The sequence below is a fragment of the Hevea brasiliensis genome, unplaced genomic scaffold (genome assembly GCF_030052815.1).
Source record: "Hevea brasiliensis isolate MT/VB/25A 57/8 unplaced genomic scaffold, ASM3005281v1 Scaf102, whole genome shotgun sequence".
NCBI classification, from domain to species: Eukaryota; Viridiplantae; Streptophyta; class Magnoliopsida; order Malpighiales; family Euphorbiaceae; genus Hevea; species Hevea brasiliensis.
In genome coordinates this window covers 27,583-99,671 of record NW_026614589.1, presented here as the reverse complement: position 1 = coordinate 99,671, position 72,089 = coordinate 27,583, and the positions used below count along the sequence as shown (strand labels likewise).

At 31.5% G+C, this 72,089-nt stretch overlaps 1 non-coding gene and 3 pseudogenes across 1 annotated transcript; 2 read left to right on the top strand and 2 right to left on the bottom strand.

Moving 5' to 3' along the window:
- Positions 1–22,686: 22,686 nt before the first annotated feature.
- On the bottom strand, positions 22,687–27,604 carry LOC131169199 (extracellular ribonuclease LE-like; annotated as a pseudogene).
- Positions 27,605–28,134: 530 nt separating this feature from the next.
- Positions 28,135–29,445, top strand: LOC131176429 (uncharacterized; annotated as a pseudogene).
- Positions 29,446–43,303: 13,858 nt separating this feature from the next.
- On the top strand, positions 43,304–43,410 carry LOC131176432 (small nucleolar RNA R71). Its single transcript, XR_009146510.1, has one exon. It is a non-coding gene; the product is annotated as a small nucleolar RNA R71 (small nucleolar RNA).
- Positions 43,411–66,892: 23,482 nt separating this feature from the next.
- Positions 66,893–72,089, bottom strand: part of LOC110642162 (extracellular ribonuclease LE-like) — a 15,742-nt pseudogene continuing 10,545 nt past the window's right edge.

Here is a 72,089-nt window from a genome sequence, read left to right as displayed (position 1 = left end):
ACCGAACTTCACCTACCGATAACTCATTAGGTACCCTACAAGGGATTTTAAAACAATTTTCTTATTTTTGACAAGTGGTGAGCATTTTCTAGTAAGTACTTAAAACATTTAGTTAAAATTAAAACTAGTTAATATTTTTGGTCCATTTTAGTTTTCCGCAATTCTATAAAAATTTTGACAGAGTTTCCTCTGTATTTTGAGAAAACCATTCTTCAAATACCTGTAAAAAGCACTTCTAAAAATTTTTCTCAACAACTGCTTCAATTTCATACTCAATCTCAATCAATTTCTCAACTTTCAAATTTCAAATCCACTATCAAAATACTCGCAATCCATTTCATTCATATTTCATTTGAAACAAAACAATTTAGATACATCATTACAACATTTACATTAAGAGAATTCCAAACTGCAATATATATTACAACTTTATACAAATTTTATACAAACTGCTCAAGACCCATTTTTACATGTCCATACATTTATGTGCATTACATACATCAAAATAAATATTTACGATCAGGGTATAAATTATACCCGATAGCTTCAAAGCAGAACGATCCTCAATCCTCAGCAGCTCAGTCTGCTACTCCTCTAGTCTCTGTATCTGCGACAGCAATAGAAGCTATCGCTGAGTACTAGGACTCAGTGGTGCACAACATACTAAAATAATCTTTATGCCAAACTTAAATCACATTTATTCAAAAATTTGACTAAACATGAGCATTAAACACAAAACATAAATTATGAGATTTTAATGCAAACCAGGTTCATTTCAAAGTATCAAAACACATTTCATAAAACCCACAGTTAGATCATGCCATTCGAAACAAATAGAATCTCAATAGCCAGAGGCTAAAGAGAAATCACATCACAAGGCTAGCTAGCTCAAATATATGGATATCCATTCACATCCTCTTCTACTGGCACACCTCAACACTTCTCCAGAGAAGGAATTAAAATTTGAAACTAATTACCTCCACTAGTCGTGCTAGTGAGGTGTTCAAATATGTGGTCATGACACTGTGGTTTCAAAACTTATCTTAATAATTTGCTAAACATTGTCATTTCAAATATACATAATAAATTTCAACAATTTAGATCAAACATCATAAGAATGCCATAATCCAATATTTCACATTATCCAAAACAGTATGCAAAAGATGATTATTAAAAAGTATACGTTGTGCACAAACCTCAAACGAGTCGCCTCTTAGCCTCGACTCGGTTCCACGGGTTCCTTCCCGGTATTCTTTTCAACTGAAACACACAATTTTATAATGTTTCAGTACTAGAACTTAACATAAATCCAAAATAAATTTAGCTTCACAATTACTTAGCTCTAACGTGCTAAATTCGACGTTCTTTAAATTTTGTGTTTTGGGTTACTATTCACTGCACTATTCAAGTCAAATAGTTGACTTTCTAAGGCTTAATAGGTATGAGAACTCTAACTTCACCCACATACCACATTTTGGTCATTAAACTTGTTGGTTTTGGTCATTTTCTCAAAGCTTAAGTCATTTTGGCCAAATTGTCAAATTTTCGGTTTTGGTGCTCCTAGTTGCACTGTTCCATTGGTCGATCTACTGTTGGAATTTGACAAAACTTCCTTCATAGAAAATGTTCCTTATTGTCTTAAGTATATTCTCATTTTTGGATCACCTCAATCGGAGTTTTGTAGCTCAAGTTATGGCCAAAATATAATTACTGTTCACGTGCACTGTTCATACTGGTATTCTGGTTCTAGCAGATTTTTTTTATCCAAATTTGTTCAGTAATTTGATCAAGTTAAGTTCATAATTTAGTCTAACTTTCTTCATATAAAATGTTCTACTATGTCTTAGGTTTCCATCGGTTTAAGAATCGCCTAAATCGGAGTTTTCTAGAAAGAGTTATAGCCATTGGAACTTTACTGCTCAATGGCAATTCTGCAGAGTTGCAGGTTCAATAACTTAACTTTGCTCAATAATTTGAATGGGTTAATGGCATAATTTGGGGTGATGTTCTTCACGAAAGTTTTAGATCTATATCTCCTCTAACCCCTGGTCAAATTTCAGGTCAATTTGACCTGTCTAGCTCAAGTTATAACCTTACTGTTCATTTGGTCAGTTTGTGCAGTGGCAGCCTGCTCTCATTTCATTTTGGTCAATTGGTTCACCAAGTTTTAGTCAGTTTTTGGCCATCGTTCCTTAATGAAAATTGTGCTATTTTATGTCTATTTTCATCCCCAATTGGTGGTATATCAATTGGACTTGTAAAATTTCCGTTTTGGTCCTTCAAAATTGGTTTGGTCATGCTGCCAGCAACATGACCATTTGACCTACGAATTTGGTTTTCATTCCAACAATTCCCACACATCTCTTTTGGTCATTATTGACCATTTTTCATCTCATAATAGGCCAAAGTCATCATTTAAGCATTTCTCCAAAATTTGGTTCACAAACCCTAGCATTCAAACCCTAATTTCACTACTTTGTTGCCATTAACAAATTCAAAATTCCAAACTATCATCATTCAACTAATTAAGTCTTTTAAACTCATTTAATTCATGCAATTCATACTCCCTTCAACCAGGCCAAAATTTCAGCAATGGTCCTTCCCCATATTTGTTTCATTTATTTTTCTATTAGTTCTTTAATTTAATTCTCGATTCCGAAATTTTCTTTTCTCCGATTTTATTTGACAGTTAGGTCAGGAGTCAGCTCTCGGGGTCAATTGACCAAATTGCCCATCGCCGGTTCAACCCGGTTTGCAAATAATCCAATATTTCTTCCGGCTCCCTGACCTAATTATTTGATTGGCTTAACAGTTTTTTTTCATGATTTTCTCTTTTCCACTGTGTTTATAATGGTCCTAAGGACCGCGGCGCCACATTTTACGATTCGAAATTTGAGTTTAAATCGACTTCGCAGTCGTTCCCGAGAAGGTCACCCATCGCTGTGACTCTCGGCTCGTTTAACTTCTTATGTTCTGTTTTTCTTGTTAATACTTAACTAATTGGACATTACTAATTATTTGTGTTTATGGCTTCTCTAGTTGTCTTAAGTGTGGTTCTAATCCCCTTAATTGTCCGGACCGACACCGGTCACCGGAACAGTGAAATATACCAGGCTATACAAATAGGGGTGTTACAATTCTCCCCCCCTTAAAATAAATTTCGTCTCGAAATTTTACCTGGTATTAATCTCTGAACAACTGTGGGTGCTATCTCCTCGTGTCCTCCTCTCGTTCCCAAGTAGACTTCTGGTCCGAATGATGGCTCCACAACACTTTTACCAACGGTATCTGCTTGTTCCGTAGCTGCTTCACCTTATAAGCTAGAATCACTATGGGTTCTTCCTCATATGTGAGGTCTGGATTCACTTCAATTTCTTCCACTGGTAGTACATGAGATGGGTCTGATCGATACCTCCTCAACATAGACACATAGAAGACATTATGTATCTTCTCCAACTCTGGAGGTAGTGCCAACCGATATGCCAAAGGACCCACTCTTTCTAGAACCTCATATGGCCTAATGAAACGAGGACTCAGTTTCCCTTTTCTGCCGAATCTCATAATTCTCTTCCAAGGAGAAACTTTGAGGAAAACTTTCTCACCCACTGCATACTCAATATCCTTTCTTTTCAAATCAATGTAAGACTTTTGACGGTCTGATGCAGTCTTAAGTCGATCTCTGATCACCCTGATTTCCTCCTCAGTTTGCTGAGCAATTTCGGGTCCAATCATCTTTCTTTCACCCACGTCATCCCAACACAATGGAGTTCTACATTTTCTGCCATACAAAGCTTCATATGGAGGCATTCCAATGCTTGATTGATAGCTGTTGTTGTAAGCAAACTCAATCAAAGGTAAGTGTGTATCCCAACTGCCCTCAAATTCAATCACATAAGCCCGTAGCATGTCCTCCAAGATCTGAATTACCCTCTCAGACTGGCCATCTGTCTGTGGGTGGAATGCAGTACTGAAGTTCAATCTAGTTCCTAGGGCTCTCTGAAGACTACCTCAGAATCTAGAAGTGAACCTAGGATCTCTGTCTGATACGATGGATATTGGTACTCCATGCAATCTCACAATCTCATCAATGTACAACTTGGCCAATCTTTCTAAACTGTAGTCCATCCGGACTGGCAGAAAATGAGCAGACTTGGTCAGTCTATCAACAATTACCCATACTGCATCATGACTCTTCTGTGTCCTCGGAAGTCCCATCACAAAATCCATCGTTATTCTCTCCTATTTCCATTCTGGTATTGGTAGTGGATGTAACAACCCAGTGGGTACTTGATGCTCTGCCTTCACTTGCTGATAAGTTAGGCATTTAGAAACAAACTCTGCCACATTTCTTTTCATACCCATCCACCAGTAATGCTCCTTTAGCCCTCTATACATTTTTGTGCCACCAGGGTGCATGGCAAAAGGAGACTCATGTGCTTCCTTCAAAATGATCTTCCTCAATTCAACATCATTAGGAACACACATTCTGCCCTGGTGTAACAGTAGACCATCATCTCTTATTGAAAATTCTGGTCTCTTGCCCTGCCGGACTTCTTCCAATAGCTTCTGATACCTTTCATCATTCTGAGCAGCTATTCTGATCTGATCAATCAACACTGGCTATACATGCCATGCAACTGCTGTCTGCCCATCATCATTAATCTCTAAGCTGGCATGCAATGATCTTAACTCATGTACCAAAGACAAAGGAGTAACCCGTAGACTTGCCATAGTCTTGCGACTTAAGGCATCAGCCACAACATTAGCTTTCCCTGGCTGATAGTCTATCAGATAATCATAGTCTTTTATCAACTCTAACCATCTCCTCTGTCTCAAATTCAACTCTTTCTGAGTGCCCAAATACTTCAAACTCTTATGATCTGTATAGATGTAACACTTTTCCCCATACAAATAATGTCTCCAGATCTTAAGAGCAAACACTATAGCTGCAAGCTCCAAATCATGTGCTGGATAGTTTCTCTCATGCGGTTTTAGCTGGCGTGATGCATAGGCAATGACATTTCGATCTTGCATCAATACACAGCCTAACCCATTGTGAGAAGCATCACTATAAACGGTATATTCTTTACCCGGGGTAGGTAAAGTTAGGACTGGAGCTTCAGTCAAACATCTCTTCAATTCATCAAAACTCTGCTGGCATTTATCCGTCCATTGAAATTTTACATCTTTTCTAAGCAGCTTGGTCAATGGAGATGCCAACATGGAGAATCCCTTCACAAATCTATGGTAGTATCCAGCTAAACCCAGAAAACTACGAATTTCTGTGACATTTCTGGGTGGCCTCCAATTAAGGACAGCTTCAATCTTACTTGGATCTACCTTGATGCCCTCTTCTGATACTATATGCCCCAAGAAAAATATTTCTTTCAGCCAAAATTCACACTTCGACAATTTGGCGTATAGCTGTTTCTCCCTCAAAGTCTGTAGTACAATCCACAGATGTCTATCATGCTCTTTTGCATTCCTCGAATAGACCAATATATCATCAATAAATACCACAACAAACTGGTCGAGGTATGGTCTGAAGATAGTGTTCATCAGATCCATAAAAGCAGCCGGAGTATTAGTTAACCCGAATGGCATAACCAAAAACTCATAATGGCCATAACGGGTTCTGAAGGCAGTCTTAGCAATACTCTGCTCTTGTACTTTCAATTGATAATAACCTGATCTCAGGTAAATTTTGGAGAACACAGCTGCACCCCTCAACTGATCAAACAAGTCATCAATGCGGGGCAATGGATATCTATTCTTTATTGTCACCTTATTCAACTGTCGATAGTCAATGCATAATCGGAGAGTGCCATCCTTCTTCTTTACAAATAACACCGGCGCTCCCCAAGGTGACACACTAGGGCGGATAAAGCCCTTATCAAGCAATTCTTGCAACTGCACTTTCAACTCTTTCAATTCTGCAGTTGCCATTCTATATGGCGTTATGGAGATTGGGTCCATACCAGGCATAACATCAATATCAAACTGCACCTCTCTTTCTGGAGATAATCCTGGCAATTCATCAGGAAATATATCCGAAAAATCACATACAGTAGGGATGTCCCTTAGTGCTGGACTCCCCACTTGGGTGTCTATCACATGTGCCAAGTATGCTTCACATCCCTTTCTGATCATCCTTCTGGCTAGTGCAGCCGAAATGATGTTTGATGGCAGTAAATGCCTCTCCCCATGTATTACAACATCACCATACAGAGGGAGACCAAAAGTAACTGTCTTCAGTCTACAGTCAATCATGGCATGATGCCTGGCTAACCAATCCATGCCCAAGATAATATCATACTCTCTGAAGGGCATTTCAATCAAATCTGACAGAAAAACATATCCTTGGATCACCAAAGGACAGTCTCTATAGATTCTGTTGACCCAAACCTCTTGTCCTAACGGACTAGTTACTAGCACTTCAAAACCCATTTATGCACATGGAACAGCAAGTGAACTGACTATGCTAGTACTAACATATGAATGGGTTGAACCCGGATCAAACAATACAAATACTTCTTGATCAGAGATAGAGAATGTACTAGCTACCACATCAGAAGTCTCAGCCTCTTCTCGCTGTCTCATCGTGTAGACTCTGGCTGAAGCACTCCCTTGCCGATTGACCAATCGCACTCGATCGACAAGGTGCCTCTACCTCTGCCTCTTCCTCTGCCAACTGACTATGAACCTCTGGGAGTAGGACTCTGAATAGATCCCTCGGCAGTAGTAGGAGCTGGACCATATCTCGAAGCACTAGTGTAGTCTTTAGCTATATGGCCCTTGCCTCCACAGTTAAAGCAGGCTCCAGTGGCCCAATAACATTGCCCCCCATGAATCTTGCCACAAGTCTCACAGGGGCGGACAGAATGTGAACCCCTGCTCGACTGTTGACGAGACTTAGGGGGTCTCTGTCTAGAAAATCTGCCCCTACCAAATCTTCCACCTCGACCCCTGTTGGGTCCACTAAATTTCTTCTTCTTTCCAGAGGTAGCACCAGAACTCTGTTCAACTGATTTTTCCCCCTTGTCTTTTTCTGATTTCTCAGCTTTTTCCTTCACTGGGGTTGCTTCTGCTTCAACTCTCTCCAGTTCAAGTGCTTGAGACATAAGCTCTGAGAAGTTGCTGTGTCGAAATCCCACAACTTGCATCCTTATGCTGGGCTTCAAACCCGTCTCAAATCTCTTGCACCTTGCCTTGCTGGTAGTAAGGAGACTTCCCGCATAATGACTATGGCGGGAGAACTCCCTCTCATACTCTGCCACTGATCGGTTCCATTATTTCAAACTCAAAAATTCTTGCAGTTTCTGATCAACATATGCATCTGGGATGTATTTCTGTCTAAACTCCCTGATGAAGTCATCCCAGGTCAGCACTGGTGGTTCAGCCAAGCTGTGGGGGATGGTCTTCCACCAGTCATACGCATCCCCTTGCAGTAGCGACACAGAGTATTCAAATTTCAGCTCATCTGGGCAGTGCAGCTTCTTAAATACTCTGTCCATTCTTTCAAGCCATTGCTCTGCCTCTAAAGGGTCCACTGTACCCTTAAATTCTGCAGCCCCATACTTCAGTCATACTGTCTGGCTGGAGACAGTGGTTGTGCCACAGGTGTCTGGGGTAGAGCTTTAGCAGGCATACCCCCAGTCATTTGTTAAAACATCGCAGCCATCTGCTGTGCAAACTGTGCAGGAAACTGCGGCATTTGTGGGGCTGGTGCTACAGATCCACTGACATTCAGTAAAGCTGGGGCTTCCCCTTGTGCCTCAGCTTCAACAGACTGCTCAACTGAGCGATCCCCTTCTTCCATTATCTCCTAAACAAGTAACACATGGAGATTTCCCTCTGTTAGTTCATATTTATGATGTAATGCACTGTATGTAACAGATATGGACATTGAGCAGTTGTACTTAACAAAGAAATACACAAATTCACAATTTAAAACATACTTCAAAATTTTGCTCTGATACCACTAAAAAATGTCACACCTTACCCCTTTGTAAGGCATAACATGATCCCGTAGAATACCTAATGAACTACCGAACTTCACCTACCGATAACTCATTAGGTACCCTACAAGGGATTTTAAAACAATTTTCTTATTTTTGACAAGTGGTGAGCATTTTCTAGTAAGTACTTAAAACATTTAGTTAAAATTAAAACTAGTTAATATTTTTGGTCCATTTTAGTTTTCCGCAATTCTATAAAAATTTTGACAGAGTCTCCTCTGTATTTTGAGAAAATCGTTCTTCAAATACCTGTAAAAAGCACTTCTAAAAATTTTTCTCAACAACTGCTTCAATTTCATACTCAATCTCAATCAATTTCTCAACTTTCAAATTTCAAATCCACTATCAAAATACTCGCAATCCATTTCATTCATATTTCATTTGAAACAAAACAATTTAGATACATCATTACAACATTTACATTAAGAGAATTCCAAACTGCAATATATATTACAACTTTATACAAATTTTATACAAACTGCTTAAGACCCATTTTCACATGTCCATACATTTATGTGCATTACATACATCAAAATAAATATTTACGATCAGGGTATAAATTATACCCGATAGCTTCAAAACAGAACGATCCTCAATCCTCAGCAGCTCAGTCTGCTGCTCCTCTAGTCTCTCAGACCACAAGAATAAGCTATCACGAGTACTAGGACTCAGTGGTGCACAACATACTAAAATAATCTTTATGCAAAACTTAAATCACATTTATTCAAAAATTTGACTAAACATGAGCATTAAACACAAAACATAAATTATGAGATTTTAATGCAAACCATGTTCATTTCAAAGTATCAAAACACATTTCATAAAACCCACAGTTAGATCATGCCATTCGAAACAAATAGAATCTCAATAGCCAGAGGCTAAAGAGAAATCACATCACAAGGCTAGCTAGCTCAAATATATGGATATCCATTCACATCCTCTTCTACTGGCACACCTCAATACTTCTCCAGAGAAGGAATCAAAATTCGAAACTAATTACCTCCACTAGTCGTGCTAGTGAGGTGTTCAAATATGTGGTCATGACACTGTGGTTTCAAAACTTATCTTAACAATTTGCTAAACATTGTCATTTCAAATATACATAATAAATTTCAACAATTTAGATCAAACATCATAAGAATGCCATAATCCAATATTTCACATTATCCAAAACAGTATGCAAAAGATGATTATTAAAAAGTATACGTTGTGCACAAACCTCAAACGAGTCGCCTCTTAGCCTCGACTCGGTTCCTCGGGTTCCTTCCCGGTATTCTTTTCAACTAAAACACACAATTTTATAATATTTTAGTACTAGAACTTAACATAAATCCAAAATAAATTTAGCTTCACAATTACTTAGCTCTAACGTGCTAAATTCGACGTTCTTTAAATTTTGTGTTTTGGGTTACTATTCACTGCACTATTCAAGTCAAATAGTTGACTTTCTAAGGATTAATAGGTATGGGAACTCCAACTTCACCCACATACCACATTTTGGTCATTAAACTTGTTGGTTTTGGTCATTTTCTCAAAGCTTAAGTCATTTTGGCCAAATTGTCAAATTTTCGGTTTTGGTGCTCCTAGTTCCACTATTCCATTGGTCTATCTACTGTTGGAATTTGACAAAACTTCCTTCATAGAAAATGTTCCTTATTGTCTTAAGTGTATTCTCATTTTCGGATCACCTCAATCGGAGTTTTGTAGCTCAAGTTATGGCCAAAATACAATTACTATTCACGTGCAATCGCTCATACCGTATTCCGGTTCGCAGATTTTTATCCAACTTTGTTCAGTAATTTGATCAAGTTAAGTTCATAATTTGGTCTAACTTTCTTCATATGAAATGTTCTACTATGTCTTAGGTTTCCATTGGTTCAAGAATCGCCTAAATCGGAGTTTTCTAGAAAGAGTTATAGCCATTGGAACTTTACTGCTCAATGGCAATTCTGCAGAGTTGCAGGTTCAATAACTTAACTTTGCTCAATAATTTGAATGGGTTAATGGCATAATTTGGGGTGATGTTCTTCATGAAAGTTTTAGATCTATATCTCTTCTAACCCCTGGCCAAATTTCAGGTCAATTTGACTTGTCTAGCTTGAGTTATGACCATTATTTGGTCAGTTTGTGCAGTGGCAGCCTGCTCTCATTTCACTTTGGTCAATTGGTTCACCAAGTTTTAGTCAGTTTTTGGCCATGGTTCCTTAATGAAAATTGTGCTATTTTATGTCTATTTTCATCCCCAATTGGTGGCATATCAATTGGACTTGTAAAATTTCCGTTTTGATCCTTCAAAGTTGGTTTGGTCATGCTGCCAGCAGCATGACCATTTGACCTACGAATTTGGTTTTCATTCCAACAATTCCCACACATCTCTTTTGGTCATTATTGACCATTTTTCATCTCATAATAGGCCAAAGTCATCATTTAAGCATTTCTCCAAAATTTGGTTTACAAACCCTAGCATCCAAACCCTAATTTCACTACTTTGTTGCCATTAACAAATTCAAAATTCCAAACTATCATCATTCAACTAATTAAGTCTTTTAAACTCATTTAATTCATGCAATTCATACTCCCTTCAACCAGGCCAAAATTTCAGCAATGGTCCTTCCCCATATTTGTTTCATTTATTTTTTTATTAGTTCTTTAATTTAATTCTCGATTCCGAAATTTTCTTTTCTCTGATTTTATTTGTGATTAGGTCGAGTCACTCTCTGGTCAATTGACCAAATTGCCCATCGCCGGTTCAACCCGGTTTGCAAATAATCCAATATATCTTCCGGCTCCCTGACCTAATTATTTGACTGGCTTAACAGTTCTTTTTCGTGATTTTCTCTTTTCCACTGTGTTTATAATGGTCCTAAGGACCGCGGCGCTACATTTTACGATTCAAAATTTGAGTTTAAATCGACTTCGCAGTCATTCCCGAGAAGGTCACCCATCGCTGTGACTCTCCGCTCGTTTAACTTCTTATGTTCTGTTTTTCTTGTTAATACTTAACTAATTAGACATTACTAATTATTTGTGTTTATGGCTTCTCTAGTTGTCTTAAGTGTAGTTCTAATCCCCTTAATTGTCCGGACAGACACCGGTCACCGAAACAGTGAAATATACCAGGCTATACAAATAGGGGTGTTACATAATAAATATTAATTTTTAAGATAATGTTTTTCTCAATATAATAAGTGAATAAATTAAATATAAAAAATAACCAAACATAAAAATTTTATGACAAAAAAGTGTGCACTATAATATTATTCATCATGATGAATCAATATACTCAATAAAGTTACAGAAAAAAAATCTGATAATAGAATAGGGAGTTACCTTATTTTGATTGAAGGGATTGCCAGAATCACAATTTGAAGGGTAATTCCGATCCTTGTGATTAGGCCAAAGCCCATGAATGACAAAATCAATAGCAGGTTTTCCAGTGGTTGGCTAGCAGCAACTTTGCTTTGTGTCACAGTATGAACCTGGCCACTGTATCACAAACAATCATTTCACTTAAAAAAAAAAATATGAAGCTTAACTATTAACTGATTAATTTACCTGTTGAACAAAGTAGAAGAAATCAAAATCTTGTGAAGCACAAAGGAGAGATAGGTAGAGGGCTACCAAAAGCTTCATCAAAATTGAATTATAAGCTTTCATCCTTATTCAACTTTCAAAGATTATGGGTCTACATGGGTTTTCAATATTTCCCTTTCCTTCTTTAGCCATCATGATCATAATTGACCCTAATTTTGATCCTTGCCCAGATTCATTTTGTATTTGATCAAAATGTCGTTGCATCTCTAGCCGTGTATTTTTGTTTGAGCTTATTCGCATTATAATAGCAACCAAGTCTTAATTTTAAATTAAGTAGAATAGACTACATGAATTCTTTTTCGTCATTTTCATCATTTAACTCTATTGTACACTAAGTCCATCTAGTGGCGGATTTAAGAAAAAAAATTTTCGGGATATATATAGGCAAATTATATGATATATTTGGTATATTAAAAAATAGTATGTTGAATACTCATACAAAAGTAATTAAATTTTAAATTTAAAGAGATGAGACTCACAGTTTTGTGAGTGAATGTGCGCATACACTATAAACACACAATAATTTGATCAATTTATAGAGGTCGATTGATTTCCTATTAGTAAAAATAGGTTCTCCATTAAAAAAAGTTTTCAATACTTAAATTTATTAAGGGTCAATTTAAACCAATATATAAATATATAAAGGTGACTTAAGAAAAATGAGGGGTCAATTGACCCCTCTTTTATTGGAATAGATCTGCCACCGAGTCCATCTTAATATTCAAAATTTTAAATTTTGTGAAACTACTTCCTTCTTCATCATCTTAGTCCTCTTCCTTCCCCTTTTCATCTCTTCCCCTACTAATTTAGCACACTTCTACTTGAATCAATTTACTCACATTGAAATTAAATTTTCTTCTACAACAATTTTAAAAGCATACCATCCCAATTTGTCATGGACACAAGAAACAACAATAATAAATAAGTGGTTTTTTGTTCTTAATTTCCTGGATTGAATTGGAAGTATATAACTATAATTAAGGGTTTATTAAAAAGGAAATAATCTATATTATGGTAAGATAATATTTAATAATAATAACGATTTCATATGTAGGCTGGTGGAGGTGCAACGTGCAATTGAGCTCTGCCTTCATCACTCTCTGTTGGGAGTTTTCATCAGCTCGTTAATAGGCTCGGTCACTAGTTTGGTTCTTGTTCGAATCGGCCTAGAGTCATAATTGCAAATTCGCAAGGTTCCAATCCGGTTCTGGTCTAAATCTAATGGTTCAATTTTTTTTATTTTTAAAATAAAAAGGTGATTCAGCCTGGAACCATCTGGTTCGGTTTTGATTCAATTCCAATCCAATTCAATTGAAGTTTGAATCAAAGATGAATTTAACCAATTCTAATTCAATTACGGTTTGTTTCAAATTGGTCCAATTCTGATCTAGGTCTGATTCTGAAAAGGTCTTTGCTGGGTCTATGTGTGGCATGTGTGATGTTGTGAGACACTATACAAAGTTGTCATTTTTTTTTCTCATATATGTGGAAAAAAAAGGGATGAAACAAAATAACTTTGTTGGTGAAGGACTAATTTGACATAGAAAGATTACTAATTTATACTGTGTATAAATGTGGGAAGGGCGGAACATTAACTTTGCCAAACATGCCCTTCATTCTTCAAATTAATTATAATTATGTTTTTATTATTTAAATTAATTTTAATGTTTCTATAATTTTAAAATTTTTAATTTTAGAAAATTAAAAATTCTTAGTCCTACTTATATTTAACTTCAATTAAATATAAATTTTTTATAAGATGTAATTAACTAAAATAAGAAAATAATAGATAAAAAAATTAAAAAAAAAACATTTTAAATAAAATTATTTGTATTAAACAATATAACAATATAAAATTTCAAGATATCAATGTAATGAAAATGAAAATTTTATAATGGTAATGCACCATATTAAAAAAATACATTTCAAAATTGTTCTATTTTCTAATTTTATAAATAATTTTCTTTCACTTTAATCTAGCTATTCAATTTCATTACGAAAGTTAATATTATTTTAATTATGAAAAATTAAAATAAAATATATGTAAATCACTTTTTTTAAAAAAGACTAAAATAATAAAGTTTGAACAAATTTAACACAATGAACTAATGTCACGACCCAAAATTCTGAACCGTGACCGGCGCATAATTTAAGTATTCTTAAATCATGCAAGCCTTAGCAGAATATCTTGAATAAATATATTGTTACTTACTAATCTCAAAAATAGACAAAATCCAAATAAACAAAATGCTGAAAAAACATCATAAATATCCCATAAGTAAACTGCGGAGTCTCTACAGATTTCAAAAAAAAAACTTAAACTGTTCAATAAACAAAACTAATTATTAGCCCGAGAAGACATGAATTCGGGCATACCATGAGAACAAATCAAAGTTGTCCCTCTCCAGAAAATGGACTGAATATTTGGATCAGTTGCAGAATTCTACTAATCTGAAACAAATAACAGACAGAGAAAACGTTGTTTGAGCTAGATGCTCAGTGAATGCTAATTATAGCACACAACGGAATAGGAACAGGTAGACGCTTGATTAATTTCACAATAAATTTTCTATTCAATAAAATTATGCTCATACTATCAAAATCATTAATAAAATAATTTCATAAAACATATATATAAAATAAATTCATTCAATAAAAATTTTATGGTACAGTGCACCAGGGTGATGATACCCCACATCACCAAAGGCCAGATGGTAAGCGCGCTACCAGATAGTAGATACCTTCCTCCTCCTTCACAGATATCAATGCATATGATACTAATGCAAACCATAAACTGCAATAATGCATGACTCGACAATGCAACCTAATACCGTGATAGTCCACACGGCGGCCGTATAATGTAAACAGAGCATCAAGTGTACCAATTCAAAATAGAAAATCAATTTGTACAAATCAATCAAAATCAATAAAAAATTTCAGATAGCAAATAATAACTGATAGTGCAATTCCAATAGTGTATTTCAATAGTTTCAGAGAGTCAATAAAATCAAATCAATCTCAAATCAATTCAGTAACACATCGGTAAATTTTATAGCCAAACATCAATCAATATAAATACATTAAAGGCCTGTTCCCGAAATCCTAATGGGTCTAATGCAGAGATAGTTGACAAAATCAATTATTTAATCAAAATCGAAATAAAATTCAATAATAAAATAAAACTCTAGAAAATCACATATAAAATAATTGTTAAAATATTAATTTAAAATTTCATTTAATAACAAACTTAATGCTAAGAAATTTTAAAAGGGACTAAAACGGTGTCATGTACTATAATTACCACTCACATGGAACCTTCAAGACAATAATTATTTTCAATGGAAGAGAGACAATTTTAACTGACTGATTGAATATTTGAATCTCCTACATACCCAAAATATAAAAGAAAAATATTAAATAATAATAAAATAAAATAACTTATATATATATATATATATATATATATATATATATATATATATATATATATATAATCTAAATTTAAAGATATTATCTCACAGTAATTATGATCAATCCAATTCGATACTAATGATCAAAGAAAAAAAAAATAAATTTCTAGGGTAGTTGTAACAAATCAATGAAAGAAAATAAAATCAAATCCATCCATTATTGAATAAAGAATGAGAATTTTTACCTTGAAAACAGAATCGAATGTGATGAATAGAGAAGGAAAAACTTAGGGATTCTCTGTTTGAGAGTATTTGATAGAAAAAGGGGGTGACAAACAGGTTTTGAGAGTAAAGTTTAGCAGAAGAGATGATTAGGGTATATATATATTTCAAGAGTTCTATTAAGTGTAGAATGGAAATAGAGTTATTATTGAACTGGGTTGTTCAGATTGCAGATATATATTTAATTTCAAAAATAATATATATATATCTAAAAATAAATAAGCAGACCATCTAATAAAATATATATATATTTTTTATAAATATATTAAATTATTGTTAGCTAATTAAAATAAAATAATAATAAATAATAAATGTATATGGGTTTTCACAACTAATTTACATTTATTATTAATTTATTTTGATTTTTAAACATTTTCACTTATTTATATTTTTAAAACTTATTATTATATCTCTTTTTACCATATTACATTTCATAATATAATTAAGTTAACACTACATGTTAATAATATAACACATAACTTTCATAAAAAAAATGATTAGACTAAAAAAATAATTCTTAAACTGATAAAATTTTTATTTATATAACTAATTAAAATGAGATTAAAATTAATATTTTATTTAAATTATTAAATATAACATTTATAATACTATGATAACATTATATCATATAAAAAATTAATAAAAAATTATATAAAAAAAATTAAATTACGAATATGTATATCGAGTATAGTAACATGCAATGCACTTTGTAAAAAAAAAAAAAAGTAAAATAATAAAGAAGAAGAAACAAGTCAAAAGGCTTATTAATTTTTCCCTTTTAACAAAAAAAAAAAACTTCTTTTCAAGTGAATAGTGGAGTTTCAGCTATGAATCAAAATATAATCAAAATTGAATTAATCTAATTTAAAATTAAAATTAGATTAAAAATAATTACAGTTATATTAACTGAAATTAAATTTGAATTCATTTTGAATCAAATAGGAATTGGACGCTAAACGATAAGTTCACTTTCGATCCAAAATTAGAATTTCCTCTTCTTTTTTCAAAAAAAAAAAAAAAAATCATTGAACTTATCAAAACCGGACTAAATTAAAAGAAAAAAAAAAGAGCAAAATTGAGGACCCTTCAATCCAACTCCAATCCTCTTGGTCTTGAAACTAGAACTGGACAGTGGCCACCTTAGGCAGAGAGAAATGGCAGAGATTATGTTTGACTCTATTTGGGATTATGGTTAAAAAGTTGATCTAAAATCACTTTAAATAAAAAATGCTATTTTAAATATTATTAAGAAAAGTAATTTACTGTTTTGAGATTCTTGTTATTAAAATATTCTGCAGTTAGGAAAAGAGAGAGAAAAATGATAAGAAAAGAAAAAAAAAAAGTCAATTTTTTTATTTTATTGAAAAAAAAAGAAAAAAGAAAAATTCAATTTCCTTGTTTTTGCAAGAAACGGAAAAAACAAGGAAAATTTTGCGAAGATTTGTGTGGAAAATACTGAAATAGCATTTTAAACCATTTCAAAATTGAGGGGAATAGAGTGAAAAGTAAACTATTGTAACTATAAGGATGGGAATTATGCTTCAAATTGTGATTCTGGTAATCCCTGCAATTAAAATAATAATGATTCATTATGATGAACAATACTACACTGCATTACTTTTTTGTTATAAAATTTTTATGTTTTGTTATTTTTTATATTTATTTTATTCACTTGTCATAATCATTATAACATTATAGGAGTTTATTTGACATTATTATTTGAGCTTATATCGGAAAAAAACATTATCTAAAAAATTAATATTTATTAAGAATCTTTAATTAAGTTATATTTTGTATTGAGTTAAAGGTGGAGGAAAATGATAGGAGACGGGAAAAAAAAATCTCTTCCTTTGTTGGAAGAAAAAACGGAAGAAGCAAAAATTAAAAGTCCATTCTACTTTATTTTGTAAGAAGGAAAATATGAAAAGAAAAAAAGTTATTTGGATTTATATGGAAAGCCACTTAATTTGAGCTGAAAAAAGTGAAAACAGTGTTAATTTTTTCTGTTTTCCCTCTATACCCTTTTTTTTCTTTTCTCAAACAGTTATTTTTTAATATAATTTTATTTATTCAATATGGGCATAGTTATAAAATATAATACCTTCCTAATTTTCTACAAAAGCAAATAAAGTGGGATAAAAATAAATTATCTTAAATATCACTTGAAATGGGACAGAATTTATATAAATTGACATATATTAGGATTCGCCTGCATTCTTAAGACCCTGGAGGAGATTTACTTGTTTCTTCAAGTCAAGAGCTGCCTTGAAGTAGCCATGTTGGTCAAGAACTGACTCAAAGCATGTGCCATGCTTGTCCCATTCATGTAGCCAAAAGGCCACTCCATTGCCCCTTGGGCAAGCTAGTGTTGGCCGATTCTTTTGCATACTGCTTCTCAGGTCTGAAATCTATACTATTAATTTGAAGGGAATTGCATAACAATGAAATGGCCATTGAAAATTAGTATCACTTTAAAGTAATGATATTGCTATTGACAATTAGCATCATATAGAGGAACCTTCATGGGTAAAGTCTTGTAATTGTTTATTTTAACTTCATCAAATTAAGATAACGGTTTTAAAATGAATGAGTTTTACTTCAATGAAGTTGTTGTTAAGATTATAAGATTTCGAGTTTAAGTTTCAATAAGAACTTATTATGAAACAAAAAAAAATGAAGTAAAAAATTAAGATTTTATGAGATATAAAATTGTAATTCGGGCTGGTGCATGAATTTATTTTCTTACGACAAATGATATGTGAATAACTATCGGTTTGGTTTTGATTTGAATCAGCCCAGAATCAGAACTGTGAATCCCCAAGATTCTGGTCTGATTATTATTCAAATCTAACAGTTCATTATTTTTTTTAAATGTTAAAATAAAAAAGGCGATTTAGTCAAGAACTGTCCGGTTTAGTTCCGATTCAATTTCAGTCTAATTCAATTTTGGTTTGAGTCAAAGACGAATTTAACTGATTCCAATTTGATTATGATATGGTATAAATTGGTCTAATTCTGATCTGGGTCCAATTCTAAATCAGCCCTTGATTGGGTCTATGTGTGTGGCATGTGTGATGTTGTGAGAGACTATTCACAAAATTTTTTTTTTCTCATATATGTAGGAAAAAGAAAGGGATGAAACAAAATAACTTTGTTGGTAAAAGACTAATTTGACGTAGAATGATTACCTAATAAAATAATAAAGAAGAAGAAACAAACCAAAAAGCTGATTCTTTTTCCCCTTTTAACAAACAAAAAAACTTCTTTTCAAGTGGGCGGTGGAGGTTCAGCTCTGAATTGAGACTGAATCAAAATTGGATTAATCTAATTTAAAATTAAAATTAGATTAAAAATGATTACAATTATATTAACTTAAATTAAATTTGAATTGAATTGGAATCAAATTGTAATTGCACTGTAACTAATAAGTTCACTTTTGAACCAAAATTAAAATTTTCTTTTTATTAAAAAAAATTATCAGCGAATTTGATCAAAATCAGAATAAATTGGGAAAGAAAACCATGATCGAAATTGAGGACCATTCAACCCTAACTCCAGTCCCCTTCGTCTTGCAACTAGAACTGAACAGTAGCACCTGAACAGTGGCCACCGTAGGCGGAGAGAAATGGCTGAGATTATGCTTTACTTTATTTGGGATTGTGGTTAAAAAGTTGATCTAAAATCACTTTAAATAACAAAAAAATACTACTTCAAGATAGAGTGTTTTTGTGATTATTTTGTTGATGATTGAGAGAATTCAAGCTAAGGGGAAGAATTATTATTTTTTTTGGCTTTGAATTTTTGGATATGTTTTTATGGGCCCGAATGTGACCCAATGTAATGGCCCGGCCCACTAGTGATATTGTCCGCTCTGAGCCGAAGCCCTCACGGTTTTAAAACGCGTCAATAGGGGTTACGAACCATCAACTTATAAACCCAGCATCTCTCCCGTGTTTTGTCGATGTGGGATTTGCCTAGGGTGTTACAATCCACCCCCCTTATGGGACTCAGCGTCCTCGCTGAGGTTTGCCCCACCATCGTTCAAGTTTGCACGCGGAGCAGCTCTGATACCACAAATGTAATGGCCCGGCCCACTAGTGATATTGTCCGCTCTGAGCCGAAGCCCTCACGGTTTTAAAACGGGTCAATAGGGGTTACGAACCATCAACTTATAAACCCAGCATCTCTCCCGTGTTTTGTCGATGTGGGATTTGCCTAGGGTGTTACACCCTACTCGAAAGTTTCGCGCTGCGACCTGATTGGGATAAAAAATGAGATCAGTTGTGGTAGCGGAGGGCACGAGCCAATAATATTGTAATATTCTACCCTTTGCGGTAGAGTTGTGAGATATTCGAGAAAAACAGTGGGGTTAGGGTTTGAGAGTTCTGATTAATTGTATCTTGCTCTTTTCATCATAGTGGAACCTTTTTCTCTTATCTTGCCTGTGGATGTAGACCTTATGGTTGAACCACTTTAAATCCTGTGTTATTCTTCTTCTCTTTTCAATACTGTGTGATTGTGCGATTTGTGTGTGTGCCTTAGATTTGCGTGCTTGTTATAGCAGTAAGCCTAACTATTCCTTAACCTAATCCTAAGGCCCATTTTAAGCCCAATTCAAGAATTCAACAGGACAGAGTCCGGCCATAATATGGACCATACAATAAGGAGTTTTTGACTCGCGCGACCTGTAAACACAATATATAACAATTTGGGGAGCTTAGCTCACCCTCTATATACTCATCATGTCATAAATCAAATAGGAGCTCAGCTCCCTCATCCAATCCAATCACACTCACACATACATGCATTTAATGTTCTTACAAATTTAACATAATATATTACAGTCCCAAATTGATTAAAATATTCCTAACACATGCGGAGTATAAAATTTTGGCTAAATTATACAAAATACATTAGATATTACTAATTGACCTATGAAGAAGAGGAGCAAATTAGTTAGAATAAGTAACTCTCCTATAGCCTGAAAAAATAAGGTGAACAGGAGTGAGCGTTCGACTCAGAGAGTAAAATACCAATTTTAACTACAATTTCTATAGTTATCTAGAGCTAATGCATCCTAAGGAGTGGAATGCAACCCCATCGAAATTTTCATACACATCACATCATAACAACAAAAAGATAATTTGAAGCACTCACACACCCAATAATGTTCAAACAGTACATATATGGGAGCTGATCCCTTATATAACTCTCTTAATCCAATCTCTGCTAGTGAGTGTCTCTCAAGCTGGCCTTTCGCTTGATAACTAAATGCGGGAGCCAGCGAGTGTCTCTCAAGTTGTGTTTACCCGTCCTATTAATATCCAGTACCGCACACTACACCCATGCCAACGCATGCACACTGCTCCAAATTACATAAACAATATCATTGGCACTTCATCAATTAAGAATGCAATATAAAATGTGCCTAGTGTTTAACTTCATAGACACATATTTATAAGTAATACATGGGCATGCCTGAATATATAATAATATTGAAATTATAATTAAAATTAATATTTTACTCATAGACTTGAACCGAGGTCACTACGGCGGCTGGGCAGAGAAGAAAGGCTGTCCTGGCTCATCTGACAATTTTATTGTAATTTTTTAATATATTTGACTCAATACAAGTTTAGAAAGGACCAAAAACGCCCTAAGTCGTGTCGAAAATCTGGCAGAATCTCCTCTATATCTAGGACATACCCAACTTGTAAAAGGGTTCAAAATACACTTTTATATCCACAAGTTACACATCCACAACTCAATCACATCACATGGCCCCTCCTGGGCCCATCCAAACAGTTAACAGCCATAATTTAAAAAATTACAATTTAGTCCCTACAATTACTCCTTTTGCAAAAACTACCTAAATGAGCTCTAAAAATTTTAAAATTTTGCCATGCTGTCCTTAGCAATATTATTAAGCTAATGCAAAAGGAATTATAATTTTTTTAACCTACCACAAATATTTTATAGATTTTTAATTGTAATTAAGCACTAGATAATTAAGAAAAAGTAAAGTTCGGGTTTACCTATGCCAATTCTGACCTTGGGAACGCGTCCGAAATGTCTAAAAATAGTGGGTAGCCTATAATTTCGACCCAATTTTGAAACCTTTTCGATAGCCTATCTGCCGGGCTCAAAATTATAGACCCGAGCAACTGTTGAATTTCTATGAATTGAAGGTACCAACATGAAGTCTACAACATGGGGGTTAGTATATAATTTTTACGGAATTTATTAAGCTCATTTAGTGCTCGGAAAAACACTGTGAAATTTCATGGGACCCACCAAAAAATGATGTCGAAAAAATTTGAAATGGGTATTGCCGCGAAGCTCTCGCCGAGGGTGTAATGGCCCGGCCCACTAGTGATATTGTCCGCTCTGGGCCGAAGCCCTCACGGTTTTAAAATGTGTCATTAGGGGTTACGAACCGCCAATTTATAAACCCAGCATCTCTCCCATGTTTTACCGATGTGGGAATTTGCCTAGGGTGTTACCATCCACCCCCCTTATGGGACTCAGCATCCTTATTGAGGTTTGCCCCATCATTGCCCAAGGTTGCACGCGGAGCGGCTCTGATACCACCCAGAGCGGACAATATCACTAGTGGGCTGGGCTATTACATTTGTGGTATCAGAGCAGCTCGTGTGTCCTCTTGAGCGATGGTGGGGCAAACCTCAATAAGGATGCTAAGTCCCAAAAGGGGGGGAGAAAGGTCCCTTAGGCAAATCCCACTTCGGCAAAGCACGGAGATGATCTTGGGTTCAAAAAGTAATGATATATAAGATGGGAAACTAATCACTAGAGGCGCCTTTTGGTGGAATGGCCTGGAGAGTTGGAAGAACTCCAGGGTTAAGCGTGCTTGCTTGAGAGAAATCCTAAGATGAGTGACCTCCTAGGAAGTTCTCCATTCCACCTATGGGACAAAATCGTGAGGCTTATGGCCAAAGCGGAAAAATCCTCTAGTGGTTGGAGCCCGACCGTTACAGAGGGGAGCACTCCATATTATTTAATGATCATAATTATTTTTTATGTCTGCTTTTACATAGAAAAATTAGATCTTTTTATAAATATCACTTTAATTCATTTTAATATAAATAATTGATTTGCCCTTTCATTTCATATTCTTTCAATATGGGATTCGCAACTCTACTGTGTTAAATTTAGAGAGTGCTGCGCAAATTACACTTTAGTTCATTTTAATATGAACTTTTATAAATAATTGAATTACTTTACATATTAAAATGATTAGCTAATTTAATATTATAACATAACCATTTATATATTACCCTTTCATTTCATATTCTTTCATTGATTCCCAATAGCTTGAGATACAAATAAAGGACTGTAATAAACTGAGAATTAGTGATGATGTTCTAAAAGGTAGGGAACTCAATTTGTGAGGCATATTTTTCTCTTGGAAACATTCAGTGAGGTTTGATCCACAAGTGTCCATACATAAGTAAATTTGGTAAAGCTGGCTGTTGCCTGATTCATCAGAATTGCACTCTATCCATGGAGTATATAGCCTATTGATGCTTGTATTGCACTCTTGATGCTACTCAAGCTATATGTTCCCCCATTTGGCTCATTCCTGTTACATTACTTTTAAATTTACTATTAAATGAGAATTATTATATTAGAATGATTTCAACAACCTTTAAATTAAATACTTGCTATGGATTTCTGCAGAATCTGCATACTACTTCCAGCCATTTTTATTTGTCGCATTTGGTTTTATACGGTGATTAAGAAAATTATTGGATTATTTCATTTTTATAAAAACATACTAGTGATTGATTAAATTATTCTTTATCTCACCTAATTACTCAGTGTATAAATATTTATTTTATTTAGTAGACACAAGGGCAAAATTGGAAAAAAATAATTGATACTCCTTAGTTTTCTAAATGCAACGGATAATTTTCAAAAAAAAAAAACCCAAATGTGATTGATAAAAATGGATCAAGGGAGTACTTACTATTTTAAATATATGCACATCTTAATCAACATTGCATGAATCTCATAGCAAGTATTTAATTTAATACTTCATCTCATTTTAAGTGTTTTTTTTTTTAAGGTTTTTGAATAAAAATTAAGGAAGTAATTGAATAATTTCATTTTTATAAAAAAATACTAATAATTCACTAAACTATCATTGTATTTAATTAAGATAGAGAAAGGTGATAATGAACAGATAAACGCATAATGAATAACAATAGAAAAAGGTAAATTTGGAAAAAAAAAATAATACTGTATTAATTTTTTCAAAAAAGCAAATAGAGTGGGATAAAAATAAATTGTTTTAAACATCACTTGAAATGGGACAGAGAGAGCACCTGTTGCGCTTTTTCTCATATAAGAACAAACAATTTATATAAATTGACATATATCAGGATTCACCTGCATTCTTAAGAGGCCGGAGGAGATTAATTTACCTGCTTCTTCAAGCCAAGAGCTGCCTTGAAGTAGCCATGTTGGTCAAAAACTGACTAAGAGCATGTGCCATGCTTATCCCATTCATGTGACCAAAAGGCCACTCCATTGCCACTTTCAAGTTTCAATTGGAACCAATTATAAAAAAAAAAAAAATAAATAAATAAAGTAAAAAACTAAGGTTTTATGAGATGTAAAATTAAAAAACTAAGGTTTTATGAGATGTAAAATTGTAATTAGGGCTAGTGCATGAATTTGTTTTCTTACGACAAATGATATGTGAATAGGCCCGGCCATCAGTTTGGTTCTAGTTCAAATCGGCCCTGAATCAAAAGTGTGAATCCTCAAGGCTCCAGTCAGGTTATGGTTCAAATCTAACGGTCTAAATTTTATTTTTTATTTTTTAAATAAAAAAGGTGATTTAGCTTGAAATCGTCTTGTTTGATTCCGGTTCAATTTCAGTTTGTTTTACTTTTTTTGAGTCGAAGACAAGTTTGACTGATTTTAATTCAGCTGTGGTCTGGTTTAAATTAGTTCGATTCTGATTCAGTTGCAGTCTGGTTTAAAGAGGTTCGATTCAAAATCGGGCCTGATTCTTTCTCATATACGTGGAAAAAAAATAAAGGGACGAAACAAAATAACTTTGTTGGTGAAGGACTAATTTGACGTAGAAAGACTACCTAATGAAACAATAAAGAAGAAGAAACAAACCAAAAAGCTTATTCTTTTTTCCCTTTTAACAAACAACATAACTTCTTTTCAAGTGAAATCAAATTAAAATTGAATTAATTTAATTTAAAATTAAAATTGATTAAAAATGATTAAAATTATATTAACTTAATTTGAATTGAATTGAAATCAAATTGGAATTGGACTGAAATTGATAAGTTCACTTTCAAACTAAAATTAAGATTTTCTATTTTTAAAGAAATAGTTACCACCAAATTTAATCAAAATCAGACTGGAAAAAAAACCATGATCGAAATTTTGAACCCATCAATTCGACTCCTGTCCCCTTGGTCTTGAAACTAGAATTAGACAGTGACCACCTTAGGCTGATAGAAATGGCTGAAATTATGCTTGACTCTATTTGGGATTGTGGTTACAAAGTTGATCTAAAATCACTTTTATAAAATAATACTATTTTAAGTATTATTAAAAAAGTAATTTACTGTTTTAAGATTCTTGTGATTAAAATGTTTTGCAGTTAGGAAAAGATAGAAAAAAAAAATAATAAGAGAAGGAAAAAAAAAAGGCTAATTTCTTTATTTTGTTGGAAAAAGAAAGGAAAAAAAATAAAAATTCAATTCCCCTTTTTTATAAGAAGGAATAGGAAAAAAAAATATTGCGATGATTTGTGTGGAAAATGCTTAAAGAGCATATTGAAACATTTTCTCTATGTCTTTTTCCCTTTAAATTAATTTTTAATTTTATTTTATTTTAATTTTAAATTTAAAATTGAAAGTATGCATAATTGAAATATTTATTCAAATATATATAGCAAAATAGATTTGTTGTGAGAATAAATTATTATTTTACTAGTATAGTTTTGTTTTAGATAACTATATCGAATATAAAAATTATTTAATGTACAGTTATATTATAAATAATCTATCATAGTATTTAACTATAAAATTATTTAATACTATTCAACATAGCCATTTTTAATATAATTTTATTTATTCAATATGAGCATAATAGTAAAAATATAATAATTTCCTTTCATCACATTTACTTCCATGAAAATATGAAAAATATACAAACCACTTTATTTCTTTTTCTTTTTCTATGAAAACAAATTATAAAAAAAATAATAATTTTCTTCTCTATAGGAATTTTACTTTCCTTATAATTCCACCTACTTTTCATTTATTAACTTTCCTATCTACATAGAAATGAAAGTTAGAAAGAAAAAGTAATTGGAATTATAAGGAAAATAAAATTCACATGGAAAGGTAGATTATTATTTTTCACGTTTGTAAGGAAAAGTGATTTATTTATTTTTCATAAGAAAAGAAAATTATTATATTTTTACAATTATGTCTATACTGAATAAATAAAATTATATTAAAAAATAACTATCAAAGGAAAAAAAAAAAAAAAAGCATAAAGTGACAACAGAAAAAATTAACACTGTTTTTCAGTATTTTCTTCTCAATTTGAGTGAAAAATAAAATGGCTTTAAGAGCATTTAAACCATTTTATAATTGGCGGAACAAAGTGGAAAGCAATATTAATTTTTAATTTTTCCTGTATGCCTTTTTTTCCCTCCAAATTAATTTTTAATTTTATTTTATTTTAAATTTTAATTTTATAGAATATTTTATTTTAATCTTAATTTTCAAATTGAAAGTATGCTAGTTGAAATATTTTTTCAAATATATAGAGCAAAATAGATTTGATTTGAGAATAAATTATTATTTTACTAATACAATTTTGTTATAGATAACTATATTGAATAAAAAAATTATTTAACTATCAAATTATCTTATAAATAAGCTATCATACTATTTAACTACAAAATTATATCATACCATTCAGCATGGTCAATTGTAATATAATTTTATTTATTTAATACGAGCATAATAGTAAAAATATAATAATTTTCTTTCATCACTTTTCTTTCCACCAAAACATGAAAAATCACCTCCTTTCCTTTTACTTTCCATATGAATTTTACTTTTCATATAATCCCACTCACTTTTCCTTCCTTAACTTTCCTATCTGCACAGAAATGAATGCTAGGAAAGCAAAAGTGATTGAAATTATAAGGACAATAAAATGCCTGTAGAAAGGAAAATTATTGTTTTCCATGTTTGTAAGGAAAATCTTTTCCATAGGGAAAAGAAGGAAAGGAAGTTATTTATTTATTTTCCTTGTTTGTATGGAAAGAAAAGTAAGAAGAGAAAATTATTATATTTTTATAATTATGCCCACAGTAAATAAATAAAATTAGATTAAAGATAACTATTGGAGGAAAAAAGGGCATAGAGGAAAAATAGAAAAATTAACACTATTTTTCACTATTTTCTGCTCAATTTGGGCAGAAAATAAAATGGTTTTCCACACAATTCTCATAATTTTTTTCTCCTTGCATATTTTTCTGCTTACAAAATGTTGCAAATTAGACTTTTAATTTTTCATTCTTCCTTTTTCCTTTCAACAAAATAAGGAAATTGTCTTTTTCCCTTATCCCTACTATTTTCCTCTCCCTTTTCCTCATTACAAAACATATTCCTCATTATAAAACATACCTTAATTAAAGATTCTTAATAAATATTAATTTTTCAGATAATGTTTTTCTCGCTCAAACAATAAAATCAAATAGACTCTTATAATGTTATAATGGTTATAGTAAGTGAATAACTAAAATATAATTTTAAAAATTAAATATAAAAAATAACGACACATAAAAATTTTGCAACAAGAAAGTGATGCACAGTAATATTGTTGGTCATCATACTGAGTCACTATACTCAATAGAGTTAAAAATAAAAAAATCTGATAATACCTTATTTTGATTGAAGGGACTACCCGAATCACAATTTGAAGGGTAATTCCCATCCTTGTAATTATTAGGCCAAAGCCTCTGAATGCCAAAATCAGCAGCAGGTTTTTCAATGGCTGGTAGCAGCAACTTTGCTTAGTATCACAGTATGAACTTGGCTACTGTATCACAAACAATCATTTCACTTAAAAAAAAATTAAAAAGAAAAAAAGCAAATCAATTATGAAGCTGAACTATTAATAATCTACCTGTTGAACAAAGTAGAAGAAATCAAAATCTTGTGAAGCACAAAGGAGAGATAGGTAGAGGGCTACCAAAAGCTTCATCAAGATTGAACCGTGGGCTTTCATCCTTATTCTGATTATATATCATCCTTAGAGATTATATATGGGTTTCTATTACTCTTATCTAATTTCTTTCATGAGGATTTTTTTTTTTCAGTGAGATTATGCTGTTTATAGTTGTATTTATAGGCCAAAATGGAAAGTTGTGAAAATGAGTATCTTATCAATCTTATCAGTCTATATTATCCATGGCATTGTTTGGGTATCCATTTCCTCATTATTGGCATAAAGTCAGCTATCCCTCCTTCTCTACATGGGTTTTCAATTTTTTTTTTCCTTCTTTAGCCATCATGATCATAATTGACCCTAATTTTGATCCCTACCCAGAATCATTTTGTATTAGATCAAAATGTTGTTGCATCTCTATCCATGTATTTTTGTGTGAGCTTATTTGCATTATATAAAAAATCAGTCTTAATTTAAAATTAATTGAAATAATTTTAAATTAATTGGAATTGGCTGTATAATTTTTTTTTTTTTTTCATCTTTTTCGTCATTTAACTCTATTGTGCACTGAGTCGATCCAGTGGCATCTCCAAATCACACTGGGTAGGCAAATCAGAGTAAGATCTCATGTACTCGCTGGTGGATCTTTATTTATCGCAAGATCATGATGGCCCTTGAAAATAAAGAAACTATTCAAAGGAGCTCTGAGGCATCCTTAAAATGCCTAGAGACCAATGGATTCCCTTATGGGAATTCAAATGATGGCTTTCCAGAGCTCAAAGAAGAAATTAGTGTGCACTCAGGTGGGGATGTTGTGGAACCAGTTCACTCAATAAGCAGTGAATTTCTTGAACTTCCTAGTGAATTACACAGCAAACCGACCTACCATCATGATTTTGGCTCAAGGTCAACCTTCTACCCTGACTCTAAAAGGTTCAGCTGTGCCAAATGAATTGCTATGAGGGACAATTTTGTCCTTTTCCTATGGAAACTCGATTTCAGTATGCCCCATTTAATATGTTCTCCCAAGGTTACCCCAGTGAGTTCCAATTCCAAGATTTTCAGTATTTTGTAGTCATAGACTTTGAGGCTACTTGTTACAAGGAAAAAAAAAATCCCCATCCACAGGAGATAATCGAGTTTCCATCTGTCATTGTGAGCAGTGCAACTGGCCAGCTCGAAGCTTGTTTCCAGACATATGTGCGACCAACTTGCAATCAGCTCCTAAGTGATTTCTGCAAGGATCTGACTGGTATCCAGCAAATCCAGGTGGACAGAGGTGTCACACTTAGTAAGGCACTCCTTAGGCATGACAAATGGCCTGAGAAGAAGGGGATAAAAAAACACTAACTTTGCTGTGGTTACATTGTCAAACTGGGATTGCCGGGTGATGTTGGAATCTGAGTGCCGATTTAAAAAGATCTGGAAGCCCCCTTTTTTAATCGGTGGATCAATTTGAGAATTCCTGTCCGTGAGGTATTTGGTGGTGTTAGGTGCAATCAAAAGGAGGCTGTGAAGATGGCAGGCCTAGCATGGCAAGGCCGTGCTCACTGTGGACTGGATGATGCCAAAAACACTGCTCGCCTACTTGCCCTCCTCATGCGCAGGGGTATCAAAAATTCTCCATCACAAACACACCAATGTGGCAGACAACTGATGGTTCATTGTCATGGAAGCCGTCCCCTGATACTCTGTCCTTCGCACTGGATCAACCCTACAAACTGGAGGAAATGCATAGTCCTGTTTTACAGTATCACACTTTCTGTTACTGTGCAGTGAAGAACAGCAAAGGAATGGTTAGGAAGCCCGGGCCAAAGCAGGGGAGCTTTTTCTTTGGCTGTGGCAACTGGACTGCCACTAGAGGTTTCCTCTGTCATTACTTTGAATGGGCCTCAACCTGACTGAAACTATGGAAAGACCTCTTTATGTTTCGTCTATGCATCCTAAAGTCTTTTGGGATGTAGTATGTAAAAAAATGGAAAAAAAAAAGGGATGGAAGAAAAGATGGTGGCCTAGTGGGTTGTCTCCTAGTAGAGGCTTTTATGCGCCTCAACTGTTTGGTGAGGTTTCTGCTTCTTTAGAGAGAGTAAAGCATAAATTAGTTGGCTCAGTTGTTCAAGAGTGTGGTAAACATGGAAGGCAGGGAGCTACAACCGGTAAAGCAGACTTGTTGACAATGACAAGGGAACAAATTGGGAATGCGAGGAATGGGTAGTTAGGATGATAGTTTTTACATGCTCAGACAAGCTAAATTATCTTATCATAAATAATCTGTGAGATAGAGACGATTGGGTTTCCTATGAATTTCTGATGGGAACATGGGTGGAAGTGCTTGGCCTCAGTTTGCTGATAAAAAAAAAAAAAAAAATCCATCCAGTGGCAAATTCAGGGAAAAAATTTTTCAGAGTCAATATATAGACACATTATATTATATATTTAGTATACTAAAAAATAGTACACTAAATACTTATATAAAAGCAATTAAATTTTAAATTTAGGAAGATGAGATTCACATTTTGTGGGTGATGGTGCATATACTCTATAAACACATAATAATTTGCTCAATATAGGGGTTGATTGATTTCCTATTAATAAAAATAAGTTTTCCATTAAAAAAAGATGTTAAAAACTTAAATTTATGAGGTATTAATTTAAACCAATATATAAATATATAAGGGTGAAAAACTAGGGATCAATTGATCCTCTTTTATAGGAATGGATCAGCCACTGAGTCCATCTTGATATCCAAAAATTGTAAATCCTGTGCTTCCCTCCACGTCATCTACTTCCCTCCACGTCATCTCTTCTCACCTCTTTCCCTACTAATTTAGCACACTTCTTTACTTGAGTCAATTTACTCACACTGAAATAAAATTTTCTTCTGCAATGATCTTAAAAGTGTGCTATCTAAGTTTGTCATGGACACAAGAAACACAAATATTAAATAAGTGGTTTTTGGTTAATAATTTCTTGGGTTGAATTGGTAGTATAGCCTTGTGAAAGTTGGCTTGTACACACCGTGTGTGTGTGTGTGTGTAGAGGAGAGCAGAGCTAAGAATATGGAATATAGGAAGCAAGATATAATATCGGTCAAAATCAAAGGACCAAATTGTAATTTTTTTTAAACTTCAGTTGTTTTCCTCTTTGAATCACATTAAATTTTAGGCTTTCAAGATATTCAAACAACATAAATTCACACGATAAATACATTCACACTATCACATGGATAGTCACACACCATAAATCTTATTGTTTTGAGATTGTTATAAAACTTATTGTTTTGAGATTGTTATAATTAAAATGTTTTGCAGTTGGAAAAAGAGAGAGAAAAACAGTAAGAGAAGGAAAAAAAAAGTCAAATTCTTTATTTTGTTGGAAGAAAAAAGGAAAAATAAAAATTTAATTCCCTTGTTTTGTAAGAAAGTAAAGGAAAAAAAAAAAAAGAAAAATTTTGCAAGTCTTTATGTGGAAGATACTTAAATAGCATTTTGAAACATTCTGAAATTGGGGGAACAAAGTGAAAAGCAATATTAATTTTTTTTTTCTATTTTTCTTCAATGCCCTTTTTCCCTGCAAATTAATTTTTAATTTTATTTTAGTATAATTTTATAAAATATTTTGCTTACAACGATGAGAATTACCTTTCAAATTGTGATTCTGGTAATCCCTTCGATCAAAATAATTTAAATCCCTATTCTATTATCAGACTTTTTATTTTTTATTTTTAACTTTATTGAGTATATTGATTCATTACGACGAACTATTTATAGTGCATCACTTTTTTGTTATAAAATTTTTATGTTTTGTTATCTTTTACATTTAATTTATTCACTTAATGATTATTATAGGAGTTTATTTGACATTATTATTTGAGCTTACATTGAGAAAAACACTATCTAAAAAATTAATATTTATTAAGAATCTTTAACTAAGGTATATTTTGTATTGAGTAAAAGGGAGAGGAAAATGATAGGGGAGGGAAAAAAAAAAAAGATAAGATAATTCTCTTATTTTGTTGGAAGGAAAAAGGAAGAAGGAAAAATTAAAAATCCATTCTGTCCTATTTTGTAAGAAGGAAAAAAGTCATTTTATTTTCCATCCCAATTACGAAAAATAGTGGAAAAAAGTGTTAATTTTTTTTTCTTGTTCCTCTATACCCTTTTTTTTCTCAAATAGTTATTCTTTAATATAATGTTATTTATTCAATATGGGCATAGTTGTAAAATATAATAATTTTTTCTTTTCACTTTTTTTTCATACAAACATGGAAAATAAATAAATGACTTCCTTTCCTTCTTTTTCCTATGGAAAAGATTTTCCTTATAAATATGGAAAATAATAATTTTCATTTCGGTAGGGATTTTATTTTCCTTATAATTCCTATCACTTCTACTTTCTCAACTTTGATTTCTGTGCAAATAGGAAACTTAAGGAAGAAAAGAGAGTGGGATTATATGGAAAGTAAAATCCATACAGAAAGGATAGAAAATAAAAGGAAAAGAAGTGATTTTTCATGTTTTGATAGAAATAAAAGTGAGAAAAGAAAAGTATTACATTTTTACAGTTATACTTATATTGAATAAATAAAATTATATTAAAGAATGATTATTGGAGGAAAAAAGGGAATAGAGAGAAAACAGAAAAAATTAATGCTGCTTTCCACTATTTTCCGTTCAATTTGGGCAAAAAATAAAATAGCTTTCCATACAAATTCAAATAAATTTTCTTCTTTTCATATTTTCCTTCTTACAAAATAAATGCAATTTTAATTTCTCCTCCTTCATTTTTCCTTCCAACAAAATAAGAGAATTGTCTTCCTTTTTTTTTTTTTTTTTCTCTTCCCCTATCATTTTCCTCTCATTTTTACTCAATACAAAATATAACTTAATTAAAGATTCTTAATAAATATTAATTTTTTAGATAAGGTTTTTTTTTTTCTCAGTATGAGCTCAAATAATAATATCAAATAGACTCTTATAATGCCATAATGATTATAATAAGTGAATATATTAAATATAAAAAATAACCAAACTTAAAAATTTTATAACAAAAAAGTGATGCACTTTAATGTTGTTCATCATAGTGAATCAATACACTTAATAAAGTTTTAAGAAAAAAAAAAAGTCTATGATAAGTGCATAATTGATTAATTTTACTCACATCACATTTAGTATTTTTAGCATTTTTTTTTATGTTTAATTCAGTTGGTTAAAATATATTTATCATTTAGACATATTGTTAGATAGTTGTGAAATAATTGTGTTAAATGGAGAAATTTTCAGCGTTTGATTTTTGCTGCATTTTTCAGGTGTTTCTAAAGTTATGGGTCTCCAAATTGAGTGTTGTTTAATCCATTGAAAAGCTAAGAGAGAGCACTTCAAAAGATAAAGAGGGACCAAAGCCCAAATCAGTCTCCAAGGTTGACAAAATGAGCTATGGATTTATTGTAAAAGCCCAGACTCGATAGGTCACGACCAGTTTTAGTATTTATTTTGTATCTGGAGTTTCAGATGTCCAAAAGAAGCAAGGACAAGTCCAATTAAACCTTAAAAGCCACCTCTACAACTTTTATGAAGGGCTGGATGAGAGATAAGGCCATTTTAATTGTCAAAAATAGCAATAAACTCATCAGAATGGGCTAGACCGTCTGACTGAATCAGTCCCAGTTTTTGGGCCATAACATGGGCTGTGGACCTCGGATTTGGGTCAATGAGTACCCGTTGGAAAGCTAAGAAATAGGGCTACAACTTTCCTAAAGAGGGCAGAGGCAGATTCAGAACGAAAGTCACTGAAAATCTGCCTTGATTTCAAAAACGTGAATGCAGGCTGAAAATCTGCATCTTGAATTTCAAGACCTTTCCTAGTTTGGTTTGGTTCCTATATTTGGGAATAGGTTTTTTTTACTATAAATAAGTCTTTGGGCAGCAACTAAGAGCATCTCAATTTAGACTTTCATTCTCCATTTACATTCTAGATTTCTTCTTTATTTCTTCTTTAATTTTCTGTAAGCCATGAACATGAGTGGCTAAGTTTTTAATTCAGTTCAAAGGATTCAAGCTCTTTTGCTTGATTTGTGAGACCAGGTACTTAATTTAATTTATGTCTTTTTGAATATCTATTATTTTCTGATTTAATTATTTTTGATCTATTGAATGATTTGCTAAAAATGCCTATTAGTTAATTGTTTGATTTGATCAATTGCTAGTTCATCTTCATAATCCGTAATTATTGTGTAAGATTGAACATGAGTAGCAATTAGGTTTTATTGATTATGATCCCAGTTTTTGATAATAACCTAAGGAAACAATAGAGTGGATTAAATGATTTATGCTTCATAAATTATTATTTAGCTTAACTACTTCCTTTTCTCAAAGCAGTTATTAATTTGATAAGGATTGCTTAATACCAACTCAGTTAATAATTAGAGTCAATAAGAGTGCTGGGCTCGAATTGATGAGTATAGGGAAGTCAGGGGTTCACCTCGCTATTTGGTAAATCTACATTAAGTATTCAATAAGAGATCATTATATTTCTTTTGTCTATGATCAAATCAATGCATTGGAATGTGAATTACTTTGGACTGAAGTTTGTTTAAATTGAGATTTTCATATTTAGTTCTTGAATTTCTGATTTCTTTTGATTTTGTGTTACAAACCCCCCCCCCCCAATCTTTGTTTCTTTCATTTTCCATTATACACAAGTGCACGAAATTTAATAATTCAATCTCTAGGGTTCAACCTGAATTTACCACTTGCTACAGAAAATATTTTATTACTGGTAATTTCAGTTAATTTAATTTCTGGTAGATTCGACACCCATCAGTCTAATAATAGAATAGGGAGTTACCTTATTTTGATTGAAAAGATTACCAGAACTACAACTTGGTGGATAATTCCGATCCTTGCAATTAGGCCAAATCCCATGAATGCCAAAATCAGTAGCAGGTTTTCTAGTGGTTGGGTAGCAGCAACTTTGCTTTGTATCATAGTATGAATAATTAAAAAAAAAAAAAAGAACTCAAATCAATTATGAAGCTTAACTATTAACTGATTAATTTACCTGTTGAAGAAAGTAGAAGAAATCAAAATTTTGTGACGCACAAAGGAGAGATAGGTAGAGGGCTGCCAAAAGCTTCATTAAGATTGAACTATAGGCTTTCATCCTTATTCAACTTTTAGAGATTATGGATTTCTAATACTCTTATCTATTTTTTTTTTTTTTTTGAGATTATGCTGTTTACAACTATATTTATAAGCCAAAATGGAAGGTTCTAGAAATGAGTATCAATCTGTCATTCTTATTAATTTACATTATCCATGGCATTATTTAACCATTTCCTCATTATTGGCATATGTCGGCTGTCCCTCCTTCTCTACATGGGTTTTCAATTTTTTCCTTTCCTTCTTTAGCCATTGTGATCATAATTGACCCTAATCTTGATTCTTGCCTAGATTCATTTAGTATTAGATCAAAATGTTGTTGCATCTCTAGCCGCCCATTAATAGGCCAAAATGGAAGATTTTTTTATAATATTCTTTATCTAATACTCTTATCTAATTTCTTTTATGAGGATTTTTTTTCGGTGAGAATATGCTGTTTATAGCTGTATTAATAGGCCAAAATGGAAGGTTTTGGAAATAAGTATCTGTCAATCTTATCAGTCGATATTATCCATGGCATTGTTTAACCATTTCCACATTATTGGCATATGTCAGCTGTCCCTCCTTCTCTACATTGGTTTTCAATTTTTTTCCTTTCCTTCTTTAGCCATCATTATCATAATTGACCCTAATCTTGATCATTGCCCAGATTCATTTTGTATTAGATCAAAATGTTGTGTCTCTATCTGCATAATTTTTGTGAGTTTATTCGCATTACAACAACAATAACAAGCAAGTATGAATTAAAAAAATAATTGAAATCAGCTATATAATATTTTTTTTCATCTTTTCATCATTTAGCTCTATTATACACTAAGTCTATCCATTGATGGATTAAAAAAAAAATTCAAGGTCAATATATAGTCAAATTATATAATAAATTTAGTATACTAAAAAATAGTATGCTGAATATTTATATAAAAGCAGTTAAATTTTAAATTTAGAAAGATGAGACTCACACTTTTATGTGTGAAGGTGCAAATACACTACAAACACACAATAATTTACTCAATATATAGAGGTCAATTAATTTCTCCATTAAAAAAAAAAAGAGAGTTCAATATTTAAATTTACGAGGAGTCAATTTAAACCAATATATAAATATCTAAGGATGACTTGAGAAAAACGGGGGCTCAATTGACCTCTCCTTTATAGGAATAGATTCACCACTCAATAGATCTCAATATCCAAAACTTGTAAATCCTGTGATATTACTTCTTTCCACGTCAACTTAGTCCTCTCCCTCCCTCTTTTCAACCCTTCCCCTTCTAACTTAACATACTTATGTACTTGAGTCAGTTTACTCACATTTAAATTATATTTTCTTCTATTATGATCTTAAAAGTGTAAAATCCGATTTGTCATGGACACAAGAAACCCCAATAATAAATAAGTGGTTTTTTGTTGTTTATCTTAGGTTGAATTGGAATTATATAATTATAATTAAGGGTTTTTTTAAAAAGGATATAATCCAAATTATAGTAAGATGATAATTAATAATAATAATGATTTCATACGTAGGTTGGTGGAGGTGCAACATGCAAGTTAAAGTGATTTGGTAGTAGATTGGCATTGTAGTGGCACCATTTGCTCTGTTGTGCTATATCATTTTCTTTTTCACATTGGAAACCTCAGCCTCTGTGATAGTCGACTCGTGCACGCCATGTGCATGGAGGAGAGCAAAGCTTAGAATGTGAAACATAGGGATCAAGTTATAATATCGGTCAAAACTTAAGGACTAAATACTAAATTTTTCTTTTTAAAATTCAATTGTTTTCCTTTTTGAACCACATCAAATTTTTGGCTTTCTATTCAAACTATATAAATTCACACGATAAATACATTCACACTTTCACATGTAAGATTTTTGCCTGGTAATTAATATTACCATATGTGCCAAAATCAATCCCTTTAATGTGACCAGTTATTAATTAATATTTACTTTAATTAATACAAATCCTAATTATATAAGGATTACTCTAATTAAAGTAAATTCTAATCGTATATGAATTACTTGATGGATACACTAGATTGAATCTTGGAGATATATATATATATATATATATATATATATATATATATATATATATATATATATATATATATATAAGCTAGTTTTCTCTCTACCCATAAGGAAACATACATTCTCTTTCATAAAGTCAGAGATATTAGGGTGATCTCAAGAAAATATTCCATCACTAAAGTTTTGTGTGTGAATAAAAAATGGTCAAGAGGGAGAAATTAGTTTATTGAATCAAAGGGTTTCTCTCAATTATTATCATGATTCAATTAAACTCCACATCAGGTATACTTTCTAGATCTATGAGAATTTATTTGTTTAAGATCTATTATTAGGGTAATAGTTGAATCTTATGTTTATGATTTATATTATGTTTATGATTGTTATGGTATATTAAGAATTATTTTTTTACATGTGGTATTAGAGCCCTAGATTTTGAATAATTAAATTTCTCTATCAAATTTATGATGATGAACATGATGTTAATGTTATTACTTGATGTAAGATCTAGGTAGAATTAAAGTGTAGATCATGAATGTTTTATGATTAAAGTTAATGATTAAAATAGTAATAATAATAGCATTAAAATTTGACCCAATTAAATTTTGGGCATGAGGATTATTAACACGATGAAAAATCATGTCATAAAGAGATTTAAGTTTGAGATCAAGCTCTCTCAAAAGAAAGAAATTAAAAGAAAAAAAATTATATATCAAAGTGGCTTAATTATTTTGGCCATGAATTTCAAACTACATGAAAATGTGCTTGTGATGGAAGATGCTTAAAATTAATTAATTAAAGTTTGGCCCAAATTTAATTAGGCCATGAAAGTTCAACACGATGAAGAAAATATGTTGGAAAGAATAATTCTTTTGGGAACATGTTCTCCTGAAAGTAAGGAAAGGAAGAAAAAAATTATGTTTTCTGCACAATCTAATTAAGATTTGTAACTAAACCTAATAAATGAACAAATATTAGGTTTATTAGGATATATAATTTATATGCGTGCCTTATGATATTTGTTTTAGTTTGTTAGTCACCAAAGTGGCCGAACTATGAATGATGTTTACATGCATATAAAAATTATCAATTATCCATACTAATAGATGCCTATGATAAAAAATGGATTAATTGATATTCGCTAGTCATTAGAACATAAGAATTTTACCCAAAGGTAAATCAATTATTCTATGAATAGTAAAAATTATGAGGACAATAATATTTTATTAAATATATATTGGATATCCAAAGACAATATGTATATTTGATGTAAGTTAATTATTATCCAATCAAGTTTAAAGGTATTTAATTTAGGATAGTATATTATAGTATCTACCTAATGGAGAACTATAGTACACTTTAACTGTTAAAATTATTTAAATATATTTTGAGCATATAAATATCATATTGCAGTTGTTTCTTTTCATTCGCAAGCTTAATCTATTATTGTTCTAATAGATTGAACTTCTTTAAATGGTCTGAGCAAATCAAGTTCCATTTAGGTATCTTGGACCTTGACTTGGCATTATTTGGAAAACTAACTCACTATTATTATGGATACAAGCAGTTAGGAAGAGAAGTTATACCATAAGTAATGGGAATGGTTAAACAAATTAAGCCTTTTATTTTTTGTGATTGACTATTGCCAATAACATAAGAACTATAATTCCACAAACTAAAAATGCAAAAGAATACCTTAAACTTGTGAACCTTAAACTTATTGAATATATGTTCCATTCTGAAGTTAAGTCACTTGCTAGTACTCTAATGGCATAACTCATGACCATGAAGTATGATGGATCAATGAGTATGCAAGAGCACATTATTGGAATGAGTGATACTGCGGCAAAACTAGAAACCTTAAGGATGGTGGTTGATAATTCCTTCTTGGTGTAGTTTATTCTAAACTCATTATCTACTAAATATGGGCCATTTCAAATTAATTACAACACTATTAAGGATAAGAGGAATGGTAATGAATTGGCTAGAAAACTAGTTGATGGTTGTCGAATCCACCAAAATTTAAATTAACTGAAATTACTAGCTATAAAATATTTTCTGCAGCAAGTGGTAAATCCAGGTCGAACCCTAGAGACTGAATTACTAAAATTTCGTGCACTTGGGTAATGGAAAAAAAAAAAAGAAACAAAGGTTGGTGGGGGGGGGTGGTAATTCGCAGTTCAAAGAAGAAATCAGAAATCAGAAATTAAGAACTAAAATTAAATATAAAACTCTCAAATTAAACAAACTTCAGTCCAAGGTAATTTGCATTCCAATGCATTGATTTGATCATAGATAAAAGAAATACAATTATCTCTTATTGAATACTTAACGTAGACTTACCAAATAGCGAGGTAAAATCCCTAACTTCCCTATACTCATCAATTCGAGCTCAACACTCTTGTTGACTCTAATTATTAACTGAATTGGTATTAAGCAATCCTCATCAAATTAATAACTGCTTTAAGAATAGAAAGTAGTTAAGCTGAATAACAATTTATAAAGCATAAATCATTTAATTCACCCTATTGTTTTCTTAGGTTATTATCAAAAACTGGGATCATAATCAATAAAACCTAATTGCTACTCATGTTCAATCTTACACAACAATTAAAGATTATGAAGATGAACTAGCAATTGACCACATCAAACAATTAACTAATAGGCCTTTTTAGAAAATCATTCAAGATCAAAGACAATGAAATCAGAAAATAATAGATATTCAAAAAGATATAAATTAAATTAAGAACCTGGTCTCACAAATCATGCAAAAGAACTTGAATCCCTTAAACTGAATTAAAAACTTAGCTACTCATGTTCATGGCTTACAGAAAATTAAAGAAGAAAATTGAAGAAATCTAGAATGTGAATGGAGAACGAAAGTCTAATTCTCTCTTTTCGAGAGGCTATTGAATGTCCTTTGTGTCGGCTGCTGCCTCTTCTATTTATAATAAATGGTCTAGGCTTAGGTTTTTTAGAGTCTCTGTCAAAAACTGCAACTGGAGCAAAATCAGGAAACTGATTGTCGACGGATACACGGCCCAGGGCCGTGTAACTTACTAGAGCTGAATGGGTATGTCTTGCACTGGCACAGAAGGTTAAACAGGTCTCCAGGATTTACACGGGTCAAGTTACACGGCCCATGTACTTTGTTTCTTCCTCAGTTCTCTAGATTTCTTCTGGCAGAATGTTACACGAGTTTGTGGTTGTGCTTACATGACCCGTGTTCTTTGTATCAACAACGCTTCTCAATCCTTCAAACTTTCCAAGTTTTCTTCCACACTTCTATGTTCTGGGACTTCACCAAAACCTTGAAAAATACAGCAAGAGTCAAATTAATGCAAATGCTAAAAATTCTCCATTTAACACAATTATTTCAACAACTCTCTAAACATATGCCTAATAGATAATTATACCTTAATCAACTGAATTAGGCATAAAGATACCCTAGAAATATTAAATGTGATGGAAGTAAAATTAACAAATTATGCACTTATCAAATTCCCCCACAGTTATTCCATGCTTGTCCTCAAGCATGACTTAAATTCTTAATCAACTCCACTTAGAAGTTCCTTAACTTCACCCTATCACAACATTCTCTAACAAAAGATTAAAAGTTTGAAAGAAGAGGCAAGTAAGGTAATAACCATCACAACAAATTCCATCAACACCATACCAATATATCAACAATTTTTCCAATATAAAACAAAAGGCTTGAAATCAATTAAGCTCACACAATTAAAGTTCCATAAAATTTTAAGTCAATACACATCAAAATATAAGGCTAATTTATCAAGGCACAACAATTATAGCTCTTTGCAAATCTTAGGGGAGATAAAAATGCCCCTTTTATATATATATATATATATATATATATATATATATATATATATATATATATATATTTGAAATTGGTACTTCTCTCTTGTCACGGTTACTACTTTTTTTTTTCAACCGTCACCTTTAGAAAAGTACTTTGCTCATATCCTAGCTAGCTTTTGGCCTGAGAATCGACATGGGGTTCATGAAGACCCCTGGTTAGTTTGCTTAACTAAAATAGCAGAGCAATTTTCAAGTTCAACCTTTTATTTCCCCCAATTTATGCATCTACATATTATAAAGTGCCCTGATAGATTAAACAAAGTTCTGAAATATGCATGACACTAGTTTAAAGCACACATAACTAATCATTTCACCATTAAATCAAGCCTAAATGATTTATGCAGGAAAAAATTGCTCTATGGTATGGAGAAGAGGGAAAATCCATCATTAAAGTTACTATTACCTTACCTAAAATCTCAAAAATTTAATCTAAAATAGAAAAGTCACTTCAAGGACAAAGCACTTCTCTCCCAGAGTTAATATAGAATCATGAATCAAGCTTATATGAACAAATTTTTTATTTATTTTATTTTATTTTAAATTAAAGCAACAAATTTCTCCTTCCCCACACTTAAAACTTACATTGTCCCCAATGTAAAGGCCAAATGCAAAGGAAAAGAAAAAAAATGCTAGAAAATAAAATAAAATAAGATAAGGGAAAGAAAACAAATCTGATTGTGGCTAACAAGCCACCCATGGGTTGCCTCCCAAGAAGCGCCTTTGTTTAACGTCGTTAGCTCGACATGGCAAAGTTCCTTAATCCACTGAATGCTCTTGAAACCCCTCATAAAATGGCTTGAGTTCATAACCGTTGACCTTGAACACTTTGTTAGTTCCTAAACTTTGAATTTCAACTGCACCATAAGGAACCACATTAGTAACAACAAAGGGTCCAATCCAACGAGAACGCAACTTACCAGGCATTAGCTTCAATATGGAATTATACAATAAAACTTTTTGCCCAATCACAAACTGCTTCCTTAGTTTATCATCGAATGCCTTTGTCTTTTCTTTATAGATCCTAGAATTCTCATGAGCCTTAAGGCGAATTTCCTCTAATTCATGCAAATGTGATTTTCTTTCTAACTCATCCTCCATGCTTAACTCAAAAACATCCTGCACAAATGTATCAACAACATCAATAGAAAAAATAGAATGATTATCAGCAGGATACTTTATGGCATCAAAGATATTAAATTTGACAGTCTCTCCATCACACTCCATAGTTAAGGTACCCTCATCCACATTAATTTTTGTCTTGGCAGTTTTTAGGAAAGGTCTTCCAAACAAAATCAAAGCTGACTTTGATGAAAGAGCACTATCATCCATATCCAGAATGTAAAAATCTATAGGAAAAATCAATTCTCCAACCTGCACCAACACATCCTCAACTAATCCCAATGGGTAAGCATTAGAACGATCAGCTAATTGAATAATGACACTGGTTTCTTTCAAAGGACCCAAATTTAAAGTTTGAAAAACTGAATTTGACATAACATTAATAGATGCTCCTAAATCTACCATTGCACTTTCAAATTTAGAATTACCTATTCTGCAGGGAATAGAAAACAAACCTAAATCCTTACACTTAGGGGGTAATTTTTGCTGAATCAATGCTGACACATTTTCTCCCACATTGATCTTCTCATTAATACTCAACTTGCGCTTTGTAGTGCATAATTCCTTAAGGAATTTAGCATACCTGGGAATTTGTTTGATCGCATCAAGTAAAGGTATATTAACCTCTACCTTTCTAAAAGTCTCCAAAATTTCTTTCTCTTGTTCTTCTTTCTTCGTCTTGGCCAACCTGCATGGGAATGGAGGAAGAACAACATTATTAACCTTATTCAATTTAGGTTCAGTATTTACCTCAACTTCAAGAACTTCAGATTCTTTTGCTCCTTACTTCTTCTTTTTCGTTGACTCATGTGGAGTCTGGTTATCAACTTCTTTCCCACTCTGCAACAGTATAGCACTCGCATTTTCTCTGGGGTTCATGACTATTTGTGATGGAAGCCTTCCAGAACCTTGGGCTTCCAGCTTACTCATAGATGAAGCTAATTGACCAATCTGCCTCTCTATATTTTGAATGCTATTTCTGGTCTCCTGTTGAAACTGTTATGTATTGTTAGCCAAAGCCTTAACAATTTCATCAAGTGACATACCTTGATTTGAGGGAGGTGGAGGTGGTTGATTCACTTGTCTCTGCTGCTGGTATTGGTTTTGCACTGGTTAATTCCCATAACTCAGATTAGGATGATCTTGCCATCCTGGATTATGAGTATTGGAAAAGGGATCATACCTATGTTGTGGCTGTCCATAATTTCCTACTGCATTAACATGTTGTATTGATTCATCCTCTTATAATGCAGGACACATGTCAGTAGCATGACTCGAACCCGAACAAATTTCACATACCTTAACAGTTTGCATGTTCCCTATAGCCAATTGCCTCACCAAAGAAGTTAAATCAGAAATCTGTTTCTTAAGTTAGATGTACTTACCTCATTAACCTTCTTAGGTGTGTGATCCATTCTCATTCCAAACTACTGAGAATTTGCTGTCATGTTAGCAATCAGCCTCCTTGCCTCTTCTGGTGTCTTATCAACCAAAGCTTTTCCACTAGCAGCATCTATCATACTGCGGTCCATTGGTAGAAATTCCTCATAGAAATACTGAATCAACGGCTGCTCACTTATTTGATGAGGACGACAACTTGCACACAGCTTCTTAAATCGCTCTCAGTACTCATACAAGCTCTCTCCATTGTACTGTCGGATGCCACAAATTTCTTTTCTTATGTTGGCAGCATGAGAAGCAGGAAAATTGTAATGGCTCGGCCCACTAGTGATATTGTCCGCTCTGGGCTGAAGCCCTCACGGTTTTAAAACGTGTCACTAGGGGTTACGAACCACCAACTTATAAACCCAGCGTCTCTCCCGTGTTTTGCCGATGTGGGATTTGCCTAGGGTGTTACAATCCACCCCCCTTATGGGACTCAGCGTCCTTGCTGAGGTTTGCCCCACCATCGTTCAAGGTTGCACGCGGAGCGGCTCTGATACCACAAATGTAATGGCCTGGCCCACTAGTGATATTGTCCACTCTGGGCTGAAGCCCTCACGGTTTTAAAATGCGTCACTAGGGGTTACGAACCACCAACTTGTAAACCCAGCATCTCTCCCGTGTTTTGCTGATGTGGGATTTGCCTAGGGTGTTACAAAAATACCTCTCCAGAAATATCTGCTTCATCCCATTCCATGAGTTGACAGATCCGGAAAGAAGGTAATACAACCAATCCTTAGCTGTGTCTTCCAGTGAGAAAGGACAAGCTCGAAGCTTGATTTGATCCTCTGAAACTCCTTGAGGTTTCATGCTGGAACACATAACATGAAATTCCTTTAGATGCTTATGTGGATCCTCACCTGCAAGACCATGAAATTTAGGCAACAAATGGATTAGTCTAGATTTTAACTCAAAAGCAACATTTAAAGTAGGGTATTGAATATACAAAGGTTGTTGGTTTAGATCAGGAGCAGCCAACTCTTTCAAAGTCCTAGCAGCCATGGTTTTATTTTCGGAATTTGAATCCAAATCCGAATATGAACTTAACTCCCTTGGAACTTGGACTCCTTTAGATGTACTCGAAATCTACCTAGCTTGCTTCGCCAATTTTCTCAACTGTTTAGCTGTTTTTTCTACTTCTGGATCAAAGATCAACTCACCAAATTGAGAAGTTCTTATCATAAACAAAAAGAAATCAAAGTAAAAACAGAAAAATGCCTCAAAACTCTAGAAAACAATCAAATTTGGCCTCAAGAGGGTGGAGCCAATGAATTTATTCATTGGTCTTAATTAGAGCATCATTTCCTTCAAAATAGATATGGGCCTCCCTCCAAATTCAACCAAAAATCTGTCGATGAATAGTAACACCATAATTTTTTTTTCCAAAAACCTGAAAATAGCAACACTTCACAAACAAAATTAATAACATAATACCATGACAAAAAAAAAAAAAACACAATCTAATAAATTTCAGTCCTCGGCAACGGTGCCAAAATTCTTGATAGTTGTTGAATCCACCAAAGTTTAAATTAACTGAAATTAGCAGCTATAAAATATTTTCTGTAGCAAGTGGTAAATTCAGGTCAAACCCTAGAGACTGAATTACTAAAATTTCGTGCACTTGTGTAATGTAAAAAAAAAAAAAAAAACAAAGGTTGGTGGGGGGGGTGGGTAATTCGCAGTTCAAAAAAGAAATCAGAAATCAGAAATTAATAACTAAAATTAAATATAAAACTCTCAAATTAAACAAACTTCAGTCCAAGGTAATTCGCATTCCAATGCATTGATTTGATCATAGACAAAAGAAATACAATTATCTCTTATTGAATACTTAACGTTGACTTACCAAAGAGCGAGGTAAAATCCCTAACTTCCCTATACTCATCAATTCGAGCCCAGCACTCTTGTTGACTTTAATTATTAACTGAATTGGTATTAAGCAATCCTCATCAAATTAATAACTACTTTAAGAATAGGAAGTAGTTAAGCTGAACAACAATTTATGAAGCATAAATTATTTAATTCACCCCATTATTTCTTTAGGTTATTATCGAAAACTGCGATCATAATCAATAAAACCTAATTGCTACTTATGTTCAATCTTACACAACAATTACGAATTATGAAGATGAACTAGCAATTGACCACATCAAACAATTAACTAATAGGCATTTTTAGAAAATCATTCAATAGATCAAAAACAATGAAATCAAAAAACAATAGATATTCAAAAAGATATAAATTAAATTAAGAACCTAGTCTCACAAATCATCAAAAGAACTTGAATCCCTTGAACTGAATTAAAAACTTAGCCACTCATGTTCATGGCTTACAGAAAATTAAAGAAGAAAATTGAAGAAATTTAGAATGTGAATGGAGAATGAAAGTCTAATTCTCTCTTTTCGAGAGGCTGCTGAATGTCCTTTGTGTCAACTGTTGCCTCTTCTATTTATAATAAATGGTCTAGGGTTAGGTTTTTTAGAGTCTCTGTCAAAAACTGCAACTAGAGCAAAATCAGAAAACTAATTGTTGACAGATACACAGCCTATTTATCACTACATGGCCCAGGGCCATGTTGTTAGTAGTATGCCCTAGAGCATATCATTTAGTATGTGTCTTGTACATATTTTTATTAATAAAAGGCATTTCCACTTTTCCGTTTACATAATATGTTTATGTGTAATAGAAAAGGTCCATTGATATTTTGTTAGAAATTCTATTCTTAAGTTGTTAAGAATATGAGTGACAGTATTTCTAGTACAAAGTATCATAAATAGGTTCACAATCGAGGATACTTCATAATAAGGACATGACTTATCCAGAAAGATTGTATTCATGTTTGTTCCTAAGTTATTTATATGAGATATAAATAAGATGGAATGGTGAGCCTCATGCCATATGACAAACATGATAGGCACTTATACATGATAAGTAGGCCGAACTAGTGATACTTATGACAAGCACATGGAGTTTACTCTTGTCAATGTTTTGTCATAAATCATATCAGTGCATATAATCTTTAGACCTGAGATAACACAGTTATCTTGTATATAGGTAGTTTGAGTTTGATACTGTTTTCATACTTGTACTGTTTATGGGTATATGGGCATGTGTTGGCTCCTACTAGTTATATATGGAGGTAGGTGTTGATCAAGATGGAATCTGTTCCTCTAAGTAAATAGAGATAAAATCCTATGTTCATTTAATTGTTCTTGATGTTTCAAGTTCCTGGCCAGGACAGATAGGTTTATTCAGAAAAGAGTTTCTGATGAGAAAATCTTTTAATCAAGAACTGGAATTAAAAGAGAACATAATATTCATAGCAAATGGAGTTTGACATAAACCATGACTCCAGCTTGACTTGGGATTTTGTAACAGAGAGATTCCAGTGCATGGTAACATATGATTATAGGTTCATTTAAGGTAAACCTTATTACTAATTGGATGGCTATGGCATACTATGCTAGGTGTTAACCATGGTCTATGAGGTGCATAAAATGATTTAGAGAAATCATTTATGGTAAGAAAGAGTTCTGATGATATTAAGAGTTGATATCATATCTCATTGTCAATTAGTGATGAGCCTAGTAAGTCACACACATACACAAGTTATCACCTAATTAAATATGATTTAATTAATTAATTAAAGAGTTTAATTGATTAATTAAATAGGTTTGGTTTGCAATTAGATTGCAAAGTCCCTAGCATGACTTGAAATCAAATCTAGATTATTGGATGTATAGTATAAGTTAAATTTATATTTAAAGTGTTTAAATATGAATTTAATTAATGAGAAATTAATTAATAGAGATTAATTAATTAATTTATATTTGATATAAATTAATTAGAAGAAGAGAAATAATTATTTTGGGTTGAGAACTCAAAATTAAGACACATGGGGCATTTTGGTCATTTCACAATGTGACACGTGGCACCATGAGATGGTGACACATGGCATTACACATAAGCTTGCCAAATGTCTTTTAATCATGTAAGATGATTAAAATTAAGATTAAATATAGGTTTGACACTTGGCACAATATGATTGGGTCACTTAAACCTAGAGCTAATCAAAGGGTGACATGTGGCAAGGGTTTAATGTGTTAACCTAGCTATATAAGTGTTGTTATGAGAAAAAAATAAAACATAAGCAGCAGCCACTCCTTTGTGCTGCCACATTGGTGTGCAATTCTCTCCTCTTCTTCTTCTTCTCTCATCAATCCAAGAGATTAGAAAAATAATCTCTTGAATTAAGAACACCAAAAATTGTTTCTAGTGTCCTGTTTACATCTCTAATCTTTTAAAAAGCAGAGCTTGATTTTCTAATTAATAGAAAAAGCTTTAGAAGCTGTTCAAGGGCTGCCATAGGTGTTCTTGGTGTGGACAAGCTAGAGGGACAACATCTGGTGTCCTGAAGACGAATCTCAAAGGCGCAAATACACTACAGTGCATCAAGAGGTTACTGTGTTTGTTCTTGATTTAATCTAGGGTTCTAAAATTAATCTGATTAATTTTAAAATCTTAAATGACAAATACAGATCCAAAAACATATTAAAAGAGTTTTAATATGTTGTTTATCATTGAAATCAAATAGATAAACCCAGTATCTCTCGTGTTTTGCCGATGTGGGATTTGCCAAGGGTGTTACAATCCACCTCCCTTATGGGAGTCAGCGTCCTCACTGAGGTTTGCCCCACCATCGCTCAAGGTTGCATGCGGAGCGGCTCTGATACCACAAATGTAATGGCCCGGCCCACTAGTGATATTGTCCGCTCTGGGCCGAAGCCCTCACGGTTTTAAAATGCGTCATTAGGGGTTACGAACCACCAACTTATAAACCCAGCATCTCTCCCGTGTTTTGACGATGTGGGATTTGCCTAGGGTGTTACATATATATATATATATATATATATATATATATATATATATATATATATATATATATATATATATACGTTTAAAAAAATTATTTGATTTAAATAATTTGAATAATTAATAACAAGTAAAGGGGCATCCCCCATTTAAGCAGTTTAAGGGCATCCCTTTAACTACTAAAAAAATTTTTATATAAAAATAATGTTTGATTTAAATAAATTTTAATGATTAATAACAATTTAAGGGGTATCTCCCATTTAAGTATTTTGAGGGGTAGCCCCCTTTAACTACTAGAAGAAAAAAAAAGCATTTCTAAAAAAACTTAATAAACTAGTAACAATTTAAGGGGCATCGCCGTTTAAGTAGTTTAAGGGGTACTCATTTAACTATTAAAAATTCTATAGAAAAAAAAAAACATCTTTTTTTTTGAAAATAAATTGGTTTTTCTCTATTTGTAGGTTCTATAATTTGACATTATCAATATAGTTCACACAATGGAATATTCACTACTTTAATATTAAATCTCAGAGTATAGCTCAAGTATTCACTTTGGCATATGCACTATGGCCGGATCCATCACAATGAGGCAGTATTCACTTTGGCTGATGCACTATGGCCGAATCCATCACAATAAGGCATCCCAAAGTTGTGGACAAAGACATTTCAAAAACTATAATACACGTTTAACATGCTATTTGTACTGAATAAGACATGTTCTAACTTTCTTGGCTTTTCACTAGTTAATAGTAACATAGTTACAATTTTAAAACCACCATGAATTTGTAAAAAAAAAAAGTCCTTCAAAAAGAAATTAATGATAATGCTATCAGCAAACTACAAGTGCAGAACCTTCCCATTACCAAAATATAAAGTCCACGGAGTGTCTCTTAACATTCAGATCCTAATATGCCCATTTAAACAATAAAACAACACTTCCTAGAAAGTACTAGTAGTGAAAAGTTAGCATCTACACATATGAACGGTTAGGCATATTTGACAGTTCAGGTTCCCTCTTAATCCAAAAGTGTGTGCTTGCCTTGAAACACCACACAATCAAAATCATACACAACCCAAATAGAAGCCCATTGAAGTTGACCAATAGCAGATTAAACATTACTTGCAAACACAGAGAACAAAATAAATCATTTGATTATCCTTGAAATATATATATATATATATATATATATAGATATATAGATATAAACACCTGAACTTAAATGGAATGATACTTTGCTTTTGTGCAAAAACGGACACTTTGGAGAAATAAGGGAACAAACCAATCTGGCCCTGAATGTGGATCTGCTTTGCGGGTACAGGTTCTGTTGGTGGTAAAACCATAAAAAGGAAAGAAAGGGTCTTGATGTCAATGAAGGACAAGGAGGGGAACATCTATGTCACAAAGGAGGCGAAAGTTAGTGCAATGGCATTCACAAGAGGCGCTGAAAGTTGTGTCTCCACTTGGATCTAATAAAGGTAAAGTGCGAATAGGGTGGTGTTTCTTATAAAACGGCAAGGGGATGAGTGTTTTGTCTTGAGCCCCTGTGACATTGTAAGGGATGGTATTTAAAAGGAGAAAAAATTCGAAAATCAAGGGCCATGATTTAAGATACCAAAAGAAAGGTTGAGATTAAAAGAATGAATTTTATTTTTGATTTATTATTATAATAATAATAATTATTATTATTATTATTTAACCTTAAATCTAATGGTAAAAAAAAAATCAAAGATTTAGAATAAAAAAGGACTATTTGGTTTTATTTCCTTTTGATCTAAGGATTGAGATTTGCTCTTACAAATTAAATCAATGGTTGAAATTAAATTGTATAAAATTTGTCTTCTTTACTTTAACTAATTCTTGATCTAAAGGTGGGGGAATTAAATTTTTTTAAAAAATAAGGGCTAGGATTTAATGATACTAACATTTGTCTTTATTTCTTTAACAAACCCCGAATCTAATGGTCCAAAATTAATTCCTAAAATATTTAATGGCTAAGATTAATTTGGGACTATTTTGTCTTATTACTTTTTGATCCAAGGGTCTAGATTTGCTTTTACAAATTAAAAGGCCTTGATTAAAATATATAAAAATTACTTAACCCAACTCTTAATCCAAGGGTGCAAAATTAAATTCTAAGAAAATAGATGACCAAAATCACTTTGTACTAATTTGTCATTTTCACTTTCAATCCTAAGGTCGAAATTAATTCTTACAAAAATTAATGATCAAGATTAAAAGGTGCAAAATGATTTAACTAATTTTTAAGCAAGGGGTGGGAATCAAATCCTAAGAAAATTAAAAAGTTAAAATTAAATTTATTTTTATTCTCTTAAATCTAATGGCTAAAAAATAAAATTAAAAAGAAAATAAAGTGTAAGGATTAATTAAAACAATTTTACCCTTTTCTTTAATTTTTAAAATTAAATTTTCAATCTAAAAATGAAATGAAATTTTTAAAAAATTGATGGTCAAAATTAAAATCAAATCACAAATTAGAACTAAAATAAAAGTGGAAGTTAATTAAAAAAAGTTAAATGAGATAGGGAATTAAAAGTAAAATTAAAACAAAATTGAAAATTAAATTAGAATTAAAGTAATAGTGAAAACAACCATCTAATCGATAAAATTGTATTTAATTATTTATTTTTTAAAATAATTAAATTTTTATTTATTATTATTTTTATAGGGCCAAATAAAATATAGTTTCTTAAAAAAAAAAGATTTTATTGGCCCAAACAAAATATAGTGTCTACAGAGGGCTACCAAAAGCTTTGTCAAGATTGAACTATAAGCTTTCATCCTCATTCAACATTCAGAGATTATGGGTTTCTAATACTCTTATCTAATTTCTTTTATAATTTTAGTGAGAATAAGTTGTTTATAGCTGTATTAATAGGCCAAAATGGAAGGTTCTGAAAAAGAGTATATGTCAATTTTATCAGTCTATATTATTCATGGCATTGTTTAACCATTTCCTCATTATTGGCACATGTCGGCTGTCCCTCCTTCCTTACATGGGTTTACAATTTTTTATTTCCTTCTTTAGCCAACATGATCATAACTGACCCTAATCATTATCCTTGCCTCAATAGTTGAAATTAAATTGTGCAAAATTTGCCTTCTTTACTTTAACTAATTCTTAATCTAATGGTGGGGGAATTAAATCTTAAAAAAAAAATAAGAGCTATGATTTAGTGGTACTAACATTTGTCTTTATTTCTTTAACAAACCCCCAATCTAATGGTCCAAAATTAATTCCTAAAATATTTAATGGCTAAGATTAATTTGGGACTATTTTGTCTTATTACTTTTTGATCCAAGGGTCAAGATTTGCTTTTACAAATTAAAAGGCCTAGATTAAAATGTACAAAAATTACTTAACCCAACTCCTAATCCAAGGTTGGAAAATTAAATCCTAAGAAAATAGATAGCCAAAATCTTTTTGTACTAACTTGTCATTTTCACTTTTAATCCTAAGGTCGAAATTAATTCTTACAAAAATTAATGATCAAGATTAAAAGGTGCAAAATGATTTAACTAATTTTTAATTTAGGGGTGGGAATCAAATCCTAAGAAAATTAAAAGTTAAAATTAAATTTATTTTTATTCTCTTAAATTTAATGGCTAAAAAATAAAATTAAAAAGAAAATAAAGTGTAAGGATTAATAAAAACAATTTTACTCTTTTTCTTTAATTCTTAAAATTAAATTTTCAATCTAAAAATGAAATGAAATTTTTAAAAAAATTGATGGTCAAAATTAAAATCAAATTACAAATTAGAACTAAAATAAAAGTGGAAGTTAATTAAAAAAAGTTAAATGAGCTAGGGAATTAAAAGTAAAATTAAAATAAAATTGAAAATTAAATTAGAATTAAAGTAACAATGAAAACAACAATCCAATCGATAAAATTGTATTTAATTATTTATTTTTTAAAATAATTAAATTTTTATTTATTATTAATTTTATAAGGCCAAATAAAATATAGTTTCTTAAAAAAAAAGATTTTATTGGCCCAAAAAAAATATAGTGTCTACAGAGGGATACCAAAATCTTCATCAAGATTAAACTATAAGCTTTCATCCTCATTTAACATTCAGAGATTATGAGTTTCTAATACTCTTATCTAATTTCTTTTATAATTTTAGTGAGAATAAGTTGTTTATAGCTGTATTAATAAGCCAAAATGCAAGGTTCTTGAAAAGAGTAATCTTATCGGTCTATATTATCCATGACATTGTTTAACCATTTCCTCATTATTGGCACATGTCAGCTGTCCCTCCTTCCCTACATAGGTTTACAATTTTTGCTTTCCTTCTTTAGCCAACATGATCATAATTGACCCTAATCATTATCCTTGCCTCAATGGTTGAAATTAAATTGTACAAAATTTGCCTTCTTTACTTTAACTAATTCTTGATCTAATGGTGGGGGAATTTAATCTTTTAAAAAAAAATAAGAGCTAGGATTTAATGGTAATAACATTTGTTTTTATTTCTTTAACAAACCCCCAATCTAATGGTCTAAAATTAATTCCTAAAATATTTAATGGCTAAGTTTAATTTGGGACTATTTTGTCTTATTACTTTTTGATCCAAGGGTCTAGATTTGCTTTTACAAATTAAAAGGCCTAGATTAAAATGTACAAAAATTACTTAACCCAACTCCTAATCCAAGGGTGGAAAATTAAATCCTAAGAAAATAGATGGCTAAAATCACTTTGTACTAATTCATCATTTTCACTTTTAATCCTAAGGTCGAAATTAATTCTTACAAAAATTAATTATCAAGATTAAAAGGTGCAAAATGATTTAACTAATTTTTAATCTAGGGGTGGGAATCAAATCCTAAGAAAATTAAAAGTTAAAATTAAATTTATTTTTATTCTCTTAAATCTAATGGCTAAAAAATAACATTAAAAAGAAAATAAAGTGTAAGGATTAATTAAGACAATTTTACTCTTTTTCTTTAATTTTTAAAATTAAATTTTCAATCTAAAAATGAAATGAAATTTTTAAAAAATTGATGGACAAAATTAAAATCAAATTACAAATTAGAACTAAAATAAAAGTGGAAGTTAATTAAAAAAAGTTAAATGAGCTAGGGAATTAAAAGTAAAATTAAAATAAAATTGAAAATTAAATTAGACTTAAAGTAATAGTGAAAACAACAATTCAATCGATAAAATTGTATTTAATTATTTATTTTTTTAAATAATTAAATTTTTATTTATTATTATTTTTATAGGGCCAAATAAAATATAGTTTCTTAAAAAAAAAAAGATTTTATTGGCCCAAACAAAATATAGTGTCTACAGAGGGCTACCAAAAGTTTCATCAAGATTGAACTATAAGCTTTCATCCTCATTCAACATTCAGATATTATGGGTTTCTAATACTCTTATCTAATTTCTTTTATAATTTTAGTGAGAATAAGTTGTTTATAGCTGTATTAATAGGCCAAAATGGAAGGTTCTGGAAAAGAGTATCTGTCAATCTTATAAGTCTGTGTTATCCATGGCATTTTTTAACCATTTCCTCATTATTGGCACATGTCGACTGTCCCTCCTTCCCTACATGGGTTTACAATTTTTGCTTTCCTTCTTTAGCCAACATGATCATAATTGACCCTAATCATTATCATTGCCTCAACGGTTGAAATTAAGTTGTACAAAATTTGCCTGCCTTACTTTAGCTAATTATTGATCTAACGGTGGGGAATTAAATCTTAAAAAAAAAATAAGAGCTAGGATTTAATGGTACTAGCATTTGTCTTTATTTCTTTAACAAACACCCAATCTAATGGTCCAAAATTAAATCCTAAAATGTGCAAAAATTAATTTATCCAACTCCTATTCCAAGGGTAGATAATTAAACCCTAAGAAAATAGATGGCTAAAATCACTTTGTACCATTTCGTTATTTTCACTTTTATTTCTAAGGTCTAAATTAATCCTTACAAAAATTAATGATCAAGATTAAAATGTGTAAAATGCTTTAAATAATTTTTAATCTAGGTGTGGGAATCAAATCCTAAGAAAATTAAAAGTAAAAATTAAATTTGTTTTTATTCTCTTAAATCTAATGGCTAGGAAATAAAATTAAAAAGGAAATAAAGTGCAAGGATTAATTAAAACAAATTTAGTCCTTTTCTTTAATTTTTAAAATTAAATTTTCAATCTCAAAATGAAATTAAATTTTTATAAAATTGATGGTCAAAATTAAAATGAAATTACAAATTAGAACTAAAATAAAAGTGGAATTTAATTAAAAAAAACTTAAATGAGCTATGGAATTAAAAGTAAAATTAAAATAAAATTGAAAATTACATTAAAATTATAATAATAGTGAAAATAAAAATCCAATCGATAAAATTGTATTTAATTATTTATTTTCTTAATTAATTAAATTTTTATTTTTATTATTTTTATAGCGCCGAACAAAATATAGTGTCTTAAAAAGAGATTTTATTGGCCCGGATAAAATAAAGTGTATACAAAGGGCTACCAAAAGCTTCATCAAGATAGAATTATAAGCTTTCATCCTCATTCAACATTAAGAGATTATGTGTTTCTAATGCTCTTATCTAATTTCTTTTATAATTTTAATGAGAATATACTGTTTGTAGCTATTTTAATTTCCCAAAATGAAAGGTTCTGAAAATGAGTATCTATCAATCTTATCAGTCTATAATATCTATGGCATTGTTTAACCATTTCCTAATTATTGGCATATGTCGGCTGTCCCTCCTTCCCTACTTGGGTTTTCAATTTTTGCTTTTCTTCTTTAGCCAACATGATCATAATTGACCCTAATCTTGATCCTTGCCTCAACAGTTGAAATTAAACTGTACAAAATTTGTCTTATTGACTTTAACTAATTCTTGATCTAATGGTGGGGGAATTAAATCTTAAAAAAAAAATAAGGGCTAGGATTTAATGGTACTAACATTTGTTTTTATTTCTTTAACAAACCCCAAATATGATGGTCCAAAATTAATTCCCAAAATATTTAATGGCTAATATTAATTTGGGACTATTTTGTCTTATTACTTTTTGATTTAAGGGTTTATATTTGCTTTTACAAGTTAAAAGGCCTAAATTAAAATGTATAAAAATTAATTTAGCCAACTCCTGTTCCAAGGGTGGAAAATTAAATCCTAAGAAAATAGATGGCTAAAATCACTTTGTACCATTTTGTCATTGTCACTTTTAATCCTAAGGTCTAAATTACTCCTTACAAAAAATTAATGATCATGATTAAAAGGTGTAAAATGTTTTAACTAATTTTTAATCTAGGGGTGGGAATCAAATCCTAAGAAAATTAAAAGTTAAAATTAAATTTGTTTTTATTCTCTTAAATCTAATGGCTAAGAAATAAAATTAAAAAGAAAATAAAATGTAAGGATTAATTAAAACAATTTTACTCTTTTTCTTTAATTTTTAAAATTAAATTTTAAATCTAAAGAATGAAATTAAATTTTTATAAAATTGATGGTCAAAATTAAAATCAAATTACAAATTAGAACTAAAGTAAAAGTGGAATTTAATTAAAGAAATTAAATGAGCTAGGGAATTAAAAGTAAAATTAAAATAAAATTGAAAATTAAATTAAAATTAAAGTAATATTAAAAACAACAATCCAATCGATAAAATTGTATTTAATTATTTCTTTTTTAATTAATTAAAATTTTATTTATTATCATTTTTATAGGGCCAAACAAAATATAGTGTCTTAAAAAAAAAATTTATTGGCCCGGACAAAATATAGTATCTACTGAGGGCTAACTAAAGCTTCATCAAGATTGAACTATAAGTTTTCATCCTCATTCAATTTTCAGAGATTATGGGTTTCTAATACTCCAATCTAATTTCTTTTATAATTTTAGTGAGAATATACTATTTATAGTTGTATTAATAGGCCAAAATGGAAGGTTCTGGAAATGAGTTCTGTCAATCTTATTAGTCTATATTATACATGGCATTGTTTAAACATTTCCTCATTATTGGCATATGTTGACTGTCCCTCCTTCCCTACATGGGTTTTCAATTTTTGCTTTCCTTCTTTAGCCATCATGATCATAGTTGACCATAATCTTCATCCGTGCCCAGATTTATCTTGTATTAGATCAAAATGTTGTTGCATCTCTAGCTATGTATTTTTGTTTGAACTTATTCGCATTATAACAACAACCAAGTCTTAATTTTAAATTATTTTCCTTTTATCAAAACATGAAAATCACTTCCTTTCCTTTTATTTTCTTTACTTTCTATATGGATTTTACTTTCCATAAAATCCCACTCACTTTTTCTTCCATAAGTTTTCTATTTACATAGAAATAAAAGCTAGGAAAGTAAAAGTGACTGAAATTATAAGGAAAATAAAATCTCTATGGAAATGAAAATTATTTTTTTCCATAGAGAAAAGAAGGAAATGAAGTAATTTATTTATTCATTTATTTTCCATGTTTATATAAAAAGAAAATTGAGAAGAGAAAATTATTGCATTTTACAACTATGCCCAAATAAATAAATAACATTATATTAAAAAATAACTATTTGAGGAAAAAAGGGCATAGAGAAAAAACAGAAAAAATTAATATTGTTTTTCACTATTTTCCGTTCAATTTGAGCAGAAAATAAAATGGATTTCCATACAAATCCAAATAATTTTTTTTTCTCTTGATATTATCCTTCTTACAAAACAGGGCGGAAATGCACTTTCATATTTTTTTTTTTTCCCTCTCATTTCCTCTCCTTTTTAGTCAATGCAAAATATAAATTAATTAAATATTCTTAATAAATATTAATTTTTAAGATAATGTTTTTCTCAATATAATAAGTGAATAAATTAAATATAAAAAATTAAATTTTTACTCTGTCCTGAGATAAAAAACGAGGCATAAAAATTCCGAAAAAATTTTAGAAAACTCAAAAAAATTTATAGAGTCTAAATATATTTTTAGTTTTACCACATGGTCTTTAAATTAATTTTTAAAAATCATCAAAGTTTCACATTTTTGGAAAATCTAACTCGATTTCTAAAATCAAAAAATTTTCTAAAATTTTTCTAAAATTTAAATAAAATAAAATATTAATATTTACCTATAAAATAATTAATTTAAAAATTAAGAGTATTACAAATTTAATAAATTATTAATTCAATTTAATAAATAATTAATTAAAATCGATGTCTGCTCGATGTACACCAATCCACAAGTTGTTACCATTGTGGTTCTTATAACTAACAAAGACCCTATTCGACAATAGTTTTAAGATAGTGTTTAATGTTTTGACTATAATTAAAACACTACCTCTCTTATTCATACAGTTTGATGGCATAGTGTTTATACTAGTGTTTAAGTATTGAAAGAGTGATTTATGAAAAATTACTCTTTTAAACTTTTAAAGGTTTATAGAGCATTTTGATTAGAGTCAACAAGATGATACCAGTATTTTGACACTTAACAACTAATCTAACAACCTGCATTATCTTTTTCTCATAATAATACTACTTCAGACACTCCTTTTGGTTTAATTCATTCTGACATTTGGGGTCCTTTTCCTATTTCTTCAATAAATGATTTTCATTATTTTGTGATATTTATTGATGACTATTCTCAGTTAACTTGGATATATTTTTTGAAATATCGATCTGAGTTATCACAAATTTACATCACATTTGCAAAAATGATTAAAACTCAGTTCTCTTGTGACATTAAAATTCTCTGAACAGACAATGCCATGGAATATCAGGATTATTCTTTACTTCAGTTTCTTAGTCAACAAGGCACCGTTGTTCAACATTCTTGTCCTCACACCTCTCAACAGAATGGGCGAGCCGAACGCAAGCATCGCCATATTCTTGATTTTGTACGTACTCTTCTTCTTTCTGCCTCATGTCTAGAAAAATTTTAGGGAGAAGTAGCTCTTCATGCTGTTTATATTATTAACCGTCTTCCTACCTTGGTTCTTCATAATTTATCTCCTTTTGAAAAGTTGTTTGGACAACCTCCCGACTATTCCATCCTTAAACCTTTTGGATGTGTTTCTTTTATTCTTTTACAACCTCATGAACATACCAAATTAGAACCCCGTGCTCGTCTATGTTGTTTTCTTGGTTATGGCATTGAACACAAAGGGTATCGTTGTTGGGATCCTGTTTCTAATAAGTTACGTATCTCTCGTCATGTTACCTTTTGGGACAATACTATATTCTCTTCTCTTTCCAAATTTCATCACTCTGTCAATACTGACTCTCTATTTTTCACTGACTCCTCCAAAGAGCTGTTTCCAAGTCCTGATCTAGGTGATTGTGATGTGCTCAATATTAGCCCAACTACACCTGTAACACCCTAGGCAAATCCCACATCGGCAAAACACGGGAGAGATGCTGGGTTTATAAGTTGGTGGTTCGTAACCCATAGTGACGCGTTTTAAAACCGTGAGGGCTTCGGCCCAGAGCGGACAATATCACTAGTGGGCCGGGCCGTTACATTTGTGGTATCAGAGCCGCTCCGCGTGCAACCTTGAACGATGGTGGGGCAAACCTCAGCGAGGACGCTGAGTCCCATAAGGTGTCACACCCCGGCTTAGGGGGCCCCAGCTCAAGCCCCTCTATGGGTGGCCTTCTTGCCAGCGTACCCTTCTAGAGGCCGGACCTGCGACTCACAAGGTACTGTCCGCTTTGTGGAAATTAAATCCCTTCGCTTCTGCAGAGCTAGGATTCGAACCCTTATCACTCACGGTTTTGCTTCGCCTCTCACCAAGCTAGGATTCAAATGTAACGGCCCGGCCCACTAGTGATATTATCCGCTCTGGGCCGAAGCCCTCACGGTTTTAAAACGCGTCACTATGGGTTACGAACCACCAACTTATAAACCCAGCATCTCTCCCGTGTTTTGCCGAACACCATCGTTCAAGGTTGCACGCGGAGCGGCTCTGATACCACAAATGTAACGGCCCGGCCCACTAGTGATATTGTCCGCTCTGGGCCGAAGCCCTCACGGTTTTAAAACGCGTCACTATGGGTTACGAACCACCAACTTATAAACCCAGCATCTCTCCCGTGTTTTGTCGATGTGGGATTTGCCTAGGGTGTTACAACACCTACCCCTATTGAATCTGCACCAGTTGTTGATCCAGTACCTGTGCCTGCATCTCCTCCTAGCACTACTCTTGGTCGTTCTACCCGTGTAAGAGAAACTCCTCATTATCTTTCTGATTTTCACTGTTACTCTACTATTGCAACCCTTCATGAGCCTCGTTCTTATCATGAGGCAAGTACTGACCCTCTTTGGCAGCAAGCTATGACTGACAAACTTCAGGCTTTAGAGAAAACTCATACTTGGGATTTAATTGATCTTTCATCAAACAAGACCCCTATTGGTTGCAAATGGATTTACGAAATCAAGACCCGTTCTGATGGAACTATTGAATGCTACAAAGCTCGCTTAGTAGCCAAAGGGTACACTCAAGAGTATGGTATCGACTATGAAGAAACTTTTGCTCCAGTGGCCTGATTAACATCTATTCGCAGTCTCTTAGCTATTGCTGCAATTCGTAAATGGAAACTTTTCTAGATGGATGTTAAAAATGCTTTTCTTCATGGTGATTTAACAGAAGAGGTTTATATGCATCCTCCTCCTGGTTATCATTCTGCTCATAAGGTTTGCAAACTTCGGCAAGCCTTATATGGATTAAAACAAGCTCCTAGGGCCTCGTTTGCCAAATTTAGCTCCACTCTTGCTCAACTTGGTTTTCTCTCTAGTCCATATGATTCTACATTATTCACTCACCGAACTGATAGTGGTATTATTCTTCTGTTGCTTTATGTTGATGATATGATAATAACAAGAGATGATTCATCTGGTATTTCAGAGTTATAACATTATCTCAATCAACATTTTGAAATGAAAGACTCGGGTTCTCTCAGCTATTTTTTGGGTCTTGAAGTTTCTCAAAATTCTGATGGCTATTATCTATCTCAAGCCAAGTATGCATCTGACTTACTTTCTCTAGTAGGCATCACTGATAGCAAAACAGTATCAACCCCGATGGAGCTCAATTGCAAACTTACACCTCTTGATGGCACTCCTCTTGATGATCCTACTTTATATCGATAGCTTGTCGAGAGTCTTGTTTATTTCACAGTTACTCGACCTGATATTTCATATGCTGTTCATCTGGTTAGCCAGTTTATGTCTGCTCCTCGCTCAACTCATTTCTCTGCAGTACTTCGAATCCTTCGTTATATCAAAGGCACTCTTTTTCATGGTTTGCACTTTTTCGCTACCTCCTCCCTAGTATTATCTGGCTACTCTGATGCTGATTGGGCTGGTGATCTGACAGATCGTCACTCTACAACTGGTTATTGTTTCTTCTTGGGTAATTCTCTTATCTCTTGGCATAGCAAAAAGCAAACTGTTGTTGCACGTTCTAGCATAGAATCTGAATATCGTGTTCTTGCTGATGCTACATCTGAATTACTTTGGTTACGGTGGTTATTAACTGATTTGGGTGTCACTCATTCTTCTGCCACAATGCTTCATTGCGATAATAGAAGTGCCATATAGATTTCTCATAATGATGTATTTCATGAGCGTACCAAACACATCAAAATTGATTGTCATTTTGTACGTCATCATGTTGCTCATAGCACCATATGTTTGATTCCTATCCCCTCTATCAGCCAAACCGCTGATATATTCACTAAAAAGCATCCTCCCGCTCGCTTTCAGGATCTCTTAAGCAAAGTCAAGTTGGAACCTGTGCTACCACCTTGAGTTTGAGGAGGGTGTTAGCATAATTACAGCAATAAGCATGATTATAGGAGATTTGTGTAGCATAATTACAACAATTAGCATGATTATAGGAGATTTGTGTAGCATAATTATAGCAATTATTATTCTTGTCTAAATTAGCTCATATTCTCATGTATAAATAGATGTAATATCTCTGTAAATCAGACACAGACAAATACACAATCCTTTCCTTCATTACTTGTATTCTTTCTTCTAACAGTTAAGTTTGAGCATAGATGTTTCAGTTTATTTAATAATAAAGATAATCCCATTATTATTTCTAGAATTCTTACTGATGCTCTATATAGACTGATACCTAGTGATAATTTTGTTGAATCCTTGCCTGTCACTTATAGCAATATTGGAATTAAGCATAGTAGACTGAATAAGAATTCTGCTTTCTTGTGGCATAAGCGTTTAGGTCACATATCTAACAAAAGACTAGAAAAGTTAATAAAGAATGGAATTCTACTAAGTTTAGATATTACTGATCTTGATGTGTGGATTGCATTAAGAGAAAACAAACTAAACACGATAAGAAAGAAACCACAAGAAGCAGTAAGCTTCTTGAAATAATACACACTGACATATGTAAACCTTTTGATACTCTATCTTTTGGTGGAAAAAAATACTTTATCGTTTTTATTGATATTTTTTAAGTTATAGATATATTTAATAAAAATCTCAATCAATAGATATACTAGAAGTTGAGGTTGAAAGGTAATTAGATGGAAAGGTGAAAATAATAAGGTTAGATAGAGGTGGTGGATACTATGGGAAACATAAAGAATTGAGACACTATGTCTTGGTCCATTTGTAAAGTTCTGAAAAAGTCATGGCGTATGTGTATGGGGTGGCTAAAAGGTGAAATTAGACTTTAATGGATATGGTTAGGAGTATAATGAGTAACTCTTCTTTATTGATGATTTTTTACATTGTAGATACATTTAATGAAAAATCTTAATCAATAGATGTACTAGAAGTTAAGGTTGAAAGGTGAAAATAATAAGGTTAGATAGAGGTGGTGAATACTATGGGAAACATAATGAATTGGGACAATATGTCCTAGTCCATTTGTAAAGTTCTTAGAAAGTCATGGCATATGTGCATGGGGTGGGACTTTAATGAATATGGTTAGGAGTACGATAAATAACTTTTCTTTACTTATATCTTTATGGATGTATGAACTTAAAACCACTGTATACTTGTTAAATAGGGTTCCTAATAAGGCAGTCTCAAAACACCTTATGAATTAGGACTTGAAGGAAACCTAGTTTAAAGCACTTGTATGTTTAGATTGTTGAGAGAAAACAAGAATTTATAATCTACATGAAAAGATATTAGATTCTTAAATGATAAGTGGATACTTTATTAGTCATCCAGACAAATCAAAAGGGTATAAGTTTTATATTCCAAACCATAGTCCAAAAATTGTGGAAACTAGTAATGCTAGATTTCTTGAAGAATGATGAAGTTAGTGGGAGTGTTAAAAGATGGGATACACATATATAGGAAATTAAAGTTGATTTTTTTATGCCTATTAATATTTCTATATCCACCCTTACTCCATGTGTTGTTCTAGTAGTTGTTAAATGTTCTAACAATGCTACATAACATGATGATGAAACACAACCCTAAGAAACTAAACTATGAAGAACTAAAGAATGTGAACCACAAAATAAAAAAAAAAATCCATTAAAAAGACCTCAAAGAGAAAAGAGATTGGCAATTGTTGATAATTATGTGGGTTACTTAGAAGAGTTAGATTTTAACATAAGGAATCAATAAAGATTCAATTTCATTTTCATAAGCCATAGGAAAGCATTGAGTTTGACAAGTGGTTAGATGCCATGAAAGATGAGTTAAAATCCAGGGAACAGAATAAAGTATGGGATTTTATCGAATTGCTTAAAGGATTTAAATGAGTTGGGTGTAAATGGGTCTTTAATACCAAGTGAAACTCGAATGGTAAAGTCAAATGGTATAAAGTAAGACTTGTTACCAAGGGTTAACTCAGAAGTATGGTGTTGACTATAAGGAGACTTTCTCACCAGTTTAAAGAATTAGACTCATTAAGAATTATTATGTGGTGGCTCATTATGATTTAGAGTTGCACCAAATAGATGTAAAAACAACCTTTTAAAATGGAAAACTTGAAAAAGAAGTTTATGTGGACCAACCTAAAGGTTTAAAAAGGTCGTATGGTGTGTAAACTTAAGAAATCAATATATAGACTAAAGTAATCTTTCCACCAGTGGTATATTAAGTTCAATGATACCATAAAGTCTTTTGATTTAAAGAAAAAGTCATTGATTGATGTATATATCTTCAGATCAGTGGGAGTATGTTTATTTTCTTAATTTTGTATGTTGATGATATCTTACTTAGTGCAAATTATTTGGGTATACTACGTGAGACTAAAGATTTTTTTCTCAAAGAATTTCAAAATAAAAGATATAAAAGAGGCATCCTTTGTGATTGAAATAGAAATTTTCCATTATAGATCACAAAAATTGTTAGGATTGTTTTAGAAAGTGTTAATAGAATTCTAGAGAGATTTAATATGCATAAATGTTTAGCAGGAATTATTCCCATATAGAAAAGGGACAAATTTAGTGTCAATCAATGTGCAAAGAGATGCGAAACGTAAAGAAATAGAATCAATTCCTTATGCTTTAGTTATGGGCAATTTAATTTATGCTCAAACCTGTACGATTCCTTATCCTAAAATTGATCACTATAAAGCTACAAAGAAAATTTTATGGTACCTACAATGAATTAAAGATTTCATGCTCACTTATAGGAGATCTAATCATTTAGAAGTGGTTGGATGCCCATATTTAGATTTTGCTGGATATGTTGACAGTAAAAATCTATTTTAGCTACTTATCCCTATTAGCTGAAGGAATAGTATTATCAAAAAATGCCAAATATAGTCTGTCATTGCTTCATTCATTATGAAAGGAGAATTTGTAGCATGTTTTAAGTTATAATTCAGGCATTATGGATGTGAAATTTTATCTTAGGACTTGAGGTAGTCAACACCATTAGTAAGCCGCCGATAATTTAATGAAATAATTCCGTAGCAGTATTTTCTCCATGAACAACAAATATGCCAAAGGTACCAAGCATATGAAATTAATGTATTTTGTCGTTAAAGGAGGAAGTTCAGAAACGAAGAGTGTCTATTGAGCATAATAGTATTGATCTCATGATAATAAATCCGTTAATTAAGGGTTCACAACCTAAGACATTTAAAGAACATTTTCTTAGAATGGGTCTTGGTTGTATTAACATATAATGTATTGACTTTGATACTCTGAGCTCATTGATGTGTTTCTGACATATATTAAAGTATTTCCTATTTCTCATGATTATGTACACATGATATTTTGAGTGAATGATGACAGAAAAAGTCTTTTGAGATATTATTGTGGACCATGATGTGATATACATATATCTATTATAAACCTACTATAGTAAATTACTAGTGTTGTGGTATATAGAAGGAAGTATATGATTGAACATTGTATAACTGCCGTAACGCACACTTGTAATTTATTATAGGAAGGTAATTATGAAGTATGTTATGGAAAGGATTTGTTTATTCCATGTGTGCCTAATGTTTATACTATTAAAGTTTATATCACTTAATTATCATGCAAAGTGGGAGAATATAAGATTTTTGCTTGGTAATTAATATACCATATGGGCCAAAATCAATTCCTTTAATGTGACACAATATTAATTGATATTTATTTTAATTAATACAAATCCTAATTATACAAGGATTACTTTAATTAAAGTAAATCCTAATCGTTTATGAATTACTTGATAGATGTACCAGATTAAATCTTGGATATATATATGTGTGTGTGTGTATAAGCTGGTCCTCTCTCTATCCATAAAGATACACAAATTCTCTTTTATAAAGTGAGAGATATTATGGTCATCTCAAGAAAGTCTTCCTTCACTAAAGTTTTGTGTGAATCAATAAAGGTCAAGAGAAAGAAATCAGTTCATTAAATCAAAATGTCTCTCTCAATCATTACCATGGCTCAATTAAACTTCGCATCAGATATGCTTTTTAGATCAGTGAGAATTTATTTGTTCAAGATCCATTATTAGGGTGATAGTTGAATCTTATGTTTATGATTCATATTATGTTTATGATTATTATGGTTTATTAAGAATTATTTTTTTACATCACATGGATAGTCACACATCATAAATCTTATTGGTGATAGAAATAAAATTCAAATTGGTAATAACTACCGAGGCAAGAATTCATTATTTGCATGGATGTAAATGAAGATAATAGGAGGGCACACCACAATCCTCATAAGAAAGGCCAAGCCCTCTTCATATTTGGTAGCAATGTTCAATATTTGACAGGGTTGAAATCATATGCCTTAATGCATTGACAGATTTTTTTTTTCTTTTTTTTTCTTTTTTTTTTTTTATAATAGACAGATTCTAATTGAGAAAACTCACTTATATCCTAAAACCAAGGTTGACTCCATGAAGCTTTATATATAAAAAAAAAATGGATTCTTTCTGTGACAAGTATATATATATATATATAAAAGGCTAAATACAACTCCAGACACATGAATTATTGCATTTTGTCCTAATAGACACCTAAACTTTTTTTTTTTGTTTTGCCTATTTCACACCTCAACTCAATAAATATGCATCACTTAAATACAAAATTGCATGCAGTCCCGAAAGTGAGCTGCACGCCCATATAAGCTAGCAAGTGTCTATCAAATGGACTACAGAAAATTTGAGCTGGCTAAATTAGATATGGGAAACTATTTTGAGATATAAAGAATAACAAATTATGAGCATCAAGAAAGATTAACCATTTCTCATTAAAACTTTTCAAGTAGACGTACATGAATAAGAAAACAAACATTATACGACCTGTCATATATGTAAAACAATTACATCTCTACGTTCTCAATCACTGAAGCCATACAAGGATACATTCTCCTCTTTTGTTAAATATAAACAATTGAAAACTTGAAAGATGATTTGGGCAGAGGAGAAAAATCTTTTAGATAGTAACTTATCCTTTTTCATTTTAGACAATAATGAAATGACCACATAAATGGAGAGATTTTATTTTAATAAATTAAAATTAAGTGACTAAAAATTAGATAACCACATAAATTGAGGGATTGTGCATATAATTTACCCATTAAATTTGCTTAGTTATATAATATTGATGCTACTGGAAGTCCTCGGGTCCTAGTCCTGATGCCACATAGACTTGCAATAAGAGAAACGGTGAGGTGGATGGCCTACTTGGCAAGCCACTTCAACACTCAAGTTAAAGATTTTGATTAAAAGTGTTTTCAGAGAATGTTTAAAGAGCTAGTTGAAAAGAATTACAGAGTGAGTATGCGTACCCATCTCTGGTTTCTTAGTTGGTATTTATAGGCTTTTTAGAGAAATAGCCATTACTCTGTTTATGGAGGTAATTATGGTTGAATTTTCGGGATTGTCAGCGTGAAATCAGTTTTTTGCTTGATAGCTGGAGTGATTATTGCTCGGTCTATGAGATCCAGGCTCTAATTGGCGTAGTTGCTGCTCGGTATAACTTTCGTTTGCCTTGTTGGGTGAATAAAGGTTTTTGTTCGATCTTATTTTGTTTGGTTTTGACTCTTGACCTTCTAAATACTGTCTGGATTTTTTATTGCCACACTGGATATAATTGTGACTTTTTGATTGCCACGCTAGACACAATTTTGACTAATTGACTAAGATTTTGGGTGGTTAGTATCAAATATTATGGGTGGCTGAAGTCTACAACCTAATTTGGCAAGTGCTGAGCAAATTAAATTTTAATTCATTTTAATATGGGTTTATGTAAATAATTGAATTATTTTATACATTAAAATAACTAGCCAATTCAATATTGCAATCCAACCATTTGTTTCATTTCATATACTTTCAAACGTGAGATTCCCAACAACTTAGAGATACAAATAAAGGACAGGAATAAAGTGAGAATTCGTGAATGAAAAGCAATTGGCAAATTGATGTTCTAAAAGATAGAGAACTTAATCTGTTAGGCACATTTTCCACTTGGAAACACTGGACATTCATTGAGGTTTGATCCAGAAGCGTCCACACATAAGTAAATTTGGTAAAGCTGGCTGTTGCCTGATTCATCAAAATTGCACTCTATCCATGGAGTATAGCCTATTGCTGCTTGTATTGCACTCTTGATGCTGCTCAAGCTATATGTTGCCCCATTTGGCTCTATTCCTATTACATTAGTTTTTAATTTACTGTTAAATGAGAATTATTATATAATCTTGGGTACAACTACTATAAACTGGTTATATTAGAATGATTTCAACAACCTTAAATTAAATATTTGCTATGAGATTGTGCAGAATCAAGATACTACCTCTGTTCATTTATATCTATCGTATTTGATTTTACACAGTAATTAAAGAAATAATTGCATAATCTCATTTTTATAAAAATATACTAGTAATTGATTAAATTATTCTTTATCTCATCTAATTACTCATTTTATAAATATTTATTTGATTAAAATAGTTAATACTCCTTGATTTTCTAAATGTGATGGATAATTTTGGACCAAAAAAAACCCCCAAATGCGAAAGATAAAAATGGATGAAGGGAGTACTTATTATTTTAAACATATGCACATCTTAATTAACGTTGCATGAATCTCATAGCAAATATTTAATATAACACTTCGTCCCATTTCAAGTTTTTTTTAAGTTTTTTGTACAAGAATTAAGAGAATGATGAAATAATCTCATTTATATATATATATATATATATATATATATATATATATATATATATATAAAGAAATAATGAAATAATCTCATTTTTATAAAAAAAAATACTAATAATTGACTCAAGTATCTTTGTATTTAATTAAGATAGAGAAAGGTGATAATGAACAAATAAATGCATAGGTAACAACAACAGAAAAAGGTAAAATTAGAAAAAAAAATTAATATTTTCTTATTTTTTAAAAAAACAAATAAAGTGGGATAAAAATAAATTGTTTTAAACATCACCTGAAATGGGGCAGAGATAGTAGCTGTTAAGCTTTTTCTTATATAAGAACAAACAATTTATATAAATTGACATGTATTAGGATTCACCTGCATTCTTAAGAGGCTGGAGAATTACTTGCTTCTTCAAGTCAAGGGCTGCCTTGATATAAATTGACATGTATTAGGATTCACCTGCATTCTTAAGAGGCTGGAGAATTACTTGCTTCTTGAAGTCAAGGGCTGCCTTGAAGTAGTCATGTTGGTCAACAACTGACTCAGAGCATGTGCCATGCTTGTCCCATTCATGTGATGTGACCAAAAGGCCACTCCATTGCCACTTGGGTTGGCCAATTCTTTTGCATACTGCTTCTTAGGGCTGAAATCTATACATTAATTTGAAGAGAATTGGATCATAAGAGGATTTTGGTTGGGGCGGGCGCGGTTGCGAGGCGGGCGGCAAGAGAATTGGATCATAAGAGGATTTTTGTGGGGGGGGTGGGGGGGTGTTAAAGATTTCAACAATGAAATGGCCATTGACAACTAGTATCACTTTAAAGTAATGAAATTGCTATTGACAATTAGCATCACATAGAGGAACCTTCATTGTTAAAGTCTTGGAATTGTTTATTTTAACCTCATCAAATTCAGATTAAGGTTTTATAATGAACGAGTTTTAATTGAAAGAAGTTGTTATTAAGATTATAAGATTTCAAGTTCAAATTTCAATCGGAATTGATTATAAAAAAAAAAAAAGTAAAAAATTAATATTTGATGAGATGTAAAATTGTAATTAGGGTTGGTGGCTGAATTTGTTTTTTTACAACAAATGATATGTGAATAGGCCCAACTATTGGTTTGGTTCTGGTTCAAATCGGCCCGAAATCAGAACTGTGAAACCCCAAGATTCTGGTCCGATGCTTATTAAAATCTAATAGTTTATTTTTTTTAATTTTAAAATAAAAAGGCAATTTAGTCCAGAATCGTCCGATTCAATTCTCGTCCAATTCAATTTTTGTTTGAGTCAAAGACGAATTTAACTAATTCCAATTCGATTATGATGTGGTTTAAAGTGGTCTAATTCTAATCTAGGTCCGATTCTAAATCGGCCCTTGACTGGGTCTATTTGTGTGGCATGTGTGATGTTGTGAGAGACTATTCACAATTTTTTTTCTCATATATGTAGAAAAAAGAAAGGGACGAAACAAAATAACTTTGTTGGTAAAGAACTAATTTGACATATACTGATTACCTAATAAAATAATAAAGAAGAAGAAACAAACCAAAAAGCTTATTCTTGTTTCCCTTTCAACAAACGAAAGAACTCCTTTTCAAGTGGCAGTGGAGGTTCAGCTCTTAATTGAAATTGAATCAGAATTGAATTAATCTAATTTAAAATTAAAATTAGATTAAAAATTATTACAATCATATGAACTTAAAGTGAATTTGAATTGAGTTAGAATCAATTTAATTGATAAGTTCACTTTTGAGCTAAAATTAAAATTTCCTTTTTTATTAAAAAAAATTTATTACCGAATTTGATCAAAATCAGACTAAATTGGGAAAGAAAACCATGATCGAAATTGAGGACCCTTCAATCCTAGTCCCCTTGGTCTTGAAACTATAACTAAACAGTGGCCACCTTAGGCGGAGAGAAATGGCTGAGATTATGCTCGACTCTATTTGGGATTGTGTTTAAAAAGTTGATCTAAGATCACTTTAAATAAAAAAAAATATTTAAAATATTATTAAAAAAGTAATTTAAAAAATTATTTTACTGTTTTAAGATTCTTATAATTAAAATGTCTTGTAGTTAAGAAAAGAGAGGAAAAAAAATTATAAGAGAAGGAAAAAAAAAAGGCTAATTTCTTTATTTTGTTAGAAGAAAAAAGAAAGAAGAAAAAAAATAAAAATTGGGTTCCCTTATTTTGTAAGAAAAAAAAACTTCCGAGGATTTGTGTAGAGAATGCTTTAAGAGCATTTTGAACCACTTTATAATTAGGCGGAATAGAGTGGAAATCGATATTAATTTTTTTATTTTTCCTCTATGTCTTTTTTCCCTTTAAATTAGTTTTTAATTTATTTATTTTAAATTTTAATTTTATAAAATATTTTATTTTAATTCAAAATTTCAAATTAAAAGTACGCGTAATTGAAATATTTAATCAAATATATATAGCAAAATAGATTTGATGTGATAATAAATTATTATTTTACCAGTATATTTTTGTTACAGATAACAATATTGAATATAAAATTGATCTAATTGTGAAATTATATTGTAAATAATCTATCATACTATTTAACTATAAAATTATATTATACTATTCAACATAGCCATTTTTTAATATAATTTTATTTATTCAATACAAGCATAATAATAAAAATGTATTTTTTTTTTCACTTTTATTTCCATCCAAATATGAAAATATACAAATCATTTCTTTTTCTATGAAAAAAATTTATAAGGAAAAATAATAATTTTCCTTTCTATAAGGATTTTATTTTCCATATAATTCCACATACTTTTCATTCATTAACTTTCCTATCTACATAAAAATGAAAGCTGGGAAAGAAAAAGTAATTGGAATTATAAAGAAAAATAAAATTCCTATGGAAAGATATATTATTACTTTTCATGTTTGTAAGGAAAAATAAATCACTTTTCCTTGCAAACATAAAAAAATAAAAATCTTCCTTTCCATAGAAATTTTATTTCCATTATAATTTTAATAACTTTTTTTTCCCAATTTTCATTTCTATGTAGATAGTAAAGTTAAAGAATGAAAAGAGCGTGAAATTATATGGAAAGTAAAATCCCTACAGAAAAGGAAAATTATTATTTATCCTTACAAATTTTTTCCATAGGAAAAGAAAAGGAAAGAAAATGATTTGTATAATTTTTCATGTTTTGATGAAAAGAAAAGTGATAAAAGAAAATTATTACATTTTTACTATTATAATCATATTAAATAAATAAAATTATATTTAAAAATAACTATCGGAGAAAAAAAAAAGGCACAGGGGGAAAGCAAAAAAAATTAACATTATTTTATTACTATTTTTGCTAAATTTGAGCAAAAAATAAAATGATTTTTCACACAAATTCTCATAATTTTTTTTCATTTCATCTTTTCCTCTTTCTTTTCCTCGATTTACAACAAACCTTAATTAAAGTTATGCACTGTAAATAGTTCATCATATAGAATCACTATACTCAATAGAGTTAAAAAAAAAAAAATTTCTGATAATAGAATAGGAAATTACCTTATTTTTATTGAAGGGATTACCATAATCACAATTTGAAGGGTAAAATTCTGATCCTTTTAATTAGGCCAAAGCCCATGAATGCCAAGATCAGCAGCAGGTTTTCCAGTGGTTGGGTAGCAGCAACTTTGCTTTGTATCACAGTATGAACCTGGCCACTGTATCACAAACAATAATTTCATTTTTTTTTAATTAAAAAAAAAAACTCAAATCAATTACGAAGTTTACCTAGGCTACCAAAAAGCTTCATCAAGATTCAACAATAGGCTTTCATCCTCATTCAACTTTTAGAGATTATGGGCTTCTAATACTCTTTATCTAATTTCATTTATGAGTATTTTTTTTCAGTGAGATTATGCAGTTTATAGGTGTATTTATAAGCCAAAATGGAAGGTTTTGGAGATGAGTATCTTGTCAATCTTATGGAGAAGAAACAAACCAAAAAGCTTATTCTTTTTTTCCTTATAATAAAAAAAAATCTTTTCAAGTGGGCTGTAAAGGTTCAGCTCTGAATTGAAATTGAATTAAAATTGAATTAATTTAATTTAAAATTAAAATTAGATTAAAAATATTAAAATTATATTAACTTAAATTGAATTTGAATTGAGTTGGAATCATGTTGAAATTGAGCTATTACTTTCAAATCAAAATTAAAATTAAAAATAAATATATCACCGAATTTAATCAAAACCGGACTAAATTGAAAAGAAAAAAAAAAACAAAATTGAGGACCCTTCAATCCAACTGCAATCCTTTCAGTCTTGAAACCAGAACTGGTCAGTGGTCACCATAGGCAGAGAGAAATGACAAAGATTATGCTTGACTCTATTCGGGATTATTGTTAAAAAGTTGATCTAAAATTACTTTAAATAAAAAAAATACTATTTTAAATATTATTAAAAAGGTACTTTAAAAAAATTATTTTACTGTTTT